General features: G+C 34.8%; 1 protein-coding gene across 1 annotated transcript; it reads right to left on the bottom strand.

Moving 5' to 3' along the window:
* Positions 1-28,088: 28,088 nt before the first annotated feature.
* Positions 28,089-60,383, bottom strand: LOC113498788 (neural cell adhesion molecule 1-like; the record flags this gene model as incomplete). The annotated part of the gene is made up of 16 exons (XM_026878932.1): positions 28,089-28,650; positions 29,970-30,163; positions 31,418-31,545; positions 31,835-31,952; positions 34,273-34,422; positions 34,772-34,978; positions 39,339-39,473; positions 40,537-40,698; positions 43,418-43,577; positions 45,374-45,504; positions 47,694-47,844; positions 50,506-50,651; positions 53,951-54,157; positions 55,449-55,559; positions 57,235-57,443; positions 60,241-60,383. Coding segments are annotated over 16 exons (2,472 nt in total), but the record flags the coding sequence as incomplete, so codon positions are not given.
* Positions 60,384-72,089: the final 11,706 nt, after the last annotated feature.

The raw sequence follows: 72,089 nt of genomic DNA on the forward strand, positions 1-72,089 counted from the left end.
AATATGGCCGTACAATGTGCCACCCCATCACAGACCATCGCCCAATACTCCATCATTTAAATAAAAGCCCATGGGTGACAGGAATCGTAACTTAAGCTCTTTAAACCACCTCTTAATAATATTTTTTTACTTTAAAGGGCCGGTAAAAAGTGTGTCAATGTCAAACATTTTTTATCATGTAAAAATTTACAGTTACCGGTCTCTTGGGTTTTCGTTAATTTATTACGAAAAAACATCCCTAATACATTATTTTTATGAAAAAAAACGTGGTATTCGATTTTCATTAATTCACGAATAATAAAAATAATATTGATAAATCAAATTTTGAGTAACAATTTTCTTTACAAAAAAATCCAATTGATTTTTAATAACAATTTATTTCAGCCCCATAAATCACTGCATGGGTTTCGGTAACCCAATCGCACTCCACACTCCATAGCCCTCAACCCTTGCCTTTTTCAAAGCAGTCTTATTTCACAGGCCTTTAAAATTATCCCTAACGATTGTTAATTTAGAGATAACACAAACAGCGTTGGTAATTAACAAAGATTGTGGCGAGTTCACGATAATAAGAATTCTTTCAGCTAAGTTATACCAACGTCACAACTCATTAAACAGACGTAATCATTCTTATCCCGTTTTGTGATCAGCTGCCGGATGTTTTTCAGCATGTTTCGTTAGATAACACATGATAAATGCTTATAAGTGGTGAAAAAATATCGTGAGTCTCGACGTCGCCGTCGTAATGAGGGAGTGAGGCACGATGTATTTTTCAACGCCATAATGTTTTGTTTGTAGATCTAACAATTTGTATGTGTGTGTTTTATTTTGTGTTGGTCTTTAAAGAAATTGTTGAAGTCTTTTTATATAATAGGGGTGTTGTAAGTTGACATGGGGAGTGATTTCAGTGTGTTTTTTTAACCGACTTGAAAAATGAGGAAGTGTTTAATTGTTGTCTGTATGTCGTTTTTTTATGTTTGTGTCCGCAAAACTTCGGACTGAAAACACCGATTTTTATTTTATAAAATTTGAAACAGCTAACATCTCTTCCTATTTTTTTTATTGTATTGGTTATATTAATTTTGTCGGTAAAATAATATTATTTCAATCCCGATAATAGTTTTAGGATCGAATTAGTTCATAGCCAGAATTTGTCAAGATTCTGTTTCCATAAAATCTGAGCTGAATTGAATGTAAAGGATCCTTAATATTCGTTACTATGTAATGCCTACTCACACATTCGTATGCCGTAATTTCAAAAAGTAATTAACATTTTTCGGAAGCTTTCTCATACAGACACATCCTTCATTTCCTATAAAACCTCCTTTGACTGGAAAACGATTCCTAATTTAAAATTCTGAGCTTGAGTAAAGTGGGATGATGGATTGTAGTATAATACTGCCAGTCTAGATATAATTTGAAACCTAAAGATCATTTTATTACGAACAATTTTAATATCGAATGAAAATTGGAAAAACGGAAATTCTCTACTTTATTAACTTGTTTGTATTCTTTTGAGACTTATACTCCATTATTGACAATATTTTAATTTTCATGTTAAACCATATTTTAGCAAAAATTTGGTTGTAGAATAGAATGGGATTTAAGTGTCTTAAGCGGAACCATTAATTTACCTAGCCTGTGCTATAACCGCATAAGTGATTTGATAACAGGTTAAGCTATGCTTGACGCGGTTGGTCCGTAGATGGGTGACCATCTTTGTCATAGCGAGTTCCTCCGTGTTTCGGAAGGCACGTTAAATTGTGGGTCCCGGCTGTTATTCCTACATCTTTGACAGTCGTTACAGGTAGTCAGAAGCTTGAAAAAGTCTGACAGTCAGTCTAACCAAGGGGTGTCGTGTTGCCCAGGTAACTGGGTTGAGGAGGTCAGATAGGCAGTCGCTCCTTGTAAAACACAGGTACTCAGCTGAAACCGGTTGAAGTGGTAGCCGACCCCAACATAGTGGGGAAAAGGCTAGGCCGATGAGGATGACATAAAAGCGCTAAATGTTAAATATACATTCTTTTTTAATTTTGTGTGAAAATTGTAAGCAAGTGTATTGTTATAAAAGTACATATTCTTATACCATGGCGTAGTGGCAACGTGAAAAGGACGGAGATTGGCACACTACATATCTTTGTGCAAAAATACAGGCTTGATGTTATACGTACGCAAATTTTATGTCAATATTTCATTTAAAATTCATTCACGGACAAATTCGATGCAGCGTCGCTCCGTGCGTGCTTTATATGGAGCCAATTTCAACCCTCCTCGTCGGGGTTGCTAACTATTTGTCACAAAATATGAAGCCGCAAAAATTCATGAAACCGAGGTGGTTCGCCGACTTTCATGCTATTTATATCTTGGCGAGGAAGGAAGACCAACCGGTGGCAATTTCGCAGCGTGAAAATAAATTCAAGTACTCTCCCTTGGCGATTTTTAATCCGAATTTTCTTTTGAATTATGCGACGTACCTGCAACAGAGTTGGGAAAGGTGATCGATGGTTCGTAGTTTGTTTTTAGGTTGCAGGTCAATCGTGACCGGGTTTCTTCACTTTTTGTAATTTTATTGATCTTTTCTCCCAGTTTAACTGCATTTTATTTTAATTTCAGTTGTATTTTAAGTTTAAAATACTGTTTATCTGAAATTGAATATTACGTCTCATTTAATAAATGAAATACAATATAGAAATTTGTTCTTTTTTATTTCCGTTTTTTTCCGAGTTTTTATTAAGTAGTGCTTCCGGAGGCATTAGCAAGAAAATACAATACAAAATAATATAGTGTCAGCTAGTCACTAAATGTAATACCTGATCAACATCCTTTCATTTACACTGCCGTGCAATATTAATGTAAAAATGTAACACCTTTTTAACACATAGAGTGCAATAAAAGTATTGAGTATTGAAAAAAAAAATTAAACTTTTTTTTTCTCCTTACATAGTTATTTTCTAATCGAAAGATTTTTTATGTTTTACAAAATTCCTTTCAAAAATGTGACCGACGTCTGCTTGAACATGTTGTATATACAATACACATTCAAAGTCAACCACACTTGGCATGATCAAAAGGATCTCACACTGACAGGACCACGACTCGCTCAACTAAACCCAGCAGCACTCCACCATTGTCATTGTTAAATCTCTCTCATCCCATCCACGCAATCTTCACCCTTACTCCTATATCACAGCGGTCATATTTCCGTGGACAAATCGTTCAGCCATAAATATCTTGTTGTACAAAACCGATTTGCCCGTCGACCAGGTAGGGGCAATCGTTGACACATGTCGATCGTCTTATTACCCTTCCTTGGATGCGAGCCCCGAATAAGAAACGATGACGTTTTTTATGTAAATGTTTAACCTTCTTGAATAATTTTGGCCAGACCTTGAATTTATTGGGTATGTGTGTCAGATGACACGATGCTGCAGTTTTTTGGACGTGAGGTGTTGACTTTTTTTGTAAATTGTATTAAGTACACTAATATTGCATTTCATTTTTTTAATGTTGTATACACTACTTTTCCAGTTTATATATTATGTAATTTTATAAAAGCTATGAAGTCAATTGACTATGACTACGAAATAACGCCTACAGACGGTGCTACGAGTGCTACGAATTTTACGGATGCTACGATATAATAAGTCAAAGTAACAATTTTAGGGGTAGTTTCTTAGTACATTGGTGATAAGATGTTGACATTTGTGCACGCCTCGTTCTACAACCGCACTAATGTCAAAAGGAACTTACAGATGTACATAGATTTTGCAATTATTACCATACCAAATATAGTCTTGAAAGCACAATGTTTATTCTAGTTTAATAATTGTCAATAAACTTAGTAACTACCAAATTACTGAATACTTAACATTAAATAACCCTTTAATCCATCAATATAATTTGATGGTGCTCTATTCAGAGCCACTTACGGCGGATAAAGATTAAATGAGACCTGCCAAGTTAACGGATAGCTATTTTTTATGAATAATCAATCTTAGATTAATGATACAGTTGTAATAAAACATATCGTTCAGTTTTACATAGTTCATCTCAAACTTATACTAAATAAAATATGACATTACTATCAAGAGCGTATTATTATTATTACTGGCCTGGAATGTCCCACTGCTGGGCAAAGGCCTCCCTACTCTTCCTGCACATGTCTCTCTCATGAGCCGCCAGAGACCATTTTGTAAAGAAGAAATCCAGCTCATCACGCCATCTCACTCTAGGTCTGCCTCAATGACACCGATATTGTGTCGAAATATACATAAAAACGAGAAAAACCGGAAAACCGCAGAGTATAGCCAGTGTGCAATAAAATTATACACAGAAGAAGTTACAGACAATAATTCTCGAAAAAAAAATCATTTTGTAATCTCGGGAGCAACAAGAAATATGCAACCTTTTAAAACTAAAACAAAATCTCTCCAGATCCAAAGTCACACACAAAGGCATCTAATTGGATCGCCACGTCTAGCGTCTGTAAAAACAAAAATGAGTGACGTACGGTTGCTACATACTTTCCTGAGTAACGCTCGAATACTAGAAATAAGGTATTGAGAAACTGTGAACACGTGCTGATAATTGCCGTATACAACTACCTTCATGGAAACAACTTTTATATTTAACGTATAAGGAAATTTAAAGCTTAATACTGAGATCTAAGGTTGATAATAGAATGGAGGAACCTTCAAACAGTAAGCTGATCATAATAGGTATTGCTGTGTGTACAGAAATAAGGGTCGGGTCGTACTGACAGCGAAGTTTTGTGATGTCCTCATATTTATTCATTTATTACGAATATGAGTAGAAAATCATTTTTGTAGATCAGATGTTATGGGAAACGTGTGATCAAATATGATTTTTCGATTAGTAGTTTCTTTGTTCTATTTAAATCATGACCGAAGCATGTTAGAAAAAAAGTACATTACGAATAATCATTCTGATCGAAGAAATACCGTCTAAGTGCGCAATTTCCATATAAGCCTCCGGTTGTACCCCCGATAAGTACGCGTTAGGAAACGCGCGTTTTTTATGTATGCTTTTAAGACATTGAAGACGTTGCTTGCACCAAATTACAAGATTAGGAGTAAGAGGTTCCTGAGAAACAGACAGGGAGACGGACTGACAACAAAGTAGCTGAACTAATACCTTGTCAACCTTAGATAACTTGGCGAATATATGCACGCAATTGTATGGTCATAGGTATATGAAAATAATGTGTGTCAACTGTTTTATTCAGTAAGGAAAGTTAGTCAAAATTCAATTGGAACCTATAAATGTTAATAATTATAAAACATTATATTTTTAATAACTTGAAATATCTCATGGCTTATCGCGCCCAAACAGACCGCGCCCTTAAACAAACGCTTAAGCAGTGTTTCTTAGAATTAGCCTCTTTAAAGTCAGATACCAAATACTTGTGTTGAGTCTTACTTTTTATAAAAGCAGATATTAAATCGCAAGTGTTTATAAAAAAGTAGAGTTCTTTAGTAAGTATTTTAAATATACTTTATAAAATGTATCAAGGAAACCGAAAGCTGAAATACATAGATGCAGTGATCGATAGATATAATATTACACTATATCACATACTATAATTTACAACTTTCACATAATTTTGTGGAATCAGAATTATCCAATTGTTATCCGCACCCAGCACATCGATTGCTTTTTGCTCCAGAAATTGCTCATGTCGCGGGCGAAATTGGCCACTCAGCGATTTCGGAACGGCGCGCGGCGGCCCCAAAATTTTCTTGCTGAATGGCCAACTCTTTTACCAAACGCCTAGGTTTCATGAAAGAGGTAGAGTTGAGAGAGATCGTAGTATCATAACTTCAAACTTTCCATAACTTCTTCACAGTTTTATGAATTTGAAATTACCTATTAAGAAACTCAAAGACGATAATAAAATAAAATATCTTATAAAACGAAAAATACAATATTCGAGGCATTGAAAGGACAGACCATTTTCAAAGTAATTTCTTTGAAACAATATTGAGCCCTTAAGAGAAAATATAAATTTCAGAGTATCTGTTAAAAGGTTGTACAAGGCTGTGTAGTTTCACTATGAAACTGATAGATAAGGGAAAGACGTACAGAGTTCGGGATTAACACCCTTAAGATAAAGTGGTCGCCGATCCCAACACCCATCACTTCCACTGAAAGATGTTAAGATTGAATAAAGCCTTTGAAAAAAATACCTATTGAAGTAACGAACCATTGATCCGTTATTTGAATGGCGATGAACTTTCTTGCAAATCCAAAAAATATTTTAATATTTATTCATGCAGACTGTTTATAAGATCCTATACCCAGCGAGCCCGGGGTAGAGCAACTCGAACGGTTATTTAAAATACATTTCCTCGAGAAGTCCAATTTCAATGTACTTAATTTGGTGCTTAAACTTCAAGGCTGTTCCGCAGCTCCAGTGAGGGTGTAAATTTACATGAGACACTTTCATTAGAGTTGTAATTCTCCGCTTTAATTTACCAGTTGGACGCTTCAATCCACGGTTTTGCCTTCAAAAGTAAAAGCAGACATATTTCTTGACTGCGTTTATAATTCCTTCTCGAGAACACTAGCCTGCTAACGAAGTTAGTTCTAAGGTAAAGTTTTAATTGCTCTCTGGCAAATCTCAGTTTATCTTTTCGCGGTCTCTAGGAAACAGCTTTGTTGACTATAAATTCAATTTGAGCGAGGCGGAAAAGATTACCGGTTTATTTATAGGATAGAGACAGGTTTGAGATACAATTCTTGAAATAGTTAGTGAGGAACTCATTGTCGTGTAGCACGCTATCGTCGGTCTTATGTAAAGTGTGTGGATCGGGGCGGCGGTAACTCGGTAGGCACCTAACTTGTCAAGTGGAAACTGTCGCAAGTGGCCTCACTTTCAATCTCGTGAAACGCAGGACGGAAAATTTCGTTTAATAATTTAAGGCCACGACAGGCCCTTAAACGTCGTCTTCGAGTTTTATCACCTGCGAGTCACGTCCTACGGCCGCGCCGTTACTTTAGCGCCGGCTAATGAATTCTTACCTTGTTTACAATAAACCAAAAAGCTTTTATGTAGCTCATTCATTAAAGGAATCTGTGGATTATGCGTGAAGCCGCTCTGAGAACGTGACTTTTGAGATTTTCAACAAATTGATTCTGGTGAGCTTCGATAAAACCTTAGAAGCTAAGGGTTACACCAGTTTTATGTGTGTTGTAAAATTATAGAGCGATGTTTGTCCGCTTTCTTAAGCGCCGACAAATTGCTTGTAGAAAACATATGCAAATTGATATTTAATGCTTTCACATTTTCATTTTTTAGAATTCCTTTCTATCGTGCCTGCACCCGTGGCATGCATAAGTTATTGCGAGACAACATCTGCAATTAATAAAGAGTAAAAACAGCGTTAGTAAATTTAAACAGGATAAGCGGTTTAATACAGAAACAAATGTATTATGTGTTTGGGAAAGAAACGCTGTGTACCCAAAAATTATCCATTGTTTTAGGGAGGCGGAACAAAACATGTTTCATAATAAAATAAGATAAATTTATACTGGCTGGAGCGTCGGTATCGGGACGGGTGGTCGCCCGGGGGCTGCGTCGGCCACTGTCAGGAGGAACCTTATCTAAGCCCGCTCCGTACTTGCCCACAAGCCATGGACAATGGAGCACCAATAAGTAAAGAAGTGGTATTCTAGAAGTGCTTGCCTCTATTACTAAAATAAGCAGTACCCTTGTACATCATTTATATTTATGTATGTTACTTTTAAGAACTCTTGTGTGTGTACATAAATTATTAAATAAATAAAATACGATCACCTTAAGTGTATATTTTGGATAGATTTTTTGTTATTCATCTACTAATGTTGTTATTATTTATCGAAACAGAGTAATAAAATTGACGTTGGTGGTATATACGTTGATCTGATTTTTGTAGGTAGGTAACGAAGATTTATCTTTCACTTTGCCGTTATTTTTTGGAAATTTAGCTTAAACGTTTAATAAACTTTTATATTTAATACAAAGAAGAAGAACAAAGTTTCGTTTTACGGTAGTGTAGAGGCATTTCCCTCTGCTTATCTATGTTCCAACGCATAAACGAAGGTAAAGCAAGCCTGATGACGTCAGCTGTCATGTTACATACGTTTGATTCTGTAGAAGTTGTAATACTAAAAAGGCTTTATATGTTAGGTTCTATACCATTATTATTATACTATTTTACTTGCGTTCAGTATAAGTGTAAAATACAGGGTCGTAAGAATAATTAAATTATTCTTCTTTATTGCTACCAGCTCTCTATTACTCGGTAGAAATTACAATAGGTATAAACTTAGGATATTTGTATTACACGCTACACACTTCGAAATATTTCTTACTGTTTGAAAAATTTAAAATCCAAACACCGAAAATTCGAGTTTCAAAATGTTTAGAAGGTAATAATAATAGGAACTACTCCATCTTTAAAACGTATGTGTGATCGATGAACAAGTTTTTTTTTACGCCAAGGCTCTCCAGATTAAATTTAATTACCATTTTACCTTTCCCGGCTTTCATTGGAATTTATCTACATAGAACGGAAAAAGAGGTTTTATCACTTTTTGTACTTGTTGTAATTTCGCTGTGATTGCTCGATTCTCTTTTAAGTGCTCGACCTACAGAAATTCCTGTGTCCATAAGAGAATGTTAACATTGTGAGCAAAATGTATTAAAAGTGAATAGCGTAAGTTTAAAAATATCTAACAAAACGTCCTAATGTTGGACAAGGCTGATGTTTTTAGTTAATCAGACTGTCATTAGTAATTATCGATACAGTCAGGAGAAAAAATTTAATACAAGTATCAATATCAGCTATCAATCCTTATTTTAATATTACTCTGAACGATACCAAAAAAAGACTCCATCGGCTTACCGAAGTTAAAATTATACCATAAATAAAATATTCCTCACAATAAATCTCATACGCGGAACAGTAAATCTCAAAAAACTCATCGATTGTCCCAATAAATAGTGATGGGACACCGACCGCACCGCGTGACAGACACCACTTAATTCAGTGACACTGCACGGTGTAAACATGGCGCACGCTACGTACGTACGTAATTTTGTTTTATTCTCAACCGCTGACAAATTGGGTGCGGAGAAACAGTGCCCGCGTCCACCGTACAGGCGACCAATATTTTTCATTACTATGCTAATTTCATTGTACCAATAAACGAGACGCCCCGCACTCACCCGCAAAGAGGTTAGCTGTTTCACGAGCGTTTTTACTGTGTCCACTGAAAAATTTGAATTCGCTTTCGAAAAGGTCGGGTTGGGTTAATTTGAAATGCAACTGGGCATTTTTAGTTTTTCGCCGCGCCGACGCCGCTTGCTTTTAAATGGCGACCAATAAAATTCTGTATTAGTGCCTTTAGTTAAGCTTTTCACGATTCGATAGTTTGGTTAATAACGTTTCGAAATCATATTTGAGAGTTTTACACTCGTTGCCTGGTTGTTAGCGTGGCTTTAAAAGTTTGTTTTATTTAGTCTGAAGTTGGTGCTTGATTGGTATTCAATATGCAAGTGTGAGCTACAAATGTATGGAACATTCGTAGTACAATCAGTGCAAACGAGGGTTATAATACCAGTAGTGTGGTATTATCGCGCACAATCGCTTGGAATGATTCAATAGATCAGTGTCGTAGGTGTTGCCGCATTCCACATTAGGGTCACGTACTGGTCGAGGGTCCAGACCCGGAGACTCAGGAACACGTGTCGTATTGCAAAGCCAATATACCACAATACTTAATTCAATAGCTATTGAAATTTTCCAATACAGACAGAATGTCTCCCAAAATCTTATCAGTTTATTGAGGTGTATTTTACCGGTCCTTTGTAAGAAAAATACAACTGTTGGGTCTTTTAGTAGAGGTTTGACAGAAAATATGTGAGACAAGGCGTGGGTTTACGTTTCAGACAGATTCTCTTTACGGATTATCTAATATCCTTGCTGAAATAAATAATACTATTTTATTGAAATATATCGAGGGTTGAGTTATAAGTTCAGAATAGTACAAGATACTAAACTAAACCTCTTTGTAAGTTAAAAATTGCAGAATTAACCTAAAAAAAGTTCTACAAAAATATTGAAAAAAAACAGTTGCTATTTAGCCTTTTTTAGGCCATTCTAAAACAATAATAATCAACGCTAGACAAAAAATCTAGTTCAGTTCGCTTTATTGGTAGAAAATATATTTTCAATTCAACGTACAATTGTGTTGGCCAAAAAACAGTCGTGTTAACGGGGTTGAACGGCGACCAGTGTATTTTGCAGCCATTTTAATTTTTACTGTTCACTGAGCGTTTCTAATTTACTAAAACCGAAATATACTTTTTGTGTTTTTTTTTGTGAACTTTGAAAATAATTGTCATTGTAAATTTATTACAGTAAATTGTTTTGTATGTGTCTAAAATTGAATGCGAAATGAAAACTATTAAAGAGTGGTTTTTGTTGTGATCGAGTTAAGTATTCTTTCTAATCGAGTATTTTTACTTGTTCTATTACAAGTAGCTGTTGCCCGCGACTTCGACCGCGTGGTTAGAAGATATAAGTTAAGATTTATACCCGCCCTGTTTTTTTCACATTTTCCATTAGTTGCAGCGTGATGGTATATAGCAAACCTTCCTCGATGAATGGTCTATTCAACACAAAAATATTTTTTCAATTCAAACCTTTAGTTCCTGAGATTAACGCATTCAAACAAACTCTTCAGCTTTATATATTAGTATAGATTAATCTTTTCGAAGCCTTGAAGAGTCCCATCACCAGTTTTAATATAAACTTCATCCTTATTTTAATGTTATAAATTAATTAATTGATATTTCACAGTCGTTGAAACGGCATTACAACTGTTACAACTTTACTAGTTTGAAGTAGATTTCAATTACTCTAAACCGAATTTTATTAGATCTCTAATATAATTTCTGACTAATAAAAGTAATTTTAATTTTCTCGGTCTAGATGTTAATTCGTTTGAGTGAACTGTTTAGGAGTTCATCCATTCTTTACTCAAGTTACAATAGTTTTATACTAAGGTTAGGTAGGTAGTAGTAGAAAGGTAGGTTAAGTTTGTGATGGAAAATAATCTCAAGAACTCCTGCACCGATTTCGGAAAACTTTCACCACTAAAAACATGTTTTTAGTACACTATGATCATCGGCCTAGCCTTTTCCCAACTATGTTGGGGTCGGCTACCAGTCCACCCGGTTTCAGCTGAGTACCAGTGTTTTACAAGGAGCGAGTTCCTATCTGACCTCCTCAACCCAGTTACCTGGGCAACACGATACCCCTTGGTTAGACTGGGTGCCTGACTTTTCAAGCTTCTGACTACTTGTAACGACTGTCAAATACTACGAAAACTATAATGTAGTTAATGTTAAGTAATGTTAAATCAAACAATATAATTATTAAATGTTCCTTGCTTCATTTATACTATCTAACAAACTCATCTACTTATTACTACAGAACTGTTAGTATACATATCTCTATGCTGAACCAGTTATGTTAGCCATTTTAAATTGAGTTTCAAACACTAAATTTCATGTTCAATACTGGTGATAGATAACGATCAAATTGTGTCGCCATCAATAACCAATTCGTGTATATTTACGTAATTTGAAACTCTATTCTGTCCAGAATTTGTTATTACACATTTTTTTCTAATTTTACTTTTTGAATTTGATGACGGAATCAAAGTTTACTAAGAATTGATACAGGAAATCGTTTAATATACTCCTTAAGTGACACACATGGGGAATGAAAAAATAATTAAAACAATCTTGATGGTAAATCTCAAATACAATACTTAAGATTTTTTTATAAATATGGACTCTCTTAACATTCTGAGGGCTGATAAAAACCGTTTTGAAGGTGTTTAACTAGAAGCACAGTGACGAGAATTATAATTATATTTTAGAAGATTTCAAAAGCTACAATTCAAACCATCAAATTTAAAACTTTTAATATACTTGATACACCGTGTACGAGTACATTGTAATGTATTTACCTATGAGTAACTTGCTTCTAAGTTCTGCGAGCCTTACTAATTGAATTAGCTTTGACAAATTATAACAGCCTCCAAAATACGGAGTAATAAACAAAATTACATTTCTCTACAGAAGCTTTCTTTGTTTAATTTAATTATGTTTATTGATTTTGTTGGCATGTTATAGTGCGATACGGAACTTTCGTATTTCTATCACATGATTTTTAATTATGTTTGTAGGTTAGGCATAAATATTAAACATACCTAGATTTCACTAATTATCTTATACTAGCTGTTGCCCGCAACTTCGTCCGCGTGGTTAGAAGATATAAGTTATTATTTGTACCTGCCCTATTTCCATTGTATCTTCGCTCCTATTAGTCGCAGCGTGATGATATATAGCCTATAACCTTCCTCGATGAATGGTCTACTCAACACAAAATGATTTTTTCGGTTTGGACCAGTAGTTCCTGAGATTAGCGCGTTCAAACAAACAAACAAACTCTTCAGCTTTATATATTAGTATAGATTTATTTTCTTATATACGAGGATTACAGTGACCTTGTAAGTTTCGTTTTTTTAACGCAAAAAATCGTAATTATGTGTTTTATCACCTCTTAAGCGACTTCAAAAAAGGAGGATACCGACGCATGGACAGCGGAACTTCAATAATAGGTTGATTGGCATTTACTAATCTAAGTTGGTTAATCTATTTTTATATGGCTGTAAGCTTCCCTAAAAGAATTGAGAATAATATTTTTTTGTTTTTTTAAGTTACAATTTTCATTACATTTATTGACACAGTGGTCCTTAAACTGAAGCTTTTATATATTTGACTTTTAATAACTTAAAATTATTAATCTCTAGACTTTTCTATCCCACTTTATCAGAATATATTATATCTAGTTTTACTACTATCTCTATCATTGTAAAATTGTTGGTAATAATTATAGGCATAATTAATGCGTGTCTTCTTTTACCTGTCATCGTTTTTAAGACAACTTTATGGTAGCGCTTTTTTAACGTCTTTTCCCACGGCGCAAATTCCAAGTTCATGAAAAACTTCTTCCAAGTCCGAAAGAAGTCACTCCGTGAAATACGAAACAATTGAATAATATTTTATATTTGCTTCAGTACATTTATGATATAACAACTGCGCTAACATACACACACAACCACCCAACCTGTTATTTACCGCCATTCACTATACATTTATCTTTGAAAATACTTACCAAAGTGCGGGTTTCACGATGTTTTCCACCACCGGCACCGTTTTAAACGGGTCATAGATTTAAATTTAAAAGTATAAATTTAAATAAACCAGTTGAAAAACATATCCGTTTTACGATCCAGTTGCGAAATAGTGACTGCGATTTTAGCCGATACAGCGATTTGCATTTGAAGATAAAGCGGTGTAGTTTAAGATGCCAGAAAATACTTAACTTACGAAAATGTACAGTCTGTTAATTCGAAAACCGAATTAAATACATTTCGTTGAGTATTTAGAGAAAATAAAATAGCCTTATTTAGAAATTAAGCTTAATGTTTTTAGGTATTCGCTTAAAACAGTATATTCTGGTTTAAGGGTAGAAAAGTGAGACTTTTACAGGAACTTGTCATGTTTTAAAGTTTTAGATGCTAAAATAGACGTGTTTACACAAATTTTGAAAGCTCCACATATCAGACGCGCGAACACGTTGATCAGCTTTCAAATCTCTTCCAAGTGTTTTCGTCTCAAAGCAGAATATTAGAAAAGTTTTTCGATCCCCTGAATAGTGTCGGCTACGTGAGACACAAATATCGCTGCGAAGCCACGGATAATCCTGGCTTTGAGCCAGTTCACAATATGTAAGCGTAGTTTTCAATAGAGCCGTTTAGATATCTACCGGGTGAAGCGACAATTAAGTGAGAAACCATGCACTTTGATTACGAGGAAGCAAACGATCGTCTCTTGTTACATATAAGGAAAAGAGACAGCGCTCTACGAGGTTTAAAGTTCCGTCTCGCTTCCACAACCTCAACAATCCTACTTAAAGAGGTGATGATAGGCCCCCAGAACGAAATAATAGGGTCCCGTTCCCCGCTTGTGGGTCCATTCACACCAATTCGTTCACTCGATTGCCTCTATGACGGGAATTAGTTTTAGAATGTATGGCTTTTGATTATAATAGGGGGGATTTTAGTTGCAAATCGGTTAGTGAAAGCTGGGTGCTAGAGTCGCCGGACACCCGATGGTATTATAAAGCCTGTGGTACGTTTTCGCTCCATTTGTGGCATTAATTAGGTTAATATTAGTGCAACGGTTATGATGAGCTAGATTTACTGGTTATCCAATTCACGTTCAACGATTAACTTGCGACGGTTTAGCACTAAATTTTTTTTGTTTTCTATTTTTAAGTAATGGATAAAATATCTTAATGTTTTTTTGCGAGCTCTTGCCCGGAAAATAAGTTCTTTTGAAATATATGAAGTGTTATGAAGTTTTCAGCTCCAGAACTATTTCTGTGTTACTTTTTCTTATGGATAAATTCTAAACCTCAAACATGTTTTGATCGTTTACGCTTTTAATATCTAAAGTTTTTCTAAAACTGATCTCTCGAATAAGGACAAGTCACGTCACTTGTCGAACAGGAATATCAGTATGTCTGGACTACTAAAATAGGGCGTATAAACGTGGCCACGCTTTTAGAACCATTTCGAACCAATCTCTTTATAGCTTCTATCATAAAAAAACTAAAAAAGAAGAAAATCTTCAATTTAAACAAACTTCACCAAAGAACAACGTCTTAAGCTGACAACTGTAAAGGAAATCATGAATCATCGGTAAACATCACACAAGGTGCACCCGGACACCCGGATACCCGTATACCGTTATACCCGGAGAAAGTGTTCCATCACCCGGGCAGGTCACTTCCGATCCCGGATATGAAGTCTGTATCGTGACTGCCCTCGTCACTTTAATGATCCCCTTACTAAGGTTTTTACCTTATTGGGTATGTCAATATAAAATGCTGTTTCAGAATCTTTTAGTTTTTTTTTGCTGATTTTCTTTTGTTACTTTGGAAAGTAGGGTGATGGGGATTAGGTTCGTTATTTATTAAATAGTAACTATAACAAAGTTCAATTATTTAAACATAAGCACAAATATTCAGTTTTATTTGAATAACATTAGTAATTTTATTTTACCGTGTAAATATTTAAGTCTATATCTTCGGATAGCCAAGTAGTTGAGGTCTCTAGGCCAAAAACATTGTGCGCGTCGTGTCGCGGGTTGTATTCCCGCGTGGAATAAGCATTTGTGTGATCGACGAAAGCTTGTTCTGAGTCTGGATGTCTTTGTGCACGTGATTTGTATTTGCGTACCCCCCCCGACACAAGGATTAAATTCCTTACTATGGATGACGTTTTTATTATTATTATTTGAATAATGATATTATGTATTAATAGTTATATACATGCTACTGTAGTCTGTAAATATTTAATACTTCACACATTTCAACACACTACTTAGTTACTTATTCCATTTATCTAATCTATTCTTTAAAAGATTGTACTAAATGTATGTAATGTACAACGACCCAGTTTCATATGACCTCTTGAAACATGTCTATCAATGTTGTTGAAGAGAGATGCAATTACACGCAGTATATCGTGCCGTCTCTCTTCCACTATTGCAGCTCTGCATAAGAGCTCACAGCACAAGCCCTGATATCCCCAAGCCTTTTTAAGCATGTGCATTAATTAGCACACTAATTCCTTAGTAAATAAAATTATGTTAACACACCGATGATTGTCGCATGTAAATTATGTAGACCGAGGAAAATGGCCGCCGACAACGGCGTTGTAATGTTTGTAATTAGTCTTTAGGTCGTTTGGTGCAAAACATGTTATTATAGGCCTCAAGGGGCCTAGTACCACCTCCTAGGGAAAGAGTGGTGTAGATGTATAAGTGAGACGCCACTCTACCCTATGTAGTGTAGTGGGTAAGCGGTCTTCTTTCCTCAAGCGTATGAGTTTTACTTTAAGAGGTAACAGACTGTCAGTTTTCCGTAAAATGATTATCTTTGCTTTTTAAGTAGTAGAGAGTATTTTTTAGGGTTGCGTATCCAAGGAATAAAATTGAACCAGATTACTGAAGCATCTCAGTCTGTGCGTCTAACTGTCCCTGTGTTACCAGGGTGTATTACATGAACTACGATAACATGGCTAGAAAAATAATTGTTTTACTGATGAAATATTTCTATTGCGGCTATAACAACAAATACTAAAAATAAAGAATGAGGTTCAGAAACAGTTGTTCCGGTCATATTTTTTGTCTCTTTTTCCTTAACCTATGTATATGGAATTATTAGTGTCGCTAGTCCGACTCACATCTCACACTCTAGATCGGCTATTAGCTAGATTTACAAAAAAAAGTAAAGAAAAAATCTTACTTTAAACTTGCCTGCGCCAGAAGCAAGGTAATAAGTGCCAATAAACAACAAACAAAAAACATATATATACGCTTTGGATTGAAACATTTTTTAAGTTTATTAAACAAAGCAATTTTAAACAAAGGCTCTGTAGCAATTCCTTTACTAAATGTGGCCGTTACTTGCAAGTGAGCCCAGAACTAGCTAACGATTGCAGTATTGTGAGGCAGACTCATGATGTGGCATTCATTTGATTAAAATGCTTACATTCGTTTTAAAATAACTATTTAAGCATGATTCTAAGACATTTGTATAAGACATTTTAAAGAACTGCAGCAAAAAGAAGTCGAAAACGACGTAATAGCTATCGTTTTTACTTCAATGAATGTTCATTTGCCAGGAAAATACTTCAAATGAAAGGTAATTTGGTAACTTATTGTTTATTTAGTTTATAGAATCATTATCATATCCCACAACTTACACACAACGCCATCTAGTCTCAAACTATGCAAACAATATTATAGGTACTGGACAACTGATAAATATACTTACGTATTTTAAAACATACATAATATATCATGACAAAGAAAAATAATCATGCTCATGCCACAAAGATTTGTCCCATCGATACCACGACGGTGATTCGGTATAGCAGTCAGATCTACTAACCACTAGACCAACGACAGGCCAGCCACAGAACTCTTTCTAATGCTCCCATAGTAATCCAATTTCAAACTATTAATTCAACTGAGCTCAGCGGCCATCCTTCACAAATGTTGATAATCTATATCTATACTATCTATATACAAATATATAAAGCTGAAGAGTTTGTTTGTTTGTTTGAACGCGCAAATCTCAGGAACTAGTAGTTCAAATTGAAAAATTATTTTTGTGTTGAATAGACCATTCATCGAGGAAGGTTTTAGGCTATAGGTATACCATCACGCTGCGACTAATATGCGCGAAGATACAATGGAAAATGTGGAAAAAAACTGGGCAGGTGTAAATCACAACTTATATCTTCTAACCACGCAGATGAAGTCGCGGGCAACAGCTAGTTCAGAATAAAATTCATCCAAAGGCTTTTAGCGATAATAACTTAATGTTACATTTATGTTTATCCAATCCTGTATTCATGTAGCGTGCCTTTAAGAATATCCTATCTATCTAAATTGCCAACTTACCATTTACAACATCACTTCGAAATGTCAACAATGTAGGTTCCTAATCATTACGCGACTGTGGGTACAAAGTTGGCGCATAAAATGAATGCTATTGCGTTAGAGCTCCAGTGAGGTTAGACGCCCACATAAATTAACATAGTCGGGATAACACAAGTTAATTCATCTAAGTGAGTGTCTGTTGTATTCATGACTGTCCTCCCTGAAGCGAAAACATGCATTTACTAAAGTGCCTACTGCAATTGTGAATTGTAGGTTTGTCTTTGATGTGGGGACGTGTTTGGAGCTGCTAATGTAATATTAGTTGCTATGTGACGTACACAATCAATACTTATTATTTTATTGCATTTGATTTTTCTAAATTGTGGATTCTAAACTTTTCTAAAGCGATCTAACGAATAGTGAATTTGCAGGACTCACGTTGAAAAATATATTATTAGTAAAATATTGTTTTATCTTTTGGGTGAACTAAAAACATTTCGTGTTAAGATAAAATATGAAATTGATCTATGGAATGTGAGTTAAAACTATGCGTTAATTTAGTATCAATCAGTTTTATTTTTTAAGGTTTGTCAGAAATAAAAACACTCGGAAGACAATCATCGATGTTTTTAGTACCTTTTTTTTCAATATACAGTTCACTTCAAACCTTTTTGCTTCTACATTTTTATCAATAACAATCTATTTTAATTAAATAGGCTAATGGTAGGTTTTGTTTTCAGCCCATATATCGTCAATTACCTTAATAAGCTTCATATTTCGTGCCAATAACTGCGTAATAGCCGTAATAAAACAAGTAATAGATGTCCAGGAAATTTGATTATAAATCAAAGATAAAAACCATGTAAAAATAAAACCAACCATGAATATTTTTTACGACTTTAATTGTCTTTATTCAATAGGTGTGAATCACTTGTCAAACAAAAGTGTTAAAAACAATGAAAAGGACACATCTTAATCATCTTTATTTGCTATTGTGAACGTTAAAAAAGGATAAAATATATATACATCTATACTACCATATCTCATAACTTGTTAGGACAGGTTAGATTTGCATCAATAACAGGCCAAATTGATCAGCCAATCCAAAACAGTTGCTGAAATTGATCACAATAATATATAATGACGTCACCAAACCCAAGCTACAACCAGCAACAAATGCCATACATTTTTCATCGACGTGTTCCCAGCTAAATCGGTCAGCGCATAATATCCGGTCGGAGGCTGACCGATGAAGACCGTCGTCACGGCGTCCCGCCGGCGTCACGTCGGGCGTCACGTCGTCACGAGCTGCCCTCGTATGTCTTGTAATGCTCCGACCTTATTCTTGACGAGTTCACACCTGCTTACCTAGTGATTAATCGTGTTAGCCATTTAAGACGGCCAATATTTTGAGAGGTATTCTGATTAACCTATTATGTACTTATTTCGTATATTATGTTAAGAACGTTATGTTTTTGTTAGCTGAGCAGTTCAATAACCGGATTTCTTTGCAGATGCTGGTAAGATAATACTTTTATAAATATTGAAATTTTGCGACTGAACTGTCCGATTTTCAAACAAATCCTTGCACTGTTCATTCTCAAACATCTCCCTGAATAGTTGTAAAAGCACATATCTCAATTCAAATTTACACAGACATTTGATCATACTAGCTTGTAGACAGGTACCCACTGTGAAAAGGAAAAAATATTAAAATATTTCATTTTGTTTGTGAAGCGAGAAATTCATCTTTGAAAGTGTTTACCTCGACGTGAAATAAAACTGCGAGCATGTTCAAAACGTGTTTACTCGACGTGACTCTGAATATGTCTCGACAAATATGTTTTTTCTGTCGGCGAATTCGAAAATCACCTACACGAAGGAGCAAGATCGAGGCAAGAAAGTGATGCCAACTGCAAGAAAAAATGGCGCTCGGTATTATTCGCATTCTACGCCCATACGTGTCTTGCTAAGCCGATTTTTATTACTTTTCAAAGCAGATGCTTAGAAAAGTACAGATTAATGTGCTTTCACAAAAGACCGAAGCAATGACAGATGGAATATTCGATATTTTCTTTTTTATATCTTTTGTGTTTTTGTAAAACTCAATAATGGCATTCAAGTCGTTTTGTAAAGAAATTTCCATTCTTCGGAGTGGTAATGATGAGTTTTAAAATTCTTTATCCTTTCAATTTTAATAGCATCTATTAATATCACAAGAAATATTGAATTGTATTTTCGTCACATGCTTCTTTCGATTGGTTTATTTACATCTAATTCAATAATATAGATTAAGTACAACATACAATGTGTAGGTAATATGAGAAACAGTTAGATCATTCCGAGTTAAAATCAATAAAAATACGGCGTATGTAATATGCGTTACTATGCCAAAACAAGACAAACACCGATAAAGGGAGAAGACGATATAGAGAGAGTAGTTCCGTCCTCCTCACACAAGGAAATAGTCTACAAGTTCTCTATATAAAAAGCATAGTACAAGCAGTGTTTTTCAACGAAAATTACATTCAATACATGTTTCCACATCCGAGGCAGCTTTGTTAAGACCCGGTGGAGAGTGCGGTGAGTAAATCTATTACATACCGATTGAATACAGCTTTCAAGCTAGTAAGTGACCGGATACAAATTCACTTAATATAACGTAGATACAACTAGAGCTTAGGGTAAGGAACAATTATGCAGGAGTCGTTTGTTCTGTTCGGATCTTTATTGAAATGAAATAAAGATTGAGGTTTTTTTTGTTTAATCTCAGTATTTATTTTGTTTCTTATAAAGTTGATCACCACGTATTTTTGTTGCAAATTCGTTTTTCCTTAGCTTATTACACAAATGTACATAGCCCTAAATGTCACTGTAAGTGTAGATATATTTAAATGTTAATTTTGCTACTGAACTCTTTTAATTTCTCTAGTTGTTGTAGCGGCAACGGAAAATATCATCTGTAAAAAATTCGACATTCTAGCTCAGTTCTTGAGAACAAACTGACAGACGGACAGACCTAGTAATAGAGTAATCCTCAAATAATATTACTCTATAATTAAACAGCGGGAAATACTTGAGCAAACCAGGAAGTTTCAGCTAGTATAAAATATAAGCGAACTCTATTTAAACACGTCATAAAAACTATCTCCACAAACACAAATTGTAAACGGTCCACTAAACAAAACAATACAGCTACAGGAAAAATAAATTCATGAAGTACGTGGACCGGGCCCGAGATCGGCACGGTCATTGGCTAAATCCTATTAGCATAGAAATGGAAAACATTGCTCATTGGCTATCGTAACCTCTTCGCGATTACTTACGTGTATCGCCCCAGGGAGAGTGCGGCTAGGAAACTGTGCCCTATTTGTGTAAAACCTTAATGGTTGAATGTTGAAGGTTTCTTAGCACGTTGTTAAACTGAGCTCTTGCTCATCGTTTTTCTATGACTTCTAGTGTCTGACATTTGAGGAATGCTTTTGTATTCAAATGACTTTCAATTTAAGCTCAATTTAGGTTTTTTTATTTATCTCATAGTTAGGAATGAGGACGATGAGATAAGCAATTAGTCTGAAGTCATTAATAATACAATTTTTTTGGTTTATTCTTTTTATTACCATGTCCTATATTAAATACGTTTGAGAAAAGCTTATAGACTATTTTAAATACTCCAAAGTGATTAAAGGTTTCGAAAATAAATTTTCCGCATCATTTACTTAAGCATATACCTGCTAATTAAGAGCCAATCTACATATGTCAAAGTCTAAAGCCCTAATTTGGAATCCAATTTAATGAGGACTCCCACACTTCACAAAAAACTTTCAGTTATTTCCACCAACAAAACATCAACCCAACTTGCAGTATCAAAAGGGTTAAAACCATTCCAAATTAGAATTTCATCAAGACAACTTTAATACCAATTCCACAATCTCAAATTACAACACCTAACCCTAAACTTCACACGTACAACATTTTGAGTAACCCTCAAATAAAATCGTAATCAGTTTCCACGCAATAATTTCACGCAACGGAATATTTCACGCATTTATTAGGTAAATAAAGCGTGGTTGGGTACCGTGGTCCCACGTCAGACAACCACAGTAAGAGAAAAGGTGACCACGGATATCCGGGCGTGTTACTGGACCGGTCAACTAATTGGGAAGGGCGGGTCGGATTTGAGAACAAGGCAAATGAAGATTTATCATCTGGCTAGTCCTCCGTGCCGATTATTAGGTATACGGCTTTTGACGGCGTATGCTCCATAGATGAAAAACTATAGGTAGCGAAAATCCGTTCGAATTAGAAATCGTATTTTTTTTTCTCTTTCAATACTTGGATGTTTTGACCTCACTTACAATAATTTTATGTGTACATAATTTTGTTATGTCCCAATGTAATATAGTTCATATTTTTTTTGATTGATTTTATATTTTGGCCAAAGTACAGCGTTTTCATCCGTCTGATCTAATTTAAAAATAAATATAGACAGATAAAAAAACTAATACGTATATTTTGTCTTCTTTTGTTTTTATCAACGCTAACGCTAACTAACTTTTTTTACTACGAAAAATAGCAATTTGTCGCAAAAAGTATCTGCTCATTCTATCATTTAAAATGATAACGCAGATTTAAATATTCGTAAAAACTTGTATATACACTCAAAACAAGACAGGTGTTCAGACTGTCTTGTACGTCGAAGGTAATAAATCTTTTGCTTTCGCCTAAATAGAGCTATCGAACAAAGCCTATATCCTGTCCCTCCGCTGAAGTGTAGACAACCTACACATATGTCCTTGTACTAAACCGTTGACACCTCTTTTGTTGTCTATGTCAGCTTAATTTCATAGTTACACAAGTTTAGGGTTGAGTAAAACATGTAGTTGGATTTTTTGGGCATTTTTTGTGTAAAGGTCATGTAAGGGGATCGCGGATGTAATGCCCGGGGCGGTAGGCAAGCTACCCATTACTGTCGTGATCCGTCAACCCGTCACGTTTCGCTCCAGGCTGCGCCAAGCCACCTCCTGCCATCGCACTACACGCTCACGAACACGACAAAGAAAATAAACACCAACAATACAAACTTAACAGAGTAATCGAAAATGAAATGTTTATAGGAACTGTCCTCGTATAGGTAATAAGGCCATTACATAATTTAATGCAGTTAATTATCGGGTTGGAAAACATCGGACCGTAAACAGCACGATGCAGTATAAATAGCAGCTGATTTCATAGCAATTAAAGTGAGGGATTATTAGCCGGTAGCCGATGATCGACGACCGGTCGGCCTCGGCGCCGGCCTCGGCATTCGGCTTCGGCGTTCGGCCCGGCTGTGAATTAACTTAATCACTGTTTACGCCGAGCTCGGGGGCATGTACCTGACGAATTACAGAGAGATCCCTGTTAATGTAACGAGAGCACCTTGCTTGTTGATATTTTGGACGATCGGATTATCTGAGCGAATCAATTTGTGATCGATCACACTGTTAACAGATTTTGAATAAATGACTTACTGTTTCGAATGCTATGATTATTTGGTCAGTAGTTATTAATCAAATGAACCCCTTAAATGGCTTGTCTGTTGACCAAGGTGGCGTTGTCGAAATTTGGTCGGAAAATTGCAAGTCCAATAGCAATACCAAAATACTTAACAATATGTTTTAATTTTCATGGTTTTGATGATTTTATTTTATTACTTTTAAAGTAAACCTTTATTTTTTTTTGAAGAGCAATTACTATGAAAGCGAAATACTCTGCAATAGTTCCAAAAACCTTCTCAAAGTTGTGGTATTAGGTAGGTACCTTCAGTTTTCAATTACACCGGTCGCGGTACCTTGTATGTTTACTTGTTTAATTTATACGTGAAGTTGTGTCGTTTTAAGTCTCGTCACAACATAGTACAAAGCGTTTACTTAAAGTTCAATGTCACTAATCCCAGTTTGAAATAACAACAAGTCAAAACCAAGAAACTCGGCCCACATCGTCTACTATTACGTTCCTGTTTCACGCGTGGGCAGTCCCTTTGAAAAGGCTACATAAAGGTAAGTGAAGGTGTGAACGATTAATGACATCTAACCGAAGAATGTCAAGTGATTCTCTTGAGAGAAACGTTCAGTAAGAAAATGAGTACGGGAGAACATTTCACGCGCCACAAAACTCCCCGTGAAAACAATCGTAAAACGGTTTTATTACTCAAACATTCGCCATTGATTCACGGGCCGAAACAATAAAAATACTGACTCAATCAACCTACCGAATTTTACGAGCATTGTAGGTGAGTGAATTTATTGTCAGAACGCCAATAATCTTTCATTTATACCTACACCTAAGAATGGAATTAGCCAAGCCTAACAGTTTTATGACCCCTCTCGTACATGTAAAATGTAGGTAGAAACGTCGACCTGAAATGAAAGTAATTCATTTAGCTCGGTAATATTTTTTTAATTACTTACATTTTAATCAAGCTAAGTGTTGTGTTTACAGGAGATATAACGACACGACCATGTCTGCCAGTCTACTCTTTGTTACGATACAAGAGGTGACACCTATAGGTACCTCTGGTAACTTTATAACAACGAGTAGCTGCAACTATGTTAATGTTTGTTTAAGTTGCGAAATAACTAGGTTACACAAGATTTATATGAGTAAAAAGAAAAATAGCTAGTGCAAACGGAAAAAGTTGTCGCAATGAAAATTAATGTGTTATGACGGCGCCATTTGAATGTAAACTGCGATATCAAGCTACTTAAAACGCTGCATTTCACTACGAATGTATGGAGAAACAAAAACGCGTTTCTGCGGCCGGAAAAGGTCATTTGCCATCATAGGGCGCCGGCGGCGAGGCGGCGACTGTCCCTCGCCTCTGTTGTTCATTTTTCTTCCCCTTTTTCCGGGGCCAAACGGTAAAGAGAAACTTAATTGGAGGCTTTCCCGCCGACTCTCAGGCTCAATGAAAAATTACGAGCTAAGCGAGCACACGCTTGGGAATTTTGTGCTCATTCTCGACGGCACACCAGTAGAAAGAAATGCTGCGTCTTTACGCAAGCGTCTTAAACTCAGATAAATGTAAGCTGACGAACGTAATTTCAATGAAATATACTGCTCATTACGGGAATTAATTTAATTCCGCTCTTTTAGCGAATTGTCTGTCGACGTCACGGCCCGTGTAGGTGTCTTTATGAGCCTTTTCACGTGGCTCGGTTTTTCGTTTGCTTTATTCATGCTTTTGTTATTTTCTTTTCTTTTGGAGTAAGGTTTCTCAACGTTTTTTCACTTGATGAAGTGCTTATACTTACTTAAAAAAATATGCTTTGATTTTAATAAAGAACAATCAAAACTTACACTTTTAGGTAAATTACAATTAGTGTGCAATCAGTGTGCACATACCAAAATTTTAAACACAAAATCATGTAGCATCTAATTGCTCTTTGCGATATTATTGGTAAACGTGGGTGTGCGTGATAAATTATCAAGCATTCCAAAAACACAAAAATATGCTCATTTTTAATATAATATTTTTATTAATGCTACTTATCGAATTTTCACAATAAAAAAATAATAACCACTGTCCCATGCATATTTTACACCAAAAGTCAATACTGTCACCCTCATCTTCATTTACAAATGAGACCGGCTAACGACTGCCTAACCATAACACAGTAACAAAGGCGAGATTACCAATCCGAGAACACGTACGGACACAGGCAGTGCATGTAAGTTACAAAACAACCCTAATTGGTTAACCAACCGATGGTGGATTATGTTGGATGTTCATTATTACGCTTTCGGGATTTCCCTACGAGCAACTGCATAATTCACGTTGCCACGATTAACCTAAATGCATTAAATAACGATGTGCCGCTTTTAATGTCTTGTATTTGATATATATGTATGGGAATGGTCGAAATAATTGTTTGAATTGTTAAAAATATTAATTTACGAAAGTAGTACTTACAGTCATAATATACATTAAACGTGTTTCAAGATTTATAAATATCTCTCTTTCCCTTTTACACTATTCTAAAATTATGCTGGTAGAGACTGACGAAAACATCTGAAATCCGAATCGACCCGAAGTATCATTTACGTATTCAGTTATTCGTAGTCATTTATGTATTTATCGTATTTCAGTTACGTTAAATTTTCAAACAAAAATTACCTCTCTCAGCGGCTGTCAGAAAAAATAATTTGAACAAAAATCTGGCATCCATTTCAAATTTAGATTTCGAACAACGGTTCCCATTTTAAATTTAGGTTCGTAGGCAAACCTGCGCCGGCTATATCTGCGGTTAAGTTCCGGATGGGTTTGGATGACAAGCCGCAGACATTTTAATTAAAGGTCTGGAGTTCGCTTCCTCGTCTCGGTAAAAGAGATCGACTTGATTAAAGTAGCGGTCTCCTCAATGCCGGACGGGCTTAATAAAAATATGAGATATGATGGCATGCGTGCTTGCTCTGCTTTTACTGTGATTCAGGTTGCTCGCCTTGTGGAAAGATTAGATGGGGATGCATTGAAATTTAATAAAAGTTGGGCTTTTTTATGGCAGCATATACGGATTTTACAAAGGGTTTTAAAAAATAAAATTAATGTTAAGAATCCACAGAGAGTCTTCAAAGTTTTATATATTTTGTTAAGCAGCAATTCAAAAATTAAAAGATCTAAAATATATGTCTGTTTCAGATATAAGTACTTACTTACGGAACTAAACGCAATAACAATTTATTTAACTACATTTCCCAAGTGAAATGAACATTCAAATAAAAAATCCTGTCCATACAGGTACTTTGCCTCACACAGCACATTCAGGATTAAAAATAAAAATCTGTTTGACAATATCCCGAATTACTGTTTACCTCCGTACATTTGCTCTCCTTTTGTAAGCGCTACCATCGTTCCTGGCTCCCAGCGTAGGATTAAATTGGTCTTTTCATACATTCTACTTAAAATAAAACAACTAAACACTTAACAGATTTTATTTCCTTATATTTTAACTGTTTCAATTTATATTATTTACAAATTATTTATCACAATTTCACAGTCAATACATACATAGTTATTTACACGTTTATTTTACAAACATTTACAAGTAATGTAGGTACATTGCCAGTCAGGTTGAGAGAAACACAAAAACATGCCTTGCAAAATTTATTTATTTTTTGTGTAAAGAAAAAAGTCATCATCATCAATCATCATCTTTGATAAAATTATGGCTTTCATAGCAAACAAAAAGTACAACGAAAATCGAATCTAGATGTAAGACAACTGATGTAAGGTTTCGTCCATGTCCTTCCAGTTAACGAATAGAGTACACTAAGAAATATTGAAAATAAATTATAAACTTAATAATAAATAAACTAGTTAATTTGTCAAAACTTTCAAACCACAGAGGTACTCATAATTCTGTGTCCCCCTAAACGTAACCGGCAGTGTACAAAAAAAATGTAACAGCTTGTGAAAAGTCTATTCACTGTAACTACTAGCAAAAAGGTTCGCTAAAAAAGATTTTAACTGTACAGTGAACGTTACCTAAAAATTCAATATAGCGATGACAATTAAAACATTCATGACAGCAGTTATGTATGCAAATAGGTATAACAAGTACAATGGCCGTACAACTTTTGAACCAGGAATCAAATTGTGGGAGCGAGATAGCGCAATGCAAGCGCGTATCTTTATCTCGTTTTTATACCTGTCTATCTAAGTGACAGTTTTACAGTCTTTAATGTCGATGGAAAACGCTCAAATGGTCAAAGTCACGTGACTTAGGGAAACAAAATGTCATTTCCAGAAATTTGAGCATTATTTTTCGATATTAACGAATGTAGAAATTTTACTTGGCTAGAGAGGGTTTTCAATTATTTATTACACATTAAGACAATGTTTTGTGCTGATAGTAAGAGAAACGAAAATGTAATTTTGATACATTTAGGATATTTTAAAGTAAAATTACTTGGCTAAGGGGGCCACTTAAGAGGCTGTCAGTGGGTATTATGATACATGTATGTCAAAAATAAATATTGTTATCTCTCAGTTATTCAGTTCACTGCCAGTAAATGAAGGAAAACAAAAACGCCCAGTGAATAAAAGTTCAACAAACCGTAATCGACGAAACTCTACCAGTAGCCAAGACATTTATCATTGAAAAACTGTGTTCTGCCTAACTAGCGTACCATTTGTAAGATGCAGGCAGCTCCAAGCCAGGCAGTTTCTCAGGATATACCGGCCAATAATGTGGCTTTACTGTCTTATATTCAAATAAATCAATTTACAACATTGTGATGAGTTAAATTTGAGCATTTATGCAAGAAAACGTTAGAATGGAACTTTACAATTAATGACACTTAAAAATAAGTAAACCACCTAAATTAAAAATAAGGTTTTCTTACAAATATAAAAATTGCCCAATGAATGAAGATAACCGAGTGGTTAAGGTCACCATGGATTCAATCCCCGCGTAGAACAAGCATTTGTTCGTGTGATCTACGAATGTTTGTCCTGAGTCTGGATGTCTTTGTGCATGTTAATAGAATATTTATGAAAAAGCGCAAGACACAATTAAATTCCTCAATGCGGGAGTCGTTTTTTTACAAATATTCTTTTTATCTTTTTATGTAAAAAATACATAATTATAGTATTATCGTCGTAATCGTCCCCATAATTGTTTAATTATTAATATACCAACGATTAATTAGCCGAATAATGGTTGTCTTATAATTTCGTCACGATTATTTCAGCCCGAACTTAACATGGAATTATAAATTAAGTATAATTGTGTAGTTGCTTACCGATTAACCTAATTAAATTAGGCATTTTCTAGGTCAAAAATATTCACTCTATATTAAACTGTACAGAGTTTTGTTCTGTTTTTCGAAGCTTTTGGTAGAGTTTCTTATAAAATAGTATTATTTACATTATTTTTGTTTTTATTTACATTTTATACACAGCTCTCTGGTCCTGGAATCTCCTCGGCTATGAGGTGCTCTCTCCTACTTAACGTCATATTACCTAAAGGAATGGGTTGTTTACTTAACACTGCTTTTGGTGGTGACAGTACCTGGGGATACATAGTATTGGTTAGTTTTATAGACATCACGAAAAACAATTGCTTTGAAAAAAGTTACAATATAAGTGAAATAATAGAAAAATGTGTGCTCAATATTTTTGCGATTATTCGTGATCAGTTTTAAGACTGAGCGAACATGTACAGTCATGATTGAGGTAAAAATTATATAGGAAATAATATTATTAAAACAACAAAAACATACAACCTACTTCAATTAAAAAACTACTGAGCTAAACTTTATGTTTTTATGGATTCAAAACCCTTTTTTTTGACGTGATAACTCACGTCAAGAAATCAAAGTCAAAAAATCAACAAAGTCGGTACATCTAATCCAAAGATCTCAAGAAATAAATATAAAAAAGAAAATACAGACGAATTGAAAAGCCTTCTTTTTTAAAGTTGGTCGACAAAGCGCTACCCTGCTTTTCAATGAACATGCATTTTACGACATTTATTATCACCACATTCAAACTACAATTACGTGTAGTGTCTACACCATAACATAATTAAACCTACGTTTTAATGAGTTGTATTTTTCACATCGGGTTGGCGCACGCTTTTAATTTAATATCATGTCTAGGTGTGCAAATAAGCGGTATATGGGCCACGCCACAGAGTTTAGAGAAACATGAATCGTATTTCCAGAGAGATACTAAAATTTAATTTCAAATCTATCTTTATTAAAACTTTAATTTATAAGATTGTGAACTGTTATTAGTTTTAATATGAACAAATAAAGGTTTAAAAATGTAATCGAAATAATTTATTTATGAAATGTAATAATAATTAGAATGAATAGTGTGGGAGTCGTTTAAGAAAGAAAAAAAAAGAGCTGATTTATTTGGTCATATAAGTTCTGGTATACCTATATATATATACCTACCTTTATATGTATATACCTATACATATATATATACCTTTATAGTATATTTTCCAAACACTACTAGTATTATTCTAATATACACCTTACTGTCTATATCTCTATCACTTTTTTCCCAACATAATCTCCTAGTCTTTACACTAAACTCATGACTTTAATAATCATAAGTTTAGTCTGAAGACTAGGAGTTGTGAGATGATAGCGTGTTTAAAAACGTTTTTGTTTTGTTTTTTTTTACACTATTCGCAGAAACTGCAAATACTTTACGTGTAGTGTAAGTGGTAAGTGGGTGTAGGTACCGACTAATTACATTATTCTTTTCTAGTAACTGGCTGCAAATGACTTTATAGTGGTAATAACAAAAAAATAAAAAAGTGACATGACAACAGCTTTTAAAACCCAAAACTTCAATCAAGAGCTCGCTACTCACGGATCGTTGATCGTCTATCGTTGCGTGCACGTCCTCCCCCCACTCGTCGCTGTGCACGCCGCCGTTTTTCGCGGCCTCTGCAACGCACTTCGCCGGAACCCCGTCTGTGTGCAAACAGTTTGATCCTGTTTCAATATATTGTTTGGAACGAGATGGAAATGAAAAGTGATGCTCTTTGAATGCCTTTACACATCCTGCACGGACTAATAAATTGGCGTTTGTGTTTTTTTGGGGATATAGGGGAAGAGGACGACCAAAGAAACGATGGATGAATTGTGTGAAAGACGATTTGGCTGTAAAGAGTGTTTCTTTTGAGATGACGGCCGGTAGGAAGGTGTGGAAGAAAATGACATGTTGCGCCGACCCCAAATAAAATAATTGGGATAAGGGCAGGGGAATGATGATGATGATTGTGTTTGTTTTTGGGTTCAGTATGTAAGCACGTAGCAAGTAGTAAATACTAAGGCACCACTGTCTATCCATCTGCTACCAGGCTGCATCTCTTGACATATTGATGCCATTGCAATAACAATACATAAAAACTAGTTAAAGCAACATTACGGTCATAAATTTGATGGCTGACCGTTCCTTTTTTTGTAAGAATTGCGCTTGACAGGTTTTCTTTGTCAACAACATTTTGTTTTTTAAACTTATTTCCTTCTATGGAGTGTTGACAAAACTAAAATAGGGTGACTGCCACATAAAATATAAGATGCCCAACAGTGAGATGAAGAGTTTACGTATACGGATTATAATGATATAGTTATATAAAATGTTATTCTCAAGATTAATGTGTAAAAAGACAATTTACTCACAAATAAGTTGGCGGGATTATCTCAGTTGGTAAAAGTAATAAAACACACATTATCAAAAGTTAAAGTGTTAAAATATGTTTTAATCTTCATAAAAATGCATTTAAACTATATTATAGTCTTAAAACGCGATATTAATTTCAAAGTTTTCCCGTAAATCTACTCCTGTACTATCAAAGAGGAATATAATCTTTACGATGTGAAAAAGACTGTGGCGCTATAAACTTTTCTGAGCAATCTTTTAGCTCTACAGAGCATGGTTGTTTAAATTTTTATTTAATTTGATAGTTACCATTTTAAGGAAGAACTCGAGAAAGGTTGAAATATAATTTCCTTTTTTTACTACTTAATGTAGACTAATCGTGACAGTCGATCAAAAACTGTAATTCTTTAGAATACTTTGCCATCGAAATGTCGACGTACGAACTCAATTCAAGCTATTAATATGAAAAGTCTATTTCATAAAGCTTATTTTTGTAAGACTTAATCTTTTTCATAAGACTTTTTAAACTAATATTCGATTTTAAACTGTGTCCCTCAAAAACTCAACAATCTCAAAAATTGTTCTCTACCAAGAAGTAAAGAACAGCTCTTATAAAACCGGTATGATCCAGTAAAAGCTGGTTGTATGCTCACCTGGCGGCGGATTCAATATGTCCGGCTGAGCTTGCTTGGGGGGCTTGAGAGTGTACGCCACGACGTACTGCCCGTCACCAGCGTTCAGCTGAAGCTCTGAAGACTGTTGCTTTGTCGGCGGATTACTCCTGGTAACATAAAATGAAGTTGAATAAGGAGAAAGATGGTTTTATATGTGAAATTATGAATAGTTTCATAACTAAGAATTGTTGAACTATAGTAAGTGGCTTCAGGTTGATTCGTTGACTTGTTTGTACCAATATAATTTGAAGACAGTAGAAGTCATTTTTGAGCTATAAATCCTAACACTGAGTTTATGATACTATTTTTAAAGCAGAAAAAAAACCTTTTGCCCAATTAAATTTTAACCTAAAAAATCAAACTGTTCAATTATAAAGTAACTATAATCTATCTTACCTTTTTCTACGTAGAAAATATCCAGTAAAAACAGCTACACAGCCACAGATGATGATGGTGAAAATGATAGACCAAAACGCAGCCTTCGACACACCAGCCATCAAACTAGTGCCGCCATCTAGTGGGAAAAGTAAAAACATTCCTTTAAAGATTAAAGCCTCGTTTTATTTCTCCAACTGATAGTACTATCAAATTGCTCCAAACTCCTAAACTTACTAGCCAAAACTGAAAAAAGGTTTTTTTTTCGATGTCATTCCGCGACGTACTCGTAGTATTTTATAGGTCCATAGTCAGTCGCTTGACTGCTGGGTTCTAGCGAGCATGATATAGTTCATACTATTTCAGTAACATTTGAACTATTTTGTTTTTTTTAAGTAACACGTAAGCGTAGTCAACACAGTCAAGACGCCACGCGTAGCCAACATGCTACGCGGAGTCAACACGCTACGCTTAGTCGATACGCTACGCGTAGACAAAGCGTTATGCGTAGTCTACCGTACAGTTCACATGGTGCTCATAGTCGGTAGCTGTCTAAGGTACGGTTTGAACGAATACTTAGAAAGAAAACTACATGAAGATGTTTTGAGTGAGGTAGAAGTTTATGGTTTTAAGAGTATGTATTATCTCACTTTTGGATTACTTAGCAGTTAAGTTATATAACGTTAATAACGTTATAGTTTTATCACTTTAGAAATAAATCTTGGTAAGTATCTTAGTTGGAGAAAACATTGCTTTTACATTTCATTTCTTGATAGAGCGCCAGAAATACTGCAGGTGATAAAAAAATAAATTTTGTATCTATCAATGTTCATGAGGTACTGACTTGATGACAGTTGTACAGACAACGGGGTCTTTATAATGAAATTTGATTTTAATCCTTTCGGTACAACACACAACTTAAATTTAAAACTTAATGTGGTTGACGGGGTCTACAACTGTTTCAATATTCTTTAAATTTTGACCACCCATTTTTTATTTAATCTAAGTTTCAGTATGATAAGTGTTAAGATTCAAATAATATTACAATCATAATGTAAGTAGTTCCAATGTATCCAGGCAACAGCCTTCCAAGCTCTCTTTTTAAGGCATATTAAAATTTCAGCAAAATTAGTTTCATAATACAACTCATATTTTGGGCTTTTAGTGAGCAAATTAAGGGATGTTATTTTAAAATAATGCAGGGAACTTAAATGAGTAACCGGATAATCCTTTAGCTGTCAGTTCAAAATGTTACTTTTTCAGCTACAAAAGGATTTTCAAAACCTTGTTCTGGGTGAACAGAGCCATGTCGTGCAAAAATACATCGTCTGTACTCTTTATAATATGAAATAATAAAATGTTGAGTAAAATAAAAGTTAGTCATAAAGAAATGTAGTTAGGTATAAGCAACATTTTTTTATTATTTATCAAAAGTTTTATGACAGAGCCTATTAAGCTCTTGACCATAAACGAAATTGTATAATTTTTATTTGTTCTTGGATAAATTACTGGACTTTTTATCATTTATAATTACTTTTACTAATTGCTGTAAGAAAAAAAAAATTACACACAATATTAAGTCTTCTAATATATTTTAATCTTATAACATTGACTTAAGCCGGATCTAAATGTAATATACGGAATAAGAGATATAATGATACTAGTATTTATGTCGATGCAAGAAAAGCACATAATCGATATTGATATCTCACATATTATTATAATACAATGAAATTTTATTCCACGACGTCTGAAAATATAATCCAATTAATTGGAATAAGCAGACTCTCGTAAAATAAACACAAATAAAATTAATATTTAAGGGATATCTGAAAATTACCCACAACAAACAGCGTTACCTTATTACAACAGAATATTACGATATTGGATGTCAGCCGGTGAATTAGCGTAATTACTACCCCTGTTCTCTCGCTCCAACGAACTTCAAAACAGAAAGTGGGAGGGAGATAGCTATACTCATTTGACGCTATTAGGCGAGTCCAAATTTAGGTCTAGCTATCTCACAGATTGCTTGCTTATTGTCATCCTATCAATAGCAAATTACACTGTCATTCCGATTTGCAAGCGAAAGGCTACTTCGTGAATAGGCCACAAATACATTAGTGTTCGTAAGAGCTTTATAAAGTACACATGCTTAAATTATTATATAACATGACTTACAAATATAAAATAAATAATTCTGCTTCATTTTTACACTTTTAAGCAGACAAATCTCAAGCATATTTTGAATTTTTGTCCTTAATCTAGAGATGCAAATACATTTTCAATTCAACGCTAGAAGATATTGTAGAGTCTTAAATCTAATGTGATTGGCTGACCGAAATACGAAAAACTCTCATCACGTCAAAGTAAAAATACACAAGCACATTTTTTTTTAATATTGCTTGAAGAATTCTAACCTTCGCTTTGCTAGCAGGAGCTGGAACTAAATAATTTACCTGTTCTTCTTTCAGGGTCCTGATACGCCAGAGCATGAAGCATGATACGGTCCGAAGCACCTTTGTCGTTCCTGGAGTGCACCGTTAATCTAAGAGCATTTCCACTCGACCACAGCACCGCGGCCGGCACCAGGAAAATGGCCACACCGTCTGGTTGCAATATAATTGAACGAGTTAATTGCGTGGAAGATTGTTACCGCTGAACGAGGTGGTAGTTAGGCGTGCTAAATGCTTGTCTGATTGTCTATGGAATTTGTATCAAGTTTAATGTGGCGACGTTTAGAGGTAGCGTTCTGGAAAGGTTGAATGGGTTATTTTGGAACAGATTTGGCTCTTTTAGCGGCTTTTATATTAATATTTTTGCGAATTTCAGAAATGATGTTTTATCCCATTTCTCTTCTTATTGTTAATTGACACCAAACCTCTAAACAAGACCTAAATTGAAATTGGTTATAAGTTTGTTATCTTAAAAAAAATGCTCATTTTATAGTATCCTTACCTGTCTCATTAGCGGTAACATTGAACCTGATTTTCCCGCTGTCAGAATCCAAAGCTTCTAGAACAACCAACTGCGGCAGTCCTCCGTCATAGCCGGTGACACAGCGGACAATGAGAGGTTCTTCAAAGTCTTCCCGACTGGAGTCCTCGATCCAGTTGGAGCCATTGCCCGCTGACACCGTGCAGTTTCTTGGTGGTGACGGACGAGCTTGTGGGATAAAAAATGGTGATATCAAAAATAATAATAATAATAATGTTAGTTTGAAATAAGTCCGATGGTCAAGACTAATCTTAAACTCAAATGGAGTTCTAATTCAAGAGTATACTAAAATTATTTAATACAAAACAAGCGGTCAATCGTAAAATCGTGCAATCATTTATTGCACGATTTCATGCCGGTTGGTTTCGTAATGTCACCTTTAAAGACACAACATAGAGTTTAAAATAGCACATCACATTGCTTTATAATGTTGCACGTTACTAACAGCGTGCCCGTATGACATATTTAAGCTGCTCGTTAGTATATCAACTGCTGACAACCAACTGATTAGGGGATTACTCTCTTGCCAGCTTAAACCCGCTGGGCTGGCCGGCTGCAGGCAGTAATGGCTGTGAGTCATAGTTCCGCAGCTCTAACTTAATTACAGCCATCGCTATTATACGCAGACCAATTACGTATCAATAACAATAGCCATAAAAAAGCATCAATTTAAAATAGCCAGACGAACTAACAAGCAAACTTCTGATACCTTCTCTTGAATAAGTTCCCTCATTCTAGTTTGACCTACATTGGACAGGAATTCAGTACCGAAATGCCCTATTGGCAAATATTATTTTGCCATCCAACTTCTAGCAATCAATCAAAATGTTTTAAGTATAATGCGGCCAAGTTCGTCAATGGAAAGGTCGATCTTTGGAGTAGTTTGAGTTCTGAACGGATAATTTTGTCTGAGAATAAAAAAAAAGTATCTTGGAATCGTAAGTTTCTGTTTAATATCAGTAGTTTTAAGGATTATTCAGGTATGTTGGTATCGTTTTGTGTGGAGTCACATCCCTGATCAAACGAACGAAGGATGAGGTGTATACCGATGCTCTCCACTTTGATTGCATAATGTATATCGCAGTTAGTATGCAGATGGGTCCACTGCACCTTAGGCACAAGGCGTTTCCACGGGATTCATTGTACTCATACGTGGAAGCTCCTTGTGAACCTTCTTTTTAATTTGGTATTTCGCAGAAAAAAGATTTCACTGCGTACCCACCTACTTCTTTTTTTTGTATTACTCTTGTGAGAGTTATTTCACACTAGCTGTTGCCCGCGACTTTGTCTGCGTGATTTTCAAGATGTGAAAACAATGAAGTTTAATAATAATGATCATCACAAAAATGTAACGCAATATTGAAAAACATCTTTTTTTACATTTGAAGCTTGCTTTTTTATTTCTAAATTTGTATGAATCTAGAGCCCCAAACACTATTTAATATCAGATGTTTGAATCAAACACGTTTCATCGTTTACGATACTATCCTGGTGTCAAATATTTCACAGCGTTTTAATGATTTTTTCTTATTTATCAAAAAGAGGGGTTTATAACTTTGGTTTCGAACCTATTGAGCAATTTTTATTTTGTTTATTTTGTTTTGAAAATGAATTATATGCGAGTTTTCTCAGACATATTTGAAATAATCGAGTTTAAAAAAAAAATGATGCTGTAATTAGGAAAGAATAACAGAAATAGAATATTGAGGACTTAATCAAGCGAGTTCTTAGTTTTGTTCGATGATATCATTGGTGGTAGAAAAATGGATTTAGAACTCAGATTGTCAAGCTAGATTATAAATCAGTCTTAGCGCTTCTGCTAAAAATTTGTTACTTTCGAGGAATTTCCATTTCTTAATTTTATCTTATTTACCCAACAGCTGTAGAAGGGTGGGTTATGATTTTCGAGCACGTCTGTACTTTGGCCCTCCCTACACCTCAAATGGCTAGACGGATTATGACAGTTGAGGTATCATTCAATTTTTATGTTCTGTAGCCAAAGAGGTCAACCGGAACCATATTAATGAGGCCCCGTTGTCTATTCGTCTGTCACCTGGCTGCATCTCAGGAACGGTGATAGTCAGACAGTTGTAATTTCTACACACGATGTTTTCTGACGATATAAAGGGGATGTCAAATTATTTTTGTGGACGGAACTGGTGAAGTGAAACACTTTATGTTTGACAGTCCTTTTAATATTAAAACTGATCTTCCAAACAAACATGAGGAATATTTACAAAATAGAAAAGTTGTTACACGTGTTATCTTGGCCCCCTGGTGTTCTGATCATGACTTGCCCTTAAATAGCATGATAAATAAATAGCGTGATAATAAAAAAATATAAGACACGCATTTTTTTAAATTGACAGGAACAATATTCTGAAGAATAGGAGATGTGGAATGTTAGGACTAAGCAAAATATGAACATAAAAGTGACTTCCTGCATGAGTTCTATTAACTGTACCGATTTACGAAAAGAAATTACGTATTTTATTAGTTAACCTACCTGACGATCATTGAAGTGCATTGCCGACATCCCTATTGCATAAATGGAATTAAAATAAAGAACTATACGGAAAAAAAAGGGTTAGCAGATAACACAACAGATAACAGATAAGGGATAACAGATTCTAGATATTGAGAGGTTGTTGTCTTTCGAACGATCTGTAAAAATGAGTTTCAAAAATTATATAAAAAATTGTTGGAATTGCTAAACGCTTTTGGTTAGTGTTTAGCAATTCCAACAACTTCAAGCTTCAACTTTTCAGCTTATTTAGCCCCTCACTTGTCTGGTTTATTCCATGAGGTTGGCGATGAAGTTACGCTGACCACACGAAGACTGCCGATACCGATAGCCAAAAGTATTTTCAAGACAGTGTATGACGGATAGGAATGAATATTTGGAAGAACCACGTGTACGGTCTCTATAATGGCGGATATAGTAAACTGATAAACTCCGCAAGACATTGAAAAAACCCAGATACCTATCAGTAGACATTGTTCTATTGATTTTTGTGTGTTTTTGATATAATTAACGAAATTCAATAGATACACATGTCAAAAACCGTCTAACGTACCGTCTTATTCAATGATAGCTTTAGTCTTATAGATCTATATATCTTTCATATTCCATATGCAGGTTTTTTTTTGCAAATTCTTCATTTTGTGGGTTTTTTTATCCCGAATACTTTTGGCCCATGTAATGTTGCAAATTTAAGAAAACATGATTTCATTTTTTGAAAGGCAATGAGTTCCTATTTTTGTTGCTAGTTGTTACAGATGAACCAAGGTAATAACTATGTTGTTCATTAATTTATTGTTATGCACAGGTATAGATAAGATCAATGTGACCTACATGCGACTTTGGGTTGAGTGTGAATACGAATGTTTTGATGTTGAAGTAGCATTGCCAACATCACTGAGTTAAACATATAGGTAAAAGTAAAAGTCAAAAGTATACCTATCGTAAATAAATACAAAATCAGTTTTACAGCATTTCACGTTTGAACTTGCGTAATTTTAGTACATCAATAAAAATAAAAATAATTTAAGTTCCAATGTTTCAAGAATGTATTACAAAGTAACAATTGCATAAAAAAAGTATGAATAGTTTATGTTTCTTTTATTTTACTTGTGATTTAGTCGCGCTAGGCCTATAATAGACTTGAAAGAAAATAAAATGACTAATTTTGTGAAAATGATTAATTTTCGAAAAAATATATTGTTGCTCTGCTAAAAGTCTTAAGATAAATAGCGTGATGTTTTTTTGTGTAAATTGATGACCGTACTACTCACTACCAAATCGGGTGAAAATACACCTCATAATTATATTACACAATGTTACGGGTGGGACCAAAAATTTAAAACTTTACTGCTCATGCCCCCCGCATAGTAGCGTTATGATTTTTATATATATGTTGAATCAAGCGTTTGACAATGTTCATGCCAAATTTGAATGAAATCTATTCAGTAGTTTATGAAATAATTTGATATTTGTTTATAGATATAAAAGGCTCCTGCTCACCCCCTGTAAGGAAAAGCGAGATAATAAGTAAAAAGTATGTTGACCGGACCTCTTGTTGATATTCTCTGAAAATTTGAACCAAATCTATCCAGTACTTTCCGAGATCTTTCCGGACATACATACAGACAAACAGACAAACAGACAAACAGACAAAAATTCTAAAAATCATATTTTCGGCTTCGGAATCATTGGTAGACCACCCAGCAATTATTCTTTAAAAAAAATATTCAATGTACAGTTTTCACTTTTCTACAATTTTATTATATGTATAGATTACACCCCATTTTTTGTATTAACTGTCATGCATTGAAACTTAATACGTATAAAGCGTATTTATTGGGGTAGTTTGACTAGTTTCACACCAAACCGGACCCCTTAATCATAAGCTGACACGTCACCCAGTTCCAGTTCAACTCGAGTACAGTACAGTTAGTAAACCGTTGTATCATACAAGTGCAAAAACAATAATGATTATCGTTATTTCAATTTCATTAATGTACTTACCAGCTGGTACAATTTGGAAGACACACGGTTGTGCCTGCCTGCCTACTGTGTTGGTGCCCCGGCAGGTCAGCGCACCGTAGTCCCGTTCACTTGCCGGGGTATACCGAAGCTCGCTAATACTGCCGTTCACCGTGCCTACAGTAAAAGAAACCACCATCAATATGAAGACACGCATTTGTCCGGTTTTAAAACATATTCAAAAACGATTGGGATATGATCTTAACAAATTTTGGTGGCTTTCAGACACCTACAAATAAATATCGCCATTCTTAAATTACACTGCCAGGTGCTTAGGTACACCTAAAAAGTCCTATTCTTAAATATAAATTTATTTAAAAACAAAACCGAATCAACCCTTCTCGAAAAGTTAACAAGATCAAATAAAACGAGGATTAGCCCTCAAAACGAAATAAGCGTAATGACAGTCAAGACGTTTGCAGAATTAAGTAATTAGGCTCATTTATACACAATGGGGTTCTCAAAGTGTCCCAAATAGTGGAGTGTTTGCTTTTAGTGCTTGAGTCAGTTCAATCAGCACCTCATGTTCCCAGACACAGCCAGAATATGTAACGAATGTTACGTAAACACGATTTCTTTGACTTTCAGAACAATCTTTGTTCTATCATTTAGTTTTGTATGCGATTGGGAAAGGTTATCTATAATAAGATCTTTAAGCATTGTTTGTATGTGTGCGTCCAGATCCTTGTCCGAATGATTGTTTATTGTAATTAGAATGTGATTGTTTTTGGAAACGTTTCTTTAATAAGGTTTTATTTAAATGGATTTGAAAAAGAGTCTGAGAACAATGAGCTCGTTTAGACATTTCTCAGGATGAAGATAGGAAATGTCTGAAAAATTCCAGCAAACTAAAAAGATACATAAATCTTAAAGTTAATTCCACCATATTAGAATTATAAATACCATAAGTCTCGTTTTTACAAAATATTACGAGAATTAAAAATTATTATAAGAATATTATAAGATTTTTTTTATAAATTATTATAAGAATTTACAAAATATTTAAATAAAATAGCTTCTTCCTTCTTCATCAAGTACCTACACATTCATTTCCTTCAAGTTCTGAGAAGCCTCATAGAAGAAAACAACGATATTTTTATTAAGGATCGTTTTATTTAAAATAGAACTATAAAAGAGTCTTTAGAAACATGTGTACCAGGAAAATAAACTAAGTACTTACCGTATCTAGCGGGAGAAACATTGAAGCTCTCGCCACTGTTGTTGAACTGCCACAGAAACGTGACGTCAGCGGGGTCGGCGTGTACTGAGCAGCGCACGCGCAGCACCTCGTCCAGTGCCGCCCCCACCACTTGTGGTGATGTCTCCCCACATACTGGCGCATCTAAATGTAAAACACAGTATTTACCAACATCTGCTAGCTGAAGATGTGTCATTGCATGTTTTGTGGAATTATATTGACATAAAACTCATTTTAAACCAAAAATGCCGTTGAAATTTATATTCTTCAATAGTACAAAACGAAAAGAAACTGCATCAATCAAATCCATTCACAAACCAATATACATTATCTGTAAAATGTCTCTTTGAAATCCAAATCATAAAACAATGATAGCAATAAAGTCATATTTTAGTGTCCATATAATAATATCTCCATATATTAAAGATCAGAACAACGATAAACAAAACGTCGGCCGAATATTTCCCAACAAAATATCGCCGAGTGCAAAAGGCACACGCCGGACGTGATGGGTATACTACAATTTGGAAACATTTGCATACTAGGCAAATAGCCTGTACATCGTTAACTTCGTACCCAACACCGGCCTCCTAAATAACAAGCATAAAATATCCATAAATTTAAAAACTCCAACGACCAGTTTTCCTGTCATAAAGCGATAAATATAAATCAAGTGTACAATTATTTCGGCAGTTAGGAATTATTTCGTCTTCCTCTCACGTCGGCAATTAAGTGTCGGCCAGTTGGACTCGGAAGGAAGCTCCTCGATGCGCCAATATAGAATTGTGTAATAAATCACGCTGCGGACGTTGTTGTTGATTTACGTACCACCCTGTATAATCAACGTGTAGGTACCCTCTCATTACGCTGCGAACTCGTGTTTTTCAAATGCTTGCGCAAAAATCTAAAATTGCTCACTGCTTAAATTACATACCAACTCGGGCAAAGTTTAAAAACGGCGCTTATTCAACACTTTAGAACTGTCACTCAAAACATTTTCATGTCAATGATTACTCCACCTTCAATTAAAATAATAATTCAAAACAAATAATATGAAACCGTGGAATTCACAACAGCGTTTTTGTTATTTAAAATTTGTTTAACTTTAGCAATTAGTAAAATTGATTTGAACCTTCACAAAATGGAATTTTATTAATCGTCCTCGTTGATTCGAGAAACAAGTCAAAATATCCATTAATATTATTTTGTAATTCAAAAGCAAAATCAAATAAGTAGGTACTCAAGAATTGGAAGTAATGAACAAAATTGTCCCTTTCGGTTCACAACTGGAATTTGTGAGAGCTTTTTTCTTTACAATAGTTACATTCCGTAGGCTTAGATGTTATTTCGTATTCAATGTCTAGTTTTACGAACAATTTCGATTTATTGCTTAGAAATTAATTCAACGTGAACAACCACATATTACAGTGGAAGCAAATGTATGCCAAGGATTTCAAATAAAATTTATACGCGCAAAATTATACCCGAGACCTGAAACAAAGCTGGGAGTTACATTGAAGCCACGAAATAGCAGATTGAGGAGGTTCGGGGAGAATCGTAGTAATATTAGACAATAATTTTGATGATTTACCGGCGGTGGAGCCTTCCCTCCCTGCCAATTACTATGCGGACGGTCGGCCACGGAAGGAAGTTGGTACGTCGATCCCAACCGCAATCATTTGAATACTATTCGCAGACACATCGGTATTTATAGGACAGTAATTCATACTGCTCGGCGACATTTTATGGGATGCCAGTGTGTCCGGTATATTACCGAGGATTAGGGATATGTAAATGAAGTGTCTAGTGTGTACCCGTTATAATTTGGTGTCGCTACCTCCCCGAGAACTGTTTGTCGGGGAAAATTAAAATGTAAATAGCAAAGCGTTTAACGAAAAAATAATGCCGCTGAGTTAGGTGGTAATAGCTAATTAAAAATATTTGTCTGCGCGATTTGAGGTATGTTAATTGTGTGTGCAGTTAAGCCGAGAACTGTAATTAAGAATGGGATGTATATAGAGAAAGTTTACAGGTGGAAATTTACTGTTGAAATTTGTAATAAAAGGACAACCTAGTCCTTCGAACGGGATTTCTTTAGAAGGAAACATTATTAAAATGTGATGGCAATACACAAGTATGGCATTGACAACACACAGAATTATAGCTAGGAAGTCGACGGAGGTAATCCTCAAGTTCGAAGTAAATAAATAAATCAAAAGTAAATAATTTATTTTATTTCTACCTAAACAATATAAGAGAAGTGCTGGAAAAGTTCGACATAAAAAGAAAATTAACGGATGTTTCCGAACACCCACTATCATAAAGGCTGTATAGCCTGAAGCTTGATAAAAAAGTGTAAGTGCCTTCGAGATCAAAATTGTATTTGTCGGATAAAGTCACGTCTATAAAAAGATGAAAATGATACGCTTTAGTGAACCCGGGAATATTTACAACATTTTTCCCTTTATTGATTAGTATTAAAGATTTCTGTCTGACAGTTGCTGTGAAACATTCAGGAGGGACAAATTGTTATTGGATTTATGACACATTCAACAGTTCATGACTTAAATCAAATTAAAAAAACATATTCAAAAGGTACAGACCATTTATTGAATCACACGGGACAGGCGATTTACTGTAAAGCAATAATCAAAACGAGAAGAGATTTACGCACTAGCGGTCATCTCCCACGGCATATCTTTCAAGTATAAGACTGAATACAAAATCTAAGATTCGGTCAAGTTTAGTAACTAGTGCGTAAAACTATATTCTTGAACAAACATATTAAGCAGCGTGTGATTATGTGCTCATTATATGCCAGCTTTGATATAAGCAAGTTTTGATATAATTATGTTCTACTTACATTGCACCCTTAAAGATACGACTTTGCTGGACGTCTCCCCTCTAGCATTGGCTGCCTTGCAAGAGTAGCTGCCAGCTTCTCTTCGTGTCACCTTCTGCAGTACCAGGGAGCGAGTGCTGACGATGATGCCTGACGTCATATTCTGACTCACAGGCCTGTCCTGGAGGAGAGGTGATTGTGTCACTTATAGATAGAGGAAATTAAGATTAACATTCTAAGGCTGGAAACTGACTGCAACAGCTTGGAAAATGTTTAGGCAAAAGTCACATCTAAGTTTATTGCCACACATAATGACGGATTAGAAAAGTCTCTTAATACGATTTATAATTTATTGTAAGTATGATATTCGTCGATCATTCAAAAGCAACCATACTGCAAATCAAAATATCGAATTGAAACACGGTAGTCAAAATTATAACGAGTCCATAACTGTCAAAAATCAACTTATCTAACGTCTTAATATTATTTTCAACGCATTTATACTACAAACTAAAAGAAATACGAAAACTTTTTAAAGTCTAAAAAATCTTATACTGGCCTAAAAACGCCGCAAAAGAGTTAAAATCATAACGAGCCACCGCATTGCGCTTTTAAGGCGTACTTAGACAAAAGAGGGCAGTACCCTGTTTTCATGATTAACTTGCGGCACCGAGCCTTCTTCAAATAACAATATTTTTAATGTATTGTCATAAAAAAAACTGTTCTTAAAGTAAAAAAAAAATCATTTATAATTTCCCGACCTAAGAAATGCACAATCGACTGTTACTTATATTATGTTAATGCGCCGTTTAATTTCTCCCTGCACATAATAATGAAAAAAATGCATATTATCATGTTTAATAGGTCAAACTAAACGAACTAGACATTGATGGAACAATTTGTTACATTTTGAAGTGTTCGTTTTTCAGGTTCGCCTTGTTATTAAAGTAAAACCACAACAAAAAATAAAAGAATTTAACAAGGAACATTGATTCATTATTGTGTTTTAATGTAAATATCCCTATTAAAATAGCCCCAAATAATATTGAGTTTAAATCATTTATTTTACTGACCTACTTCTATTCAATTGCCCACAGATTATATTTTTATGAGGGTCTATATCGATTAAAGGGAATTAACTATTTAAAAACGTATTATTTATAGATGTCCAAAAAATATCCAGAATTAAAATCTTATTAATATGTTTTGTGTTACTTTATTGGTCACGCGTTTAACCAAGTTTTGAACGAACCTTATGTAAATAACTATAAAGTTTACATTTGCGCACTTTTAGAGAAAATAATTGTTGCATTTCCTGTATATTTTAAGCTGTTATTATAACATTACGATGACGCCTCTACACATTAATAAACAAGTAAATTCTAAATTATTCAGGAGTTTTTATTTACGACTTACGTTCAAATTTAAATGCTTCAGCACATAAACTAGGAACGCGAATTGCTATTTTTTCTCGCTACCGATACTTGAGTAAAATCGCTAGTTATTTGTTTATTGCCTGTTCAGCAAAGTTTTTTATGTTCTATTTAGAATACTGCAGTTCAATAACAAAATAAAAACAGAAGCTGGCTTAAAAGACTACTGTTAAACTTACAAATAAATATAAAAAAGGCTTTTGAATACTTTAGATCATGCTCATATTTTATTTGATGTAATTTGTCAGAGACATTATGAAGTTGAGTGAGTAGGTAGATCTGAATCGTTTTTTTAACCGTATAAAAATTAAACTTCTTAAATCGACCAGTATCATTCTCTTAATGTTAATATAATTACACCGATTACTGATCTGATTTCCGTAAATCTATTTAATCGACAATTTTCCGAAGTTACCCATCAAATTTCCACTCAAAAACACAACCCACCTACATACCTATTCTTACAAGTATACGACACATCACAAAAGCGAACACAACATCACATCATAATTGACTTTACCTTCAAATGACATTAATAACTTACGTTATGGTACCAAGAGATGCGATGCTCCCTCGGGTTGGCGCGAACGTTGCACTCGAAGTATACATCGTCACCTTCCTTTATGTCATGAGGATTCAGCGTGCTGCCAAGTGTCAGGGACACAAGGGGGCTGTCTGGAGACAACATATAATATTAGTTGACTGAGGAGTGCATTGTGTTTAGGCATCTTTGAGGTTTGGTTTGAGTTATATGAAATGGAATTGAATTGATATGAAATGGGTAATTCTGATAGAATAGGATGAGTAAAATCATTTTTCTCTGTGATTTTTTTTTTTTATTTAAGCGTTGGGTGTCTCTTTTTAATTACGTACCCTGGTACTAATGAAGGTACTATATGAAATTCAAGTCAAACTTTAACATGTAATATAATGTTATGTGATTGTAATGCTTTTAAAACCCGACGCGATACAAGGATTAAATTATTTAACGCGAGAGTTAAAAAAGTGAAAAGTGAGTTGTATATAAAATAAGCTAAAAAAAGGTCTATCAAACACAACTTTCAAATCATTACGTTAATAAGTTACATCTAATTATTAAAATGGTTTCCTCTCCCACGTATTTTACCAACAGTATACAAAACAACAATTTGGTTAGCACTTTAGCAACTTCGTTTTTAGCTTAATTCAATTATGTTTTTACGATACTACCACGCATATTTTATAGATATATTATAAAATACCTCAGAAATGAGACAAAGGATTAGATAATTACAAACTTAATCAATATCGAACAGGAACTTTGCTCTTTGTTATTACGTACAGTTGTTTGCACTAATAAGGTAAGCATAATATTATCTGCGTGCCTTTTTTCCACCCATAAAGTGATCAGCTATCAGTCTTACTGAATGCAGCTAAGTCTAGTGTTTTACATGAAGCGACTGCCTATCTGATCTCTCCAATTACGCAGGCAACACGATACTCCTTGGTAAGAGAGGTTGTCAGATTTTCTGGCTTTTTACTACCAATAACGACAGCCAAAGATGTGTAAATGACAGTGTCAGTAAGTTAAGCAATTTGTAATTAATTGTTAAACATAAATTGATCTCCGATACCTGAAAGGTTAAACAATGAATTGGCAGTCAAATGTTTCAACTGATCATTGGCAAAAAGATTAACAATAAATCGACCGAGGTTTAAGAGGTGATTATGTAATTTTTGTTGTTTTTCAGCGACTGAAAAACAGAATTCACGTTTAAATAAGTGCACAAGTTCATCGATCATGTCACGGTTAAGCTGTGCTTGATTGCGGTCGGTGCGTGGATAGGTAACTATTACAATCATAAAAAGTTCCTACGTGTTCCAAAAGGGTCCCGGCTGTTATTTAAACCTCTTTGACAGTCGTTATGGGTAGTCAGAAGCTAATAATTCTGACAACCAGTCTTACTAAGGATTATTGTATTGTCCATTAACGGAGTTGAGGAGGTCAGATAGGCAGACGCTACTTGTAAAACACTGGTACTTAGCTGAGTCCAGTTTAATTGGAAGTCAGTGGAAGCTGATTCCGTCATAGTTCGGAAAAGGCTGGTTTCAAGATGATGTTAATTTTGTATAGAATAAACTCATGCTGCAAAAAAGGCCACTCCAATGACGCACGCAACTGTACGATCAATCTAAATACATGAGAAAGTTTGCTTTGAAAACCTCCTTACACAGTCGATATAATTAATTTGTTCCTTTTGTAATTAACAAGTGCTGCGAACAACAAATTCATGTATCTGCCTTATCGTTAAAATTTAATCAACAAATATACGTAATTTTTGGTATAACCGTTCATGTTACTGGCATAAAATTATTTTTGGATAGTTTTTAATTATAGGTCCTGATTGGATATATTTCAATTGTATTAATTATATTATTAATAATAAAATTCAAAATTAGCTTGGAGAAGTATCAATTATACATACAACCATGATTTGAAAAATCATCTCTTATTCCCTGCAGTATCGTTAATAAATTGTTGTTTTTTGGTTTTTCTTTTTTTACGATTTCCTCACTAATTTCATCCCTGTGCCGCAAACATACAAATCACATGGACAATAACACACAGACTCAGATCATAAATTCGTGGATCACACAAATACATGTCCTACGCGGGGATCGAACTCGCGACACGATACGCGCCGTGGGTTTGGCGGGATGACCTCAACCATTCCGCTATCTGTGCAGTCAAATTACGCAAATATTTTTCATACATATCAAGAATTTCATACTCCATTAAAAAAATCACCAAAATCGGCTAGTCAGTTTAGAAGTACAATCAAGACAGATACAGACAAACAAGTATTGTAAGATCAGATACTAACATACGACGTTGAGCTGTAGGTTGTCGTCAATCGACTTCGTGGGGAGACTGGGGTTTGAAGCCACACACTTCACCATCGCGCCGTTGTCCGCTGGGCTCGGGCTGAACACCAGAGTGCTGACGGACCATGTCTCGTTGGAGTGATCTGATATCTAAACAAGAAAAAACTTATTTTTAAAGTAAATATCATGAGACTGATTCATTATTAAATGATGCAATGGTTCGAATCGCGATCCCGCCGCGTCAGCTCATGGTTAAAGACTCGGTTTGGGTCCGAAACTAGTCGAGCGCTCACGGTAAATACGCGTGAGTAAACTGTTGCATCATTTAATAAAAAAAAACATCTGAATGCTTGATATATAAGAGGCCTTATTATTATTACTATATTAAATCGTATTATTGAATCATTTTTCAGAATAAACCAACGCAAGATGGGCGAAATTTTCGTGGGTTTGATTTCCACATAAGATGGATTCTCACTTATTCTGAGCCTGGATAAAACCTCTTTGATAATCTAGATAAGACTCCTGCTTTAAGGAACTTTCTACAGCAAGACTCGTTATTTTTTCAGTACCTACTCTTAAAAAACAATAATGTTAAAACACATAATAATATTATGGTGTGAAGTATAATAATACATTTGAGGGGTCTACCCTGCGATATTGATGACGTATCATATTGGACGCGATAGAAGCGAGCCGACGCTGATGGTTTTTATGCCCCGAATACCCTGTTGTGGTTCACTGAGGGTTAATCAGACTACCAAAAAGAACTTAATCTATCACACAAAGTGTTTATATGGCCAAACTTGTAAATGGGGTAGGATCTAATTAGATAAATTACATTTTTTTATTATAATTCTAATATATCTATTAAAATTATATTCCTTATTAATATGGTCATTATTTTAGCAGTAGCACTCGGTGCAGATTTATGTTGCTCCTGTAGCAAAAAAACATATTTATCGACAGATAACTACTTTGGTTACTGTGGCTCCTGTAAACGAGTAAAGGAAGGAACATCAGTGGGTTTTAGTTAGTAGAAGATTGACACTACCTTCCACTCAACGCAAGAAAGAAGGAGACATTTGATGACTTCCCATCCGAAAAAAGGTACAGTAACTTTGAATCACTATCGACATATTTCTGTTAAAGACCAGACAGTTACATATGGAGCAGGAACTACGCCTACACATTAAGAGGAATAAAAAGCCAAAGTCACAAATGGAATTTGAAATGGTCTCCTTCCTAGCCATTGTATAAGCTAGAATGACCGAGCAATTAGTCGAACGCTAAATCAAAGTCCATCAATGTACCGAATCCGACTATAAAACGCGACAATCGATTTAAAAGCCACAGTGCGTGCTTTGCTTTAGAATGGAAGTTAATTGAGGGATTACCTACCGCGCTCTATTCAAATAAGAGCAATGAACGTTGCACAAATTCAAAGTTACGTACATTTTGTGGATAGTGATTTTTTCTAGAATGCAAGGACTGAAATTTGTTAGGAAGAGTACTGGCCAGTATTTTTAGAAGCTTTTGTTTTATCCTTTTTATACGAAAGACCCAATCTGTCAAGCTAAATAATTGAACCACTACCCGATGCCTAAATAAAAAGAAATATTACGTGTCTGTCAAATAAATATATTTACCCAGAAGGCTATAGGAACTTAGTGAAGAAAATTAAACCTTTTTGGTTACGTAGGAAGTCTACATGGGTAATGTGCCGGTATCATAGCTGAGTAACTCTTTTGTGTAAAATTATTCTAATAAAACCTCATTGGTTATGCTTCAGCTGCATGTACTACGTAACATATTAAATTGCAGGTTACACGTCAGTATAAAGGTGTATGTATAATACGTAGGTGTAATAGATACGCGCCTACATCGCCGTCTGCCAGTTCGAATGTTCTTTGAAGGCTTTAGTCGGCTTTCAGGTATTTTCGTCACGAGCGATAGATTGCCTACAAAATGAATAATTTGTGCCTATTTAAAACTGTTTCTGGGAGTGATTGTGACCTAAAGATATGTGTATCTAAGCAATTACATTCTTTAGTATTAATTTCTTTTATAAACTGTGAATTTAATTTGGAAAAAGATCTAACAAACAACATTTTATCCAAAAATAAGTTATCAAAGTGATTTAAATGACTATTAATATTCACAATATTTTAAATATCTTTTGCTCATTCTCGCTCTACCGAGGTTTCGTTGTGCTATCTTGCACACCATTGGGGTGTAACATTCCTCCATCTACCGTCATCACATAAGACTGAGTGTCTCGCACAGCTCCATTTAAGTTTCTACTATTTTAGGATGTCGACTACTTTAATATGACATCGAAAAATACGTTTTCCAGGGCAGGAATAAAATGTATGTGAAGTTATTTGAGGCTGAAGACGATGATTTAAAACTTTTTCTTTATAGCTAACTTGACAAAAAAGCATTTTTATGCGAAAAGGTTTACTTGAATCAAGAGTATTTATAGAAAAAACCGTTGTGTATGTTTTAAAAATGTATCTGTAGATACCAGTCAATCTATACATATAGTTAAAATTGGTCTGTCTACTACGCAACGCTATTATATACCTACGCAACATACACCAAATATATATTTTTTAATTTGTGTGTCTCCCTATTTCAGCTAATCTCTAAAGTAGCTGGACTGTCTTGACTGGCAAATAGCCGATATAATAAGGGGTCTACATTTTATTAAAAACATAGAAAAAAAATTTTTTTTTTTGTTAAATACACGCAGACAAAGTCACGGTTTTAGTTATTGTTTTATAAACCTCAAAATAATGAATGACTTACCATATTTTTATCGAAGGCCCGGTTATCTTTGTACCAGACCATCTGAGCTGGTGGGCGGCTTCCTTCAGATACGCAGCGCAGGGTGGCGGCCGCCCCAGCCAGGAGTTGCTGCGGGCGGTTCAGCAGCGAAACCGACAAAGGAACCACTGGACGGAAAGAACAAAAAGTTGAACGATTTAATGGATAATATTGTATCTAAAGCCTTAACTAGTTGAGTTAGGAATCGGGTATGTCATCATCATCATCATCATCATCATCTGCCTTTAGTAGTCCACTGCTGGACATAGGCCTCCCCCAATGTGCGCCATAGCGCCCTGTACAACTAGATAAATAAAATAATAAGCAACGCAATGTTATCTAGCTCTATTAGTAATTTAATCTTAAAAAATAAACAATCAAAATGCACTTATCATAATACTGTAATTACCGGTATGTAATACTAATTATCTTACCGGTTGTGTGTGGTATTACTAAAATAGACTTCGCATTCGATAAAAATAAAATCCAATTGTTGAAAAAAACTTTCAATCAACATAAACTTATATCCAGTTTTATTTGGCTTAAAACTAATCAAAACGTGAACAGTGAAGTTATATAATATGTTGTTAACAACATTACAATACAAGATATTGCATAAAAAACAATATTGAATCGAAACTTCAGATACAAATTTTACCCATAACCGCTTCCAAGTTTCAAGAGATAAAATCTTCAAAAGCCTACCAGCAGCACATTAAGACTGTATACAATAATGATTTGCATTTTATTTATGTTCCTTTTTATAACTAAAAACCTTTTACTTCGAAAGGGTTTTGATAATCATCTTTTGAGAACGCCACTTAATTAGTCTACTGCCTATCTAAGGCAAGAGTTTTTCAATTACTGTCTGGTAAAAAAAGAAGATTTAGTAAAGTAATTCGAATCTGTTCAAACAGAGATCTATAGTAATTAGGAAACGTTTTGAGTATCTTACTTATTGAAATTCAAGATGTTTAATAATTTAACATCCATTTGAAAACTAACATTGGACAATTTTAAAAAGAAAACTTTAAAAGATATCTTATCAAAAGTGACTCCTGCAGCAAACTATTTCATGCTTCTGTGTTGGGCAATCTCAAAAACATTCAAGGCAGATTCGTAAAGATATCCATACTCGAGCCATCGTAGATATTAGAATATGTTAGTATTTAAGTATTTACTTGATAGAACTAGGAAATTAAATAATAACACGAACTGAGCAAATCGACAGAATAATATATTGTAAAGAAACAAATGACAAGACCATAGATTAAAAAGGTACAGAATATAAACTATGGATGGCGTTCAGTGTTGCAATTAATCATTTCAGCAGTAGATAACACATACAGTTGCCACTCGCTGAGATCAAACCGATATTTTTTTAATTTCATCTCTCAATTAAATCACTATCTCATTATTTCTGTTCATGCTAAACTCACGTCACGCTAAACTCACGTCACGTTTTAATCTCGATCACTCGATAGTTTACAAATTGAAGCTACAGAGATATCAAGCAAGATGGATTCAGTGTTTGTCTCACGTGCTTGAATTGTGAGGTGGTTACCATTGAGAAGAGTCAGTTGTTAACGCAAGCTGTTGAAGGTTAGACGTGTCATCAGTACGTGACATTAGAGTAGTCATTAGCCAGTATACTTACTTATAGTGGAGGCAAAGGGATTCTATAGTGAACTTAAAAGAGCTTGATAATTTACTATTCGACCACAACTGGTCTCTTATTTTGAGCTCAGACATACATAAACACTTATGTCATAAGTAATACATGTAGCCATTCAATCTATAATTATTATCAAAAAAAGTATAAAACTCAATCAAACTCTCCAATATTTGACCTTTTTGATTAACCTGAAAAAAGTTTTCACGAAAAACGTTTGTTAAATGTTCTAAACTTTTGCGTTTCGTCTGTCGAACTACTGAGGTTGCGCCCTTTACAAAAACTCGGTCAAGATTAAGGACCTTAATTAAGATATCCTTTTTCTTGTTTTAATTACGAATGAGACAACCACCTCGTTTAAGCTAATTTATGTACTAATATAAATGAGATTATAGAACTATGTTGTAATTAATTACGTTTAATTGCTTTGGGATTGGATTAATTTATAATAACATATTCATCTAACGTGACAATTTGATGTTATAGTCATACACAGAAGTAATTATTAAAGCCGTAAAATAATAGATATGAACAGAAATCTGGTCAACAAGTTAAAAAATATTGATCTGAAAATTTACATAAATAATACTTATTTTTATTTCATTAATTGTTGATAAACGTTAAGTTATTCAGTATTCGGCATTCATTTAAACAGAAATCACAAATTAAAGATTATTCGATAAAAAAAACTTACAAGCCTTTGCGAAAATTCTAGGAAACTATCAATTATTGATGACGATGAAAATAACCATTACTTCTGTTCGAAAAAAAACACGTAATCCGATACACCCGTAAACAAAATTGTAAGCATTTCTCGGAAATCATCCGAATCTGTTTCTATCTCAAATTCTGAGTAAGTGTCAAATAAATATGTACAGCAACAATACTTCGCAGAAACCCATAATTTACGATTATATTGACGGTTGTCTTCATGTTTTAGGTAATTTGTCTTATTTACATATTTTGATATTCAAAGGGAGCTATTTAAAAAAAATGGTACACTAAGGTAATGTTTTTTTTCCAAAAAGGTTATCATTAATTTCATGTCCACCTTCGTCCATTTACAGAAGGAACGACAATTGACGATAAATGCATCTTCTTCTTCTTTAGTTTTATTTGTTGTATAATCAGGTAAAATCAGGTATCCGAGCTTAAGACCCCTGGGCCCAGTAGGCTGAATAAGCCTATACAGTCATCCTTATACAAGAATAATACTGTTAAAAGCTGGTTCTTGGAATTACCCGGTCTCTGTTGTATCCAGTTCATATATCCAGACCTATTCTTGACCTACCACATGTTGCTACATATACACGTTCCTTTTCATAATTTTTGCCAACGTTTGTTTTGCATCAACCTTTAAAATCATTATTTGATAACGGTTTATTCACGCGTATTTATTATTTAAATCCGACGCATCAGCTCATGACAAAGTACTCTGGTTGGGTCCGAAACTAGTCGGGCGATACTGATAAATACGCGTGAGTAAATCGTTATCAAATAATTATAAATTCGCTTCACAAAAAATATAATAAACTTTTTAATGAAAATGAATAGTAATGCCTACTAATATTATAAATGCGAAAGTAACTCTGTTTGTCTGTTACGCTTTCACGTCTAAACCACTGAACGGGTGTGAAAGAACATACAATAGTTTTTATCCCGGACTTTTGAAGAGTTTTCTTGGAAACGCGATATAACCGACATCCACGCGGGCGAAGCCGCGGGTGAAAAGCTAGTTTAAAAATAAAAACTTACAGTTCAGCTCCAGTCGTACAATTTTCTCCTGCGGCGGTACTAGGTTGGTGTTGGATGCTCTGCATTTGAAGGTGGTGTTGAGGTCTTCTCTCTTCAGGTGCTGAAGCTCCAGACGGTTCACGATGACGTGTGTGTCGGTCTTGACACCTATGTACTGTGAGGCTGGGGTTCCGTCAATCCACCAAGAGACTGTCGGTTCTGGACGACCTGGTAAAGGGAATGTCTTTAAACAATCAGATTGATAGCTTCAGAGATTCGGTTTTTAATTCTGCTTTAAAGAAACTTTTGTGGGGATAGTTTAGTGATACCACGGTGTAGTCATAAGTAAATATCGAAAATGCCCGACTAGTTATGGACTCAACCCAAGTTCTTAACCATGATTTGAATTGGCAATGGGGTCGCGGTCGAGCACGAAAGTAGTCGGGAGTTCCTGATAAAAATGCGTGTTTAAACCGTTGTAAATAAAAATCAAAAATACTAGTCCTTACAGTTTTAAATAGTCGGTTCTTTAGTATTAATTTATCCATTCCCTAAACCAAGTTATTATATTTAATTGTATGTATGAACCTCCTAAATGTGGTAGTGGTGTTGGTATTTTATGATTGACTATACTTTAAAAACAGGTGCATCATAATAAAAAATATATACACCTATTTTTTGTTACGTTCAACTCTGGATATATTGCCGTATATCATTATTTTGAATTATACATGAGTAGCTACGATTCAAGAAAATTATTATCTACAATAAACTTTGTCAACTACTTTTTTGAGAAAACGCTTCCAAGAATTAAAACACAATTTCCAACAAAAAAATATTATATACTGCCAAAAAAAACAAGCGCATCTAACAAACCCCCGGAACATACCAATTGCATTTCACCACATAATTAAGTATGTTCATGATAACAGGGTCGCAGCCTAAACCCTGTCCGGTCCACTGCATCATCACAATTGCTGGGCACAAGGCCGAAGATAATCCGGCACTGGCTCGTCGCCAGGCTGCCGTACTGCGGACTTTTCAATGAACCCATTCAAATGGAATATCTCTTCCAATGTTTCCATAAAAGAAATCAAGCAATAGAAAAAAAAGATCCAACGCTCAATATTTTGCGACGTCCAAGTTCGAACTGATTTAACTTGTTCCGAAATTGAATTTGAAATTGAGTGACGTTTTTTTCAGACATTCTGTTTTGAAGTAGTGTTTTAAGATAGAAATATGAAATTTGTTTGCAGGTAGTTAGGTAAATGAAATACTGTAGAATTTTAGCGTTAAAAAAATTCTTGCTATATTTTTAAAAGATTACTCTTACTGGCTTAAACTCTGCTATAAAAAAAAAAGAAAGTGGTGCGACGTTTTGTCCAAAATGTGGGGCGCATGTGGCCAGAAATTACAAAATACAGGGAAGTTTGATATGAAAATGGTAAGACATTTGCCGATAGTAACCCTTTAAATCGTGGATAATAAAAAAACTTATTTATTGTTATTACACACTTACCACCTCGTACTTCACACACCAGCACCAACGCTGCCCCCTCCTCCAAAGGTCCCACCACGCCGGAGACGTCAGCTCCAGACTTGTCATAAAGCAGCATCTGATGAGGAGGCACTACAACAAAACAAATATTATAGCGAAGGTTTAAACGATTATTATAAAACGTCATACGGTATTTCGAGCTAATACTATGACCAAGAAAATTTCTTTATGCCTGTTGGTCTGTATGTCATCGATATAACAATAACTGTTTCCAAAAAATAATTCAAAGTACAAGTTTGAAACAGGTATTGAATCACTTATTGTGTATACTTTCATCAGCTTTTGTCATAATAATATTATGTTTCCTTAAGAAGCTCATTATAATTTACATTAATACTAAATTGTATTATACGATTATAATAAAAACACTCCACTTGACAAAATTGTTCATAATCAATATGAATATCGAGGGCACGATCGTTCACGACGCTACGAGCGGCGGATTTGATTATTATTTGACGCCATTAATGAACGCCCTCCGTTCTCAATGGTAATTGGATATTTTATGATGTTATGAATATGCCTGATTATATAAGTAAGAGAGTTCTTTGTGTGAGCAGTCCCTTTGCTAACAAAAGGCTCCTTGCAAATTACCTCTCGGCGCCGCAGACTAATGGATTTCAATGGAGTTGCATATATGCTATATGGGCTTACTTTTAAATGCTTTGTTCTGCGCAAAAGAAATTTGCTTCCCTCATCTCCTTTGCTTACGTCTTTCGTCGCCTTGAATAGGGTAATTTCTTTGAAAAGCTCAACGGTAGTTTGCTCGGCATTTTATACTCTGTGTTTATATTTTTATGCTCTTCGTCGGGTAATATTTCTTAAGAATACTGTACTGCCACCACTGAATAAGCCAATTTGAGTTATTATCGTACCGTCGCGGTTCTCGACAACGTTATTAATAAAATCCATTTACTGAATATATTAATGTGAAAACCATATGAAATGCCAATAATTCACGTTCGATACGGATTGTGGAAGTGGTAAATAGCGTTGTGAAAACACGGCACTGCGCCATATTAATTATAGCATCATTCACCGAAGAATTAATACAATCATTCTCATTTCATAATTTACCGAACCGTTATCGCCTAAAAACGTTTTAATAAGTAAATAAAGGGATCAGACCCGGAGCTGATAACGTTCAGACAATTTGATCTATTTAAATCTAATTTCCTTTTAAATTTAACCTGTCTCCTGCAGATTTTATCTATGTCATCGTTGGCGGGCATCGTTTTTATCAGAGGCAGCTGAGCAACCTCGCCAATCCCGAGTCGACAGTTCATAATTAAAATGTCTGCGCGATGTCATCACTTGGCCACCGCTCGCCTCCGCGATTCGTCCATAATGACTAAATTGATTCACAGTCGTTTCCTCATAAAATTTTCATTTAAAACTTACGAGATTTTAATTTTAACAAGATTTTCTAGACCAGTGGAACAGTGCTACTTAACTTTGCGACTATCCCTGCTCCTGCTGCCAGTTTTTATAAAAGCACCGTTTAAGTAATATTTCAAGAGTGTTTTGCTTGTTATAATATTCTGAATAGTTAAAGCTTTACTTTGAATTAACAACTAGAGGGACGCTGTTTTTCTATACACGATAAAAAGAACAAGATCGTTCGAGACTGATTTAATTTAGCTTTTAAAAGTTTCACCTGAAGTTACCTTTGACCTAGTATTTTGTTAGGTGTTAATTCAATTTGCCTTGGTTCATTTCATGATATATGTTGGGTCTCCAAACTTACCTATTACCGTGAGTCTGATTTGGAAATTTCTAGTCGGCGAGTTTTTGAAATCGACTCTACATCTGTAGACGCCTTCGTCGTCTAGTTGCACCGAGCTGAGGGTCAGTGCTGCTGGTCTGGCGACGGTGGCGAAATACGCTCGAGGGCCAAATGCCCCAGGGTCAGACCACTGTAAGGCTTTGTTGAAAGATCTCCCTCGAACATCAAAGCTAAAACAAAAGCAAAATTTACGTTTAATAAAAAGTCTAGATTGTAAAAAGTTCGTAACTCCTGAAATATTTAAATTGCCGAATTAGATTGCAAAACCGTAAAGTAAGATAGCTTTTGTTGCCAAAAAAATCCCATCAAACTCTTGTACAAAAACCAGGTACAAGCAGATCTCTAATGCAATCACGTCTCCGAGCCCAATTTAATAAAAGCGACGTAAATTGCCACATGGTCCGCGTCTAAATTTATTTTCCTTAAAAAAAACTGTCAAATTCTAGAATAAAAGGACGGCCTCAACATCGTGAAGTTTTTCAATTTCCGGACAGGCTACATTTTCTCAATCTACGAAGCTTTCCTAATTTAGAAAGCAAGCTTTGAGAAAGATGATTTGATTGTACACCCTGCTGTTTTCAGGTAAATTTAACAATTTAAGTACGCATTTTATGATGGTATTATCTGGGGTTTTGTTTCGCACAGTTGCGATGGGATGTGATATTAAATGGCAATTATAAATAATTTATAACTTATAATGGATTTTATCAGCTTTTGAAAACGTGCTGAACTTTTTTGGGGTGCGTACACAAATGGTAAAAACTGAATTGGCTTCATTTAGTGTACATAACGTAAAGAACTGCGATTGCTAGACAAATGAAATTTCATGGTTTCGCTATAATAACAATTAAAAATAGAAGTCGAGGTTATATCAATTTTTTGTTGCAATATTTTTACGAAACACGGTTTTTCTCACAATTTACCTATTTTCTTGACTGTATAAATATGTTTCTGAGTATTTTTAATCTGCTTTTGGCTTTTGCTGTCTTTTTGCCGTTTCTAGTGATTGTTTCCTAGAAGGGCTTCTATATGAGGTATTTCCAAGTAAAGTTCAAAGAAATCAATTACGCTGAGGGATTTTTATTAATAGCTCTGTAAACTCGTGGAATTTAGGTCAGGACTCTCATCATAATAATTAGTTTTAATACGTATTTTACCCATTGAAGTTCAAAACCTGTTCTCATGAATCAAGCAACGGTGTCGCAATTTGAAATTCGGAATTGATATTTTTTGTTTTTGTCGCCTAGCTTTGTAGGTTTGTATCGGACTTAGAAGGTATCAAATACTCATCACGTCCCCATACTATGTTTTTGTCTAGAGGCTTCTAAAGTCGCCAATGAATTAGTGAAGGAGTTAAAGCCTGCGCTCAGGCTAGATCCATTGACCTCTCTTAAGTCCCATGCTAAGGTAATCCAAAAATAGGAAGTTCCACTCCTAGGTATATACCTAAAGTACTAGCTGTTGCTCGCGGTTTTGCCCGCCTGGAAGTTGCTTGTGACTGCAAAATTATTACCCTACTTTAACGCAGTGGTATCACAGAAAATTATGTAGGTATGATCCAAATTGATAGCTGCCTCTAAAATTAGTCCAGCTGTCTGGGCATTTAGGAGTAACAAACATACACATTCGCATTCCTTTACATTAATAATATTACTGTGATAGAGCTGAAAAAACGTGACGTCATCCTCAAAATCTTGAACATCTACACCTATATCCTGTAAGTGGTAACAAGTGGCTCGTATATCGAGCATTGACATAAAGCCTTCAGTTCACCGTCAAGTGTGATTTCCTTAACGAGCTAACATTACATCTTGAGTGTGTTTCGTTGTAGGTGTGTTCGTATCACTAATTGGATCGGTTGTGCTTGGCTTCGGCTTATCCGTTTAAGACACTGAACGGTTCATTAGCCCCACTTTTTATTAATTTAATATTCATTTTTATTATTTATAAGGTCTTCTCTCTAACTTATCAGACAAACTTTGTTTTTAATTGCATTTAAACAAAAGAATAACGTATTGAAAAATATTTAAAAAAAAAGAAGAAACAAATAGGTTATTTGTTTTGTTAAAAATAATAAAAAAAAACATTTTGGTCGACTTAATGTTATGCAACCTTTTCTGACCAATATATTTTTCTTAAATCTACAGTCGCTTTAATTACTTAAGTTTTTTGCGGTACAAGTTATGCAAAGGCTTTTAAGTTAAATCGTTACTTCATCTACGAAGACGGGTGACGTCTAGAAACCTAGGCCACTGGGAATATGCAGGTTAGGGGCGCTGTATAAATATTTAAAGCAATTAAGTCTGATTACGACCTGAGTAAATTATTTTATCAGTTGTCTGCATTTATTATTTTCAAAATATTTGGAGATTGTTTCGATTAACCTTTATGAGACCGATAAATTTTTGTAAGCACACTCTTAATTTTATAACTTAAGTAAAGTATAAGTAGTCGTCATTCATCAATTTCTGAACATCAATAAAATTAAGGTCATCGACCTCATAGTCGTCTTTTAAGTAAGTACTTAAAAAATAACACATTTATTAACATTAGCGGTCAAATATCTATTACGACAGATGTGTGTATACTTATATAATATATAATAATATAATATTGGACAACATTCACACAACGCCATCTAGTCTCAAACTAAGCAGAGCTTGTATTATGAGTACTAGACAACTAGAAATACTTATATATTTCTAAATACATACATTATATAGATAAATTATACCCAGACACAGAACAAAATGATCGTGCTCATCACACAAACATTTGTCCGGGGTGGGAATCGAACCCACGACCTCCGGTAGAGCAGTCAGGGTCACTAACCACTAGACCAACAGGCCCGTCGAAAAATATAAATCACACATGACATTTAAAGACACACATCAATTTCATCTACTCCATATTTTACTCCAATCTTAGTATCTAAGGATTTCTTATTTTTTACAATTCACTACTCACCTATATATAGGTTTTCCTCCACTCTTACGGAACCATAGCACCATGTAGACGCGGTCCTCGTTGGCGTCGGGCGTGACGTCACACGGAAGCGACGCCGTGCGCCCCAGCACCGCGTCCACATCCACCGTCGACACTGCACCAAAGAAATTAGATTATGAAGTAAATGTGCATCAGAATATTTTCTATTTAATTAAGTATGGAAGAGACAAACTAAATAATATTCATTTTTGTCAATTAGATTAAATACGTTGTAAGAAATTAAACAATGTTATTGTTTCTCGAATGCTTTTTTTAGCGTGAGATCATTATATGCCTTTTTTTCTTAAGCGCAATTTCGTTAAAAAAAAATGAAATACTGAACGACAGAATTTTCAATTAACACCCGTATAATACCTTCTGTCAATGTATAAATTTGGTGCCTGCTAGATATTTATTTCATTTGTTATTAAGTGATGATGTGAGGTTTGACGATGAAGTGTTGGTGATGTTATGGGTATCCCATAACGTCACAAACATTGATACTCCAAACAACACTTTCGGACGACCATGCCTAAATCTACGGACATTGTTTTAAGACGGCGGCGCCGTAATCGCTAAAAAAGCTACTAATGCAATTCACTTCCTGAAGGCTTTTCTAACAGTCCTTCTCAACCCTTAGGGAAAGGTTTCCCAGTCTCCCTTAATCCCTTACGGCAACAGGGCGAGTGAGGGCCGCCTTGGGACCAAGTGATGACGGTATGTACTTTAATACCAACCAACTTCACCCATTTTTCATGATAATGTCTGCCTCGATTGAATTAAGACTGTAGTTAGAATATTAAACTGTGGCTGAAGTTTGGATTGGGCGATATGGACCTTACTGAATCGTTGGGAGATAAAAGGATCCTACTAACTTGAAAAAAAATGCTGTTGCAATTGTGTAATCGTGCTACGATACTCTATATGACGCCTTAACGAGAAGCAAAGTCTCCCTACTACAACTGCAATAGCTAAAACAAGTTGTAAAATCACAGTTCCAAAATCAGGTAACATAAAGACAAATTAAAACATCGTCAACTAAATTAATATCTTTCTGTAGTCAAAGAAGTATATGGTTCTTAATCTTAACTATACTTTTATAAAGAAACCACTACATTTTGAAGAGTCATCTCAAAGTACATTTTAAGTGCCTACTTAATAACACTGTTAAGACATCATATTTCCTTGCAAAAATTTCTTGCTTGCTTTTCATCTTGAAGCGCTACTGGCTTCAACCCACGCCCCAGGGCAAGGCGTGGGGATATGTCAATACCCCGGGCAACTCCTATCGCCTACTTATTCAGCAAAAAAAAAACAATATGTAACTTATTTAATCGAATGTAAGACAATTGCTTAACATAAAACAAACATTCTGCACGATTGGGCTAAGGTTGTGGTCACCACGCCAAACCCACTATGGGCGACATGTCACGTGTTCGATCCTCGGGTTCCATCCAGTCTAGGTGCCTTTATACATGAATTTTCAACTTTGATGTTTGTTAAACTTGCCGCGATATAAAAATATAATACTTTAATGCAGGCGTCGCTTTTTAAACATAATACCTTAGTATCTAAAAGTTAATTCAACAAGTTGAATTCCCATCACAAAAGTCAGTTCGATTTCATCTTCGTAACACGAATTATAAAAGGATGACAAAGGGACAATCCATTTAAATTCAGGAATAATCCAAAAAGGGCATTAAAGTACAATTTATTACACTCTAGATAAAAAATAACTCCGAGCATAAGACACTTTCAACAGTTTATAATAAGGAAGCAAAAAAACTGAAGAAACGAATCCCCGGTGTAATACATTTATTCATTACGAAAGTAATTTAATGAAAAGTCAGTACGGAGGTAGACGGTGAAATATTTGTTGTGTTCCGTACATTTTGAATGAATTTCAGGAAACTGTTTAAAATGACTCGTGTATATTAAAATATATTATATATTTCATTGGAGTATTAGGATGAGGTAAAAAAGGCTATTAAAATATGATCTATTAAGATTTAACAAAAAGATAATAAAATCAGAAAGTTGAGAAAAACACAAATTGATTATTTAGCGGGATAAATCCTTATCGTGAGACGGATATAAATTATTCAATAATTACTCGGCATTTTCCGAAATTGGTCTACTCGTCTTATGATATTCAGATTCTTATATTTCGAAACTAGGATAAATAAAGTGAGCTTTGACTGCACAAATAGCCGAGTAGTTGCGGACAACATCACATACATCGTTCTGAACCCAAGTAAGTTGCTGGAGCACTTGTGTTATGGAATTCAGATACAACAAAGGTATCACAAACACCCAGACCCGAGACAATGTAGAAATAAGAATTTTTACATTGAACCGACCGGGGATCGAACCCGGGACCTCAGAGCTAGCGACACCTTGAAACCGGGGCGTACGCCACTCGACCACGGAGGTCGTCACGCCAAACCTACTGAGCGCGACGTGTTGCGTGTTCGATCCTCGCAAAGAAGAAGCATTTGCGTGATCTACGAATCCTTGTCCTGAGTCTGGGTATCCTTCTCCCGCACAGTTGAGTTATTTCTTTTTTTTATTTCCAATTATCAGTCAAGCAATGGTCAGTTAGTTTTATCTTTTCAAACCGCTAACGCTATCCGTTCTGAAATATCAAAGGTGTGACAGTTTTACAATTCACACCAACAAAAGGGTGATTCTTCAAAAAAAAATTACACTAATTAAGGTCGTCATTATCCTCACCAACTGGTTCACGTCACTGTAATGCTAAAATGTTTTAATTCTTTCGTCATTTATTAATAGTCGTAGTACTTTGCTAGCTTAGATAAAAATAATACCAAACCGATAATTATGTTCTTAATTTGTGTTTTCCGGAGAATCACCCAAAAACTAAATCAAATTGTCGTTTATTATGACTTAGTATTAAAACAGGATTAATAAAAACATTAGCTTGTTATTATTTCACAAGCGTTGAAGTATAAATATCAAGTGTTTAGAGGTTTAATAAGACAAATCTAGGTACCCTTTGAACCTATATATTTACTGCTATCAATGTTGGACTATGTCCGTGTGAGCGAGACAGCATTACACATTGCGTATAAGGAACTCTCTCCCACAACAAACCGTCCTATTTTAAGATGTTATAGTAAGCGATGAACTTACAAGGCTAAATACAGGTAGATCATTAAGATAATATACGTAAGCATAATAGGGTACCTCGAATAGGCTCATATACGCAGTTAGGCACTTGATAATCCGTGATTCCGAAACTTTTGACAAAGTAATAATAATATAAACTTCGCGTAACTGTAGTTGTCCTTCAGAAGGATTTCATAATAACTGTTACTTTAAATTAATGGTATGGAATCTTCGTTGTTACTTTTTAGTATAAATTGTTTTTCATTATGGTAATAATTCTAAGGTCCATCATTCATCGATTCGATTTGAAAAAATATTTTTATGTTGAATAGACCATTTATCAAGGAAGGCTATAGGCTATTTAACATCACGCTACGACTTACAGGAGCGAAGATATAATGGTAAATGTGGAAAAAACGGGGAAAATTCTAACCACGTGGACGAAGTCGCGGGCAACGACTAGTTACAGATATTACAATTGTGATCAATCTTTCATAATTGTGGCTAATATAAAACATGCTTTCGTTACTTTTTACGCAAAGTGATGTTTAATCTAATTAAAAAACATCGCGTCAGACCATTACCAAACAATGAATATCATCTGAGTTAACAATTCAGAAAAATAACGTCAATTTTCCTGCTTTTCCCTACTCACTCATTATTCATTCGTACATAGGTACCGACAACGTCGCATAAATTTGCAAATTCGTTATTCCAAATACTTTTTTGTGAATGAAATTTTATCTATACTGAAGTGAGTTCACAATAACATTTGATGTTTGACCAATCTAATTGAAGAAGAACGAAACATGACATAATTTATCACAAAGTATTAAAATTTCACAATTTTGTAGGTGCTACTATTGACTTTAGGTTAGTTTAACAAGTGTTATAAACCCACTCTCACAGTAACTACTCCCGGTTTATTTTAAACAACCTTATTTGAACCGACCAACAAATAAGCAAAAATGGTATGGACGCGTCTTCTTGCGCGTCCTTTCTTGCCTTCAAGGAGAAGTCCAACATGACACAGGCCAGTTTCGCGCAGAGAATGCATTAGCAATTGTGTGGCTCGGGCTCAGGCAGTTAAAGGGGCTCAGGGTGTTTTAATTCGACGAGAGCCAGTCATATACTCTCGCTATACCCTGGGGTTGGAGATACTAGCGTCTCACCCAAGAAAATAAAGGACTAAAAATTTCTGTAACAATATTATTATTGCAGCTGCAAGAGTTCTGTACGCCGTACAATGACGTCAAGCTTCCATAAATACAATAATATTATTTTATATTGAGACGATAGACCCTTTTTGCTTGGCTAAGAACTTATATAGACAAAGTGGAAACCGGATACCACAATGTGATGTCGTTCTCACAACAACGCCACCAACTCCGCACTCTAGCAGTACTATTAAGAGAGCGGAGTTTCTGCTGTTTTTTCTTACACATTTATAGAACAAAACAAGAATTTTCTTTCGCCAATTTAGTTACACATAAACATACGTGTCGAGTTTGGGAATCAATCTAATAAAGGAAGACAAAACTCAATTGTCGGTTACAAAGGGTCGCTCTATCGGATCACCGTTTGAGGAAATAGTATTTCGCGGGGATTTTCATTTTGTAAACAACAACTCGTGTATGTATTGTGTATACAAGTAATAATACAAGTCTGTAACTGTCCCAATGTTGAGCATCATGGGCTAGGCCCCTTCTCCATATACGGTACCTCGCCGTGGGTGGGAGAGCAAGTTTCAAGGTTTCACCATACTCAGAGTAATAAAAAAAATATAATTAATTAATTTAGCTTATATGTGTCCCACTTCCTTCAGAGCCTCTTTTTGTACACATGGTATGACAAAATAATAACCACGCTTACGAACTGCGGATTGGTTACAGAGTCCATTGTTTAAAATCTAGGTATCCTCATATGTAGTAGTATAAATATATTTAAAAAGTTACATTAGTCGCTTACGTTCGAATCGAACCTGCATCTGTGCATACAAGACCGGAAATAGCACCACCAAACCACCACGATACAAGTTGTATACGAGTTGCTTCAACCTATTTGTCACCGTAATAATGGCCGCCGAAGCTAATGACCTAGCAGGTGAAATGCAATTAGTGTCAAGGCCTTTATATCTTGATTACAGTTTTGCTTCAATAAATCACATGACTGGTTATTGCATGAAAAAGTGTAATAGGTTTTTAGCAATGCTTGTGTGATTTCATGTTTCAACGAGCTTGGAAAGACAAATGAACGGACACGAGAAATGAACTTCTCTCTGACGGCAATCAGTACTGTCGAAGGAGATCTTAAAATGGCGGTTTCTTATATCCTGTGTATATTTGCTTTTTATATTTACAATTTTTTTGTGAGATATTAAGTGTTTAAACGGTTCGGTCATATTAAAATATACCCAGCCTTTCATATCAATTAAAAAAAAACATTTGAATTGTAGATTTTATTTATTTCTTTTCAGAATTATCTGGTTTTCTAATATCCAAACACACTGCACGGATAGCCGAGTGGTTGAGCTCGGGCAAATATGTCGGGAGTTCGATACATGCGTAGGGTAAACATTTGTGAGATCTACAAATGCTTGTTCGGGTAGTCTTTAATATTTGTAAAGTTGTGGGATCACTCAAGAATACAAAACCACAATGCGGGAACCGTTCTTTAAAAAAATATAAAACAATATTTTCAATGTACAAACGATTACAATTCTTAGTACTTTATAAATATACACATACCTATACCTACAGAATACTTGTATATCAGTCCATGATATTACAACAATTCCGTTGTTAACTCCTCCAAGTAAGCCTAATGTTATGTTGGTAACAAGCACAATAACTTATGAAGTTAAACTTGGAGCTCAGGCACCGACTATTGTGGTATCTTCGCTTTTAATTGTGATGCAGAGTATGTGGAAACTTCGCAGTTTGTCGCGTATTTATAATTATGAATCCGGTTCTGAAGTTTACTTCAAGAATTGAAATTTACGGTGTGTCAGTGAGGAGGTTAGTATTCAATACTTTTCAAATTGAGTGTTTTAAGAGACAAAGGAACGTCCGTCAGGCGAGTATCTAACTGTGGCAGCTAGTGACAATTCTGTAGTATAAATAAATATTTAGTTGGTATGGTCATTAATTTTCTTCTTCTTTTATTTACAAGTTCTATACGAGTTGCTTCAACCTATTTGTCACAAATAGAGCCTTATAGATTTCAACCGGCTGCCTACACTCATGTAAGCCATGCATGCTGCATGAATTTAATAGTTACTAATGCGTCATGGGATCCGCTTCACTCCTTACTACGGTGTTATGCGACGTGTTTAAATCGCCTAATTCCCTTAAACTCATGTCTTTTCACACTCCAACATAAAATTATGAGTAACGAGTCACGCTCGTCAGTCAATATGTCTTCTAAATCGCGTTTCTCAGGTATCCGTACTTTACGTATTGCGTAAAATGTTGAGCGTCGAGACGAGGCATGCATTATGATAATTCACGGCCGTCGGAAGAGGCGAAGCCGAGCGAAATGCCTTGTGGCACGTGATGAAACGTACTCGAGTAATTTTATAATAAACATGGATTTTCTAGGGTTCTGTAACTCAAGGGTAAAAACGAAAAATGTCTGTCTGTTTCATCGTCTGTCTGTCATTAAGCTGTATTACATGAACTGTGTTCTCTGATAGCTAGATTGTTGTTTTTACAGAATATGGATACTTATCTTCCTTGTACGGAATCATCAGGGTCGCAAGACCGACTCGCACAAGTTATTCTCGTTCATATTAGGCTTAATAACAGCCATCACTTCAATTAATCACTACAAAACACATAATATTTATATTCACATATTTACGTGTCAAAACAAGCTTTTTAACGAGTTCACACATATTTTATGTCCCTCATTCACGTCTTATATTTACTTGATATGTTGTTGTATGTGTACTTTCTTCGTTTAGTGCCTGAGTTTACTGCTATCCAAGGATAAAACACCAACAAAATCTTCGTATTAAGGCTCTTACATGTTTTATGTTCACGAAATTAAATTGGTAAATTTCTTTTAAGACGCTTCCTAACGTTTAGAATTGTTTGAGATATAACAATACATTTGTTTAGAGATTTTCTGCGAAGAAAGGATAATGAATGATTATTTTGTCACAAATACAAAACTATTATAATCATTTTCTTCAGTTTATAATGAGGTACTTCGTTTGGTCCAAAAGTGGTCGAAACAATACCGATAAAGAAGTGTGAGTAAAGATTGTTAAAATATGAAATACAATATTAACAGATATTTGAAAAGTTATTTTCTTTTCTATATTAAATATATTTTATTCGCTCTGGTCGTATTGCCAATATTTGGCTGGGCGGTGAAAACTATCCCTGAATGCACATATACCTGGATAAATTTTAACCTTTCTGTAATCTTAAAGAGCGGTGGTAAAACAATTAAGTAAGTTCTTATCCGATTGAAAGTTAACCCCTTGTATAAATGTCCTTTCCATTAACAAAACACGAGTATAGACTTTGTGTTCATAAACAGTCATTAAGTCTTGTCGACGTCGTTATTTTAGCCACGATATTCAAAACCGCTAGAATTTTAGGACGCCGAACTATTGACCTAACCAAAGCAAAACAAACTGCTTATTACATAGCGCCTGTGTTAGGGTGATTTTACACTGTCTGTGACCGTTTAATGGTAGCCGGTAACCACCAAAAAAGTTGTACAGGTAGGCGCTGTTGATGTCATATTTAAATTTAGATAAAAACGTTGCCAAAAATACGTGTTGTTTTTTTGCAGAAATTAACTATGTTTACTGAGATTCTTCATTTAAGGGATCTTTTAAGACATTATCACATTTAACAAAATGAAAGTCTAATCGTGTCAACTCTTTTTAACAGAAAATAAACTTGACAAGTGTGAAAGTGTATCTAAGTACGTACCTACATTACAAATCTCAAAACTTTAAATTGGAATTAGGGATTGAACATACAAGTCATCATTGCAATAACTGAGGTCACTACAACACTAGGTCAGAACGACACGACACGGCGAACCCGTTACCACCCACCGATTTATCGGACGCAGTCTGTGTGAACGGTCTGTTATTCAGGGCGGTTCACGTATCAGGGCGGCGTGTCGAATAGGTTGGCTTAAAAACTGCTTCGATCACGCAAACCTTTTGATACAACCCAACGTGAAAGAACAACTCAATACGTGTCAAAATGCAGCTATTTATTCGAAAATAAAGAAACAGATTGCATTTCACTGTTAATTATGTAACATGTATAATATGACTTGAAAATTCAGTTGTGTGAAAATAAAAACACGTACAAAACGCGCATTTTAAAATGAACTTTATGTTTTGAACAATAAAGTGTAGATTATTCTCTTTGCTAACGCATTTCATCTGTGAAATGAGTCGTTACTTTAGATTTAAAGTGGGTTGTAAAATATACGAAGATGTTCTAGATTCAAACATCTTGCTTTCGTACTAAATCTCGGAAAGTGGCTTTAAAATAAATAGAATAATGTTTCACTGACTTTCGTACCTAATTGCTTACTAAATTATAATATTCTTTGATTCGCAGTTAAGCAAATTCTATTACATCCATGATTGTAACTTTATTCATGAACTAGCTGAAGCCAAATGATCCCACAGGATCATAAAATCAGGATAAAAACTATCCTATGTGTTTACCCTTGTTATAAACTACCTGTGTAAGAAGTTTCATCTAAATTTGTTTAGTGGTTTTGCGTGAAAAGGGGAACAAACATCCTTACATCCATACATACTTTATAGTTTATAATATTAGTAGTATATATAAGTAAGTAGGAAGTAGGATTTACTTCGGGTTAGGTGAAATCGGGTAAGTTTAAGCTTCTTTACTTAATAGATATTTATAGAAACTATCCTGGAAAAAGAGTTGTTGTTATTAAATTAAGTTTTTCAAGTATCAACTATATTATAATACGATTCCAGCTTGTATAAAATAGCGTTAACATCATTAACAAATGAATTAGAAGAGAATTTTGTCACATCGATCTACCAACCTCATTCTAAATCAAAAAGTCATGAAACGCAGACACAAATCCACACGAAATATCACGTTTGGTGCGGTGTCTTGAATCGATTATTCAATTCGAGTGAGTCTCCCGTGAGTGCTGGAGTCGGTCAGTTTGCCTCAGGGCCCGCGCTCCCGGAGGACAGACCACGTAACAGGACTTTATTTATACTGGTTCTTATTTGGATGGAGAGAGACCTTTATGTATTTTTTTTTAACTTTAGGTATATACTTAAGTGTGACTGCCTAGTCCGTTTCTTTTTTTGGATTGCATTGGGACTTGCATGGGTAATATTATTTAATTTGTGTGAGTCAAGTGAGGAGTGGGAGTCGATTAGCACGGTTTTATTATAATTGAGAGTCTCCTCCTTTTTGGAGTCGTTTGAAAATACAGCAAAACCATGTCAACATAGATTTAAACGGAAATCGAAAAACTCCGCTAGCCACATCATTTGAATTGTAACAATAAATCAACATCTTAATAAAACATTTTACGGTTCGTCGAACACGAAACAATCAATTCGAATCTGTTTATCGACTCAAATTCCGCCGAAACATTAGTCCAGTGACCGCCGAACCTCATTTAATAAATATGGTGTTGATTCAGAACAAACAATAACGAATATTTATTGTATTTGGATTAGTATTATTTATATTAGATATTTGTATTAGAATATAAAGACTAATCCCTTATAGAATAAAAAATGTTATAAAAAGAAATACCAAGACAACATCGTATTAAATAATTACCAACTTAAAATAAGAAAAATATTTGGCATTTGACAAAATTTCCAACAAAACATTAAATGAGCTGTAGTTGATCGTCGCCTCCTAATAGTGACACACTCGAATCTATCCAAGAGCTAATTCATTCCTCACCTCTATTTCATAAGTCTAACAACATCTTACACTGAAATATGTCAAAGAATCCGATGAAAAAAATACATTCATTCGAAAATGATAGACCTCCGTCCATAGCGGTCGAGCAAAAAGGTTTTGCGTGACTCCATTTTACAAGCGTAACGTTATAGCTTTCGTCCTAATTGCACTAATGATTCAAATTAATAACGTGGAAAGATAATGAGATGTGTTACACGCGTAATGTAATTAATTTTAGTCAGTTTTTTAAGGTCATTTAGAAAGTATGGTTGTTATAGATTATGTAAATCTTTTTGCTTCATGATATTTTGCTTTTTGTTGGCTTTAATCAATAACAGAAAAATGAGAATTATGTTTTGTGTGAGTGATCCTAGGTATGTCATGTTAATTTGACAAGTTAATTTAAGCTCAGAAAAAGGTGCAGGTACATATTTGATCATTTTTAAAACAACTCCCGCGCTATGGCATTTAGTCCAGCACCAAAAAGCATTCATGGGTGACACAAACGCAGGTCCTTACTTCGAACTCGTTACACCTTGCGTACAGAAGGTTTACCGCGGTGACCTATGAAAATAAATGACATTTCATACCCAAAAAATATAAACGCAAAAGCCTGTTTTAATAACGAATAAAATATCTTTTGCGAAATGCTAATTAAATGTTATAATCCTTTTTTATATGGCAAGAATCCTTTGAGTAGCGGTGACAAAATATATATTGAATGGATAATTAATAAATTTTGCTGCTCATTATTTATTAAATACTTACCTATATACCAAAATGATGACATCATTTTGTTTACAAACTTTATAGTTCATAAACAATTTGTACAAATTCTTATAATGGGGAACAAGCGGTAACTGTATTAAAACTATGGCGGGCTAACAAACGAGAATTTATCACGCAACGCTTTGCATCGCACATGGGGCTTTGATCATCTAATAGCTGGGTGTATGGAGCATATATTATGAATGTTGCATAAAACAGTATTGGCTATCAAGGCTTGAGTGATTTGACATATATTATACCTACAACGTGATGACGGTCGATGAAGTGAATGTATGAAGTATGGAGTCCAAGAATTGAATGGCGAAAACCTGGTATGTTGATATGGACAGACGATTTCGAAAAGATAGCAAGAATAGGTTGGATGTAGAGGGCAAGCAACAGGGGCCAGCAACAAGAATGGTATAAATGAAAGATATAAAAAATGTGTATATTGAGGCCTATTCACAGTAGTCGGTGACGGTGACTCAAGGTGACGAAATATGGAAATATTTATTACTTATGGAAATATTTTTTATGGGAAATAGTTGTTCATCTTTGCCCTGAAATGGTATTTTAAATATAACCAGGCCTCCGCAAAATAACAACAAAAAATATAGGACACCCTTCTTTACTGTAACTTAAAAATCCTACGATGAATAAACCCATCAAAAAGTAGCGATACGTAACTCCATACGAAGTTTTAACTCACTGTTTTAATAAATGAAAAAATAATGTTTATCCTATATTTGGTAGAAATGAATCTGACGGACTCAATAAATATTAAGTCCGTCAGATTCACCTAGTTTGGCTAAAATATTTATTAAGTCCGTAATTCTCCGTCCACACTTCATTTCATTACAATACTTCAATTCATTTTATTTATAAAAAAGATAACTTTCGCAAGCATTTGCGGCGCTGTCTGAGTTTGATAGCCAACACAACGACTTTGCAAAACCCTCATTTAACTTGAGACAATACAACGAT

Source organism: Trichoplusia ni, chromosome 11 (genome assembly GCF_003590095.1).
Source record: "Trichoplusia ni isolate ovarian cell line Hi5 chromosome 11, tn1, whole genome shotgun sequence".
In the NCBI taxonomy this organism is placed as follows: Eukaryota; Metazoa; Arthropoda; class Insecta; order Lepidoptera; family Noctuidae; genus Trichoplusia; species Trichoplusia ni.